At 45.3% G+C, this 60,948-nt stretch overlaps 1 protein-coding gene across 1 annotated transcript; it reads right to left on the bottom strand.

Moving 5' to 3' along the window:
* Positions 1 to 902: 902 nt before the first annotated feature.
* LOC119397929 (uncharacterized) lies at positions 903 to 47,812 on the bottom strand. Its single transcript, XM_049416448.1, has 13 exons — positions 47,607 to 47,812; positions 47,460 to 47,531; positions 43,977 to 44,064; positions 37,630 to 37,787; positions 36,737 to 36,820; positions 36,234 to 36,324; positions 34,029 to 34,080; positions 22,170 to 22,287; positions 19,340 to 19,535; positions 9,610 to 9,688; positions 7,791 to 7,913; positions 1,492 to 1,567; positions 903 to 1,008 (listed from the first exon to the last, which is right to left on the bottom strand). The coding sequence occupies exons 1-11, from the start codon at positions 47,639 to 47,641 to the stop codon at positions 7,810 to 7,812; spliced, it is 1,077 nt and encodes a 358-aa protein (XP_049272405.1). The 5' UTR covers positions 47,642 to 47,812; the 3' UTR covers positions 903 to 1,008; positions 1,492 to 1,567; positions 7,791 to 7,809.
* Between the last annotated feature and the right edge of the window lie 13,136 nt (positions 47,813 to 60,948).

Here is a 60,948-nt window from a genome sequence, read left to right as displayed (position 1 = left end):
AAGACAATCAGAATACAAAACACATTCAGTTCAGGGAGTTCCCATAACACAGCACCTTTGTTCAATAAAGCCAATGCTCATTCCACTTAAACAAACACTACGAACAGAAGGAAACTGCAAAAAGTGTATCAAATTTCCCAGTAGTGATTCACCAGAAAGAGATGGCATAACACTATACTCATCCGCTGCAGAGAAAGAGCTGTTACATTCAAAATCTGTGTGTGTGTGTGTGTGTCTAGTATATCATCGCTGCTTAAGGAGCCATGTCACCCAATTTTCGACCATAATCTGTGTTACAGGGGCCAATCCATGTGCGCTCACAAATAAGCTGGCACAATTTTAGTGCATTCGGCCGAGCACTTCATTTATAATAGAATATTGTATAAAAAAGCGAGCCGCCTTAGAGTCGGGCAACATTGGTGCACTTGCAAGCCGTGACATAACAGCTTGCTGTGTGAGCGTCTGCATTCCGACGAACGATATTGTTCTGTGGTCAGCTGCGTGTGAAATCGAGATATTTCAGCTTTCTTTAGCTTGACACTGAAATTGAACGATTTGCAGCGGCTGAAACTTTGGTACAGAACGTTGGCTCCCCTGCATGCAGCACAAGATGTCACACACGCCATGGCAAAATGGCGGTGGGCGGGATTTATAGCCAGCGACTTCTATGGCTTGTTTTGCACTGAAATAATCTTTTACAGTCCAGTTTTTTTATACGTATTGGCATAATAGACCCTCTACTACTACTTTTCGCTGAAAACCACAAATTGTTCGGTGACCGTGTCATGGCCCCTTTGAAGTATGTCACCACCTTTTAGAAGAAAAGAAAGTTAATTTCTAACTTTTAATGTAACGTCTAAAGACATACGATGAACACATTTCAACAAGGGAGCTTGCCTGCATGAGCTGTTGGCCTTATTAAGACAAATCCTCTCATCAAAACATTGGCTCTAGTGACGTCCCTTGTTCGACCACTGCTGATTAGTTCATGTTGTTCTTCTAAATGTCCTTCAAAAGTGTTAAAGAATGATGTTTAATAACAAAGATGACCAACATATGCCTGCTACATCAAAACTAATTGCTTGCAACAGGAGAGCAATAATAGGGACAATTTGGCACTAACCCAGTCAAATGAACAAGCTTTTCAATGGACCACATCTTACTACTGTGAATTACACTATACACAACATTTCTTTTGATTATTTTCCAACCAAGGCATCAGAGCATCAAAGGTCACTGTTTTCAATTATCCTAGTTTATTTCGTGGCCAAATGTGGAAGGAAATGCAACTTCTCAGTTTTCACTTAAGAAATTTAAATTTTTGCGACCAAAAAAGAAAACTAAGCTTTTGCAGACACCAAACAAATATACGTCAACAATTAAAATGCACATAACTTGAACAGAAAGTTGCAAGAACAGCAATTTTTCTGGGCCGTGTTTCCCTAATGTGTGGGGAAACATGGCCCACACATGGCAAATATAGAAAATTACCTTTTTCCTAAACAAACATTCTTCTGAAAGTGCTGGCATATTTTGAGGTACAGTAATAGGTAACAAAGGCAGGCAACTGTAAAAAAAATAAATAAGTACGTCAATCACAATGTTTCAGTTTTCTATTCACCACTGAGTGCTCTGCATTGTTGTCTGGAAGGTGACTACAGGTCATATTTTTTAATGATCCATTTTATTTTCCACCCTTTCTGCCCTTTGCCAATGGCTCAGATGCCACCACACCACCAGTGGCGTAAATCATGGGGCGGGGGGGGGGGGGGGGGGTCAGGAGGGTCCTGACCCCCTGTCACAAAAGTCGCATATGCTTAACATTGCCTGCGCATAATGTCCTAACGCACGCCATGAAAAGGGTTTCTTTTTTTTTTGTCACTTACGCCCAAGGCGAAAGGGCTCTAATTCTTCGCTAAGAATGGTGTATCCGAGCTGCTCCTGATCATGTGTCTTTGTTTTGTCTATTTTTATTTTGTCTATTTTTGTTTTGACTGCTTGCCGTGAAGGCCACTGCCAGCAGAGCATGAGCCTTAAGACAAACATCTGAGCTACGTGACGTGATTTTGTTTTGTCTAGTATGGAACTGCTTGCCGTGAAGGTCACCGCCAGCAGAGCCAGAGCCTTAAGACGTGCATCCAAATTACGTGTCAGATCATGTGCTTTTGTTTGTGTTGTGTCTGAACCACCGGAAGTTGTGTCCGAGCCACGTTGCAGATCATGTGCTTTTGTTTTGTCTATTGTTAAACGGCTTGCCGTAAACGTCACCGGCGGCGGAATCTGAATCACGGGACGTTGTATCCGTGCTACGTCTTAGACCGTGTGCCTACGCGACCGCGTGACTGGTGTTTTGTCTGTGAGCTACTGGTTCGCCCGTGAAGGACACCGAAAGTGAAGTGTGAACCATGCCCGGTAGCAACCAGTGCCTACGTGACCGTTTCAAGGATGCATCGACACTACACTAGAAGCTGGGACCGGCGGCCGGAGAAACTTATAAAATACGGCCCCATCCTATGCTTCATCAGTCTGCTCTGCGCCGGAGAAGAGATCCACGCCGGGCAACCCCCGGGACACAACGCAGCCACCCAGCACCCCCGGTCATCGTCGAGCCGCCGCTGACCCATCTCGCCAGCTTCGACGGTCGCTCATGAACGGCGCCGGTGTTGAAGGACTCTGCTGCGCCCGGTTACGTATGTCAATCGCTTGACTTAGTGGACTGCGAACTCTAATTGTTGTTTCAGCTCTTGCTGTTTGGTCTTCCATCCGATATTGCTCATTGTCACTACATATTTCAACTTTCATGCATGCTACACTTATTCGGAATAATTGTAGACTGTATAACTAATTCACCTTTGTTTTCAAGATAAATGTTCGGTTATTGTGGAAGTATCTTTATCTTTGTTTAAACGCATTATTAAAGCTTGTTCTTCTTTGATTGGAGAAGGCCCTTGACTCTTTCATACCGGCGATTGGCGCAAGCCATACACCAGAGGCCCAACCCCCATGCCACATCTTGGGAGAAGCTTGTGCTTCGACCCCGAGTCGTGACATTATCTGGCGTCCGTGACAGGACCTCTGGTGCAAAGCAGCCACCTTGAACGAGTCAGGGACCTTAGCCAATTATCCTTTTTGTGCACTGAGAGTTTTGTAGTGTGAGCAACGGCAACAAAGTGAAAAACCTGCATTGATAAGTGCATGATCGCTCATTTGTGTGCCTAAGATTTTCTTTCACTATGGAGCTGGAAAAGCTTGTATCTATCGGCACTCAGCTTGGCCTGTCAGGAGTGGAACTGAGAAAGTGGATAGAGGAGGAGCAGGCGAGACAGCGAGAGGAAAGAGTCTTGGCGCGAGAGGCAGCAGAAAGAGAGCGAGAAGCAGCACTTAAAGCAAGCGAGTGTGAGGTAGAAGCGTTACGTCTTAAACTGGAGCTTAAAAAGCTGAGTAGAGAGAATGATGTCAATGATGTTAGCAGCACTCAGGAGAGGGATGCCGACATCGGCTTGCGGTTTAATGCGAGCAAACTCCTCATCGCATTTGATGAAAAGAAAGATGATCTTGACGCGTACATACGCCGTTTTGAAGGTATTGCGAAGAGTCAGAGGTGGCCCGAAGACCAATGGTCAACTGTTTTGAGCACATGCCTAAGCGGGGAGGCATTAAGCGTTTTTGGGAGATTATCACCGGAAGACGCGTCGAGCTACTCCAAGGTCAAGGCCGCTCTGTTGAAGCACTTTCGATTTACCGTTGAGGGCTTCAAAGAGAAATTTAGGACTGCAAAATCAGCGGATGGCGAGACCGCTGCGCAGTTTTCGGCTAGCTTGACTCACTACTTTGACCGCTGGGTCGAAATGGCTGGGATAGCGAAGGACTACTCGTCACTCCGCGAACTTTTGATTCAGGAACAATTTCTGAGCAGTTGCCACCCAAATCTGACACTTTATCTCAAAGAGAGAAAGGCTGAGTCACTTGAAGAAATGTTAGGACTGGCTGATCGCTTCCTAGATGCACAAGGGGGAGCTAACCTTGCGAAAGCAAAAAGAGATGGCCGAGAAGAAGCAGGAAGCTATGAAGTAGACAGAAAAAAGGGCAGCCAGGGAGCACCGCCGAAGTGCTATCTTTGTTGTAAGTTGGGACACCATGCGGCACAATGCAAGAGCAACTTTGCAGGTAGCCAGGGTCCTGTTTGCTTTAAATGTGGAAGGAAAGGGCACAAAGCAGATGCGTGTCAACAGAGAGCGAAGGAAAAGCCTCAGGCTTCATGTATATACTCACCCAGCAGGGGAGATAAAGAAATCATCTACGATGGATACGTAGAGTTGAAGAACGGCGACAAGATTCCGGTGGTGAATGCAGTTATGCAGATACGGCCGCAATTCTTAGTCGAGGGAATGCCAGTTGCTACCGGCACCCTTTCCGGGAAGCCCGTCTCCGTGTTACGCGATACGGGAAGCAATACAGTAATAGTAAGGAGGAGCCTCATCGAAGACGAAGAGCTCACAGGGGACAGCAGTCCAGTACGTTTGGTGGACGGCACAGTGAAGATGCTACCCGAGGCTCGAATTTACGTGGAGACCCCTCATTACACGGGCACCATCACTGCACTTTGCATGCAGGAGCCCTTGTACGATGTAATTCTTGGGAACGTAAAAAGCGTGCGAGCTGCGGACGACCCGGCAGCCGCCGGCGGAGGACTGATAAAACAACAGCTGACGGAAGAAAGGGCGACCGCCGCAGCCGTGACTAGAGCACAGCCGAAAAGAGCAGCGAAGAAATTTGAGAGGCTGAAAACGGCTGGGGCTGGAGATGACACCGAAGCAACGAGTGCGTACGCAAAAGCACAGCGAAAGGACAAATCGTTGCGTCACTGCTTTTCGCAGATCGGCAAAAAGCTAACGTGCAAAGATAAGAAAAGCGCCATCGAATTCAGAATTGAGAAGGGGCTCTTATATCGCACGTTCTCACAGCCAGATGGGAGATACGTGAAGCAGCTGGTTGTGCCGAGGGCACATCGGGAAGCGATACTGAAAACTGCCCATGATGGAGTATTGGCAGGACACTTAGGAGCACAGAAAACGAAATTCTGCATTCTGGACGAAGTATTTTGGCCAGGGCTTACTGCCGACGTCAAGAGATTCGTTAGTTCCTGCGACATTTGCCAACGAACAACACCGAAAGGCAGGGTACCCAGATGCTGTCGCACTATCAAGTGTCGAGGCAGAGCGGGTCGCTCAAGCCTTGGTAAAAATGTTTTTGCGAGTGGGGAATTCAAAAGTTTTGGATGTACCTCTCTGGTGCGCCATTTGTAGTCCAAACCGACCACCAACCGCTTAGCTATTTGCGTCAGGCGAAACAACTGAATAGTAGGGTGCTTCGATGGAGTTTGCTCCTGCAACAATACGAATTCACTGTAAAGCACATCAAAGGGAGAGAAAACGTAGGAGCAGATTATCTAAGCAGATTGTAAAAGAGAGTCCCCACGGGGCTGTCAACTGATGTAATCATATAAGGGAGGTGAACTGTGTGTGCTTACAAATGCGACATTTTGCGCGTTGTTGAATATTATGTAATAATATTCTAAAAGTGGGGGGCAGCGTCACAAAAGTCGCATATGCTTAACATTGCCTGCGCATAATGTCCTAACGTACGCCATGAAAAGGGTTTCTTTTTTTTTTGTCACTTACGCCCAAGGCGAAAGGGCTCTAATTCTTCGCTAAGAATGGTGTGCCGTAAGCGTACGCGCACCGCTTAGTGTGTGTTAGCGTGGGCCGTAAGACGAGCATCCGAGCTGCTCCTGATCATGTGTCTTTGTTTTGTCTATTTTTATTTTGTCTATTTTTGTTTTGACTGCTTGCCGTGAAGGCCACTGCCAGCAGAGCATGAGCCTTAAGACAAACATCTGAGCTACGTGACGATATTTTGTTTTGTCTAGTATGGAACTGCTTGCCGTGAAGGTCACCGCCAGCACAGCCAGAGCCTTAAGACGTGCATCCGAATTACGTGTCAGATCATGTGCTTTTGTTTGTGTTGTGTCTGAACCACCGGACGTTGTGTCCGAGCCACGTTGCAGATCATGTGCTTTTGTTTTGTCTATTGTTAAACGGCTTGCCGTAAACGTCACCGGCGGCGGAATCTGAATCACGGGACGTTGTATCCGTGCTACGTCTTAGACCGTGTGCCTACGCGACCGCGACCGCGTGACTGGTGTTTTGTCTGTGAGCTACTGGTTCGCCCGTGAAGGACACCGAAAGTGAAGTGTGAACCATGCCCGGTAGCAACCAGTGCCTACGTGACCGTTTCAAGGATGCATCGACACTACACTAGAAGCTGGGACCGGCGGCCGGAGAAACTTATAAAATACGGCCCCATCCTATGCTTCATCAGTCTGCTCTGCGCCGGAGAAGAGATCCACGCTGGGCAACCCCCGGGACACAACGCAGCCACCCAGCACCCCCGGTCAACGTCGAGCCGCCGCTGACCCATCTCGCCAGCTTCGACGGTCGCTCATGAACGGCGCCGGTGTTGAAGGACTCTGCTGCGCCCGGTTACGTATGTCAATCGCTTGACTTAGTGGACTGCGAACTCTAATTGTTGGTTCAGCTCTTGCTGTTTGGTCTTCCATCCAATATTGCTCATTGTCGCTACATATTTCAACTTTCATGCATGCTACACTTATTCGGAATAATTGTAGACTGTATAACTAATTCACCTTTGTTTTCAAGATAAATGTTCGGTTATTGTGGAAGTATCTTTATCTTTGTTTAAACGCATTATTAAAGCTTGTTCTTCTTCGATTGGAGAAGGCCCTTGACTCTTTCATACCGGCGATTGGCGCAAGCCATACACCAGAGGCCCAAACCCCATGCCACATCTTGGGAGAAGCTTGTGCTTCGACCCCGAGTCGTGACACCCCCCTTTGTGTTCAGGCTGGGGGGGACACCCCTTGCAAGTGTCCTCCCATGAGATTTATCCTTCAAATATAATATTTGAATTTCTTGGCCGTAAGGGTTGCGTACTTTCCGTAAAAGCAACTCTAAAATCTGAAGCCCTTCAGTAGCTCTCGAGTACAAGCTTTCCGAAGTTACTTCTTACGTTCCACAATCGTTTATTATGCTGGGCTTTGAAATGCGAAGTAAACAAAAGATCCCTGATCATCTACCGTTATTCATCTCGACAATTTCTCGGAAGCCATTCACAATGAAGTGTAAGTGCAACTGCTCGACTATGATTGTGTTACTTTAAGAAAATCGCCGGTCAACATAAAAATGCTTTACAAGAAAGATTCCAGGGGTAAATCGTGGGAGGCTATTTCTAACAGGTATACACGATCGGCAAATGGAGGCGAAGTTAAAAAAATCTGTACCTTTACGCGATGTCACAAGAAAACGCTAACTTTTTACTTCATGGTCCAACCCGAACGACATATCTAAAAATATGCTAGAGCCTACCTACAAGTTACGCTTAGAAACCAACTTCGCCATGCAACGTACGCGTGTACTATTGGCTGCACATGCTCGTTCCTTTTTCTAAATTTCATTTGAAAGCATGATTTTAATTTTTATTTTATTAAAACTAAAGCGTATTTTAAAAATAAAATGGCCACCGTTGCCAGATGTGTGTCCCCCCTTGTGATTTTCCTGGATTTACGCCACTGCACACCACCATCGAGACAATGAGATAAACCACTCAATGTGACATATAATAAACACAATAAAAAAAGATGACATGCTCGACCAAATAAAGGCCCAGTGCATCTAAAGCCCCAAAATATTATGTGCTTCAAGGAGACTCACCAGAATGACCCTGTGGGCATTATTTCTCCGCCCTGGGCCTGCGACAACAGCTATTCACACTTCGGGACAAAGGTCGCTCGGACACATTGATTCGATGTCCTTCTACATACATAGACTGAAGAGCTGAAAGAGTCAGGGACGGGATTTGACTCTTCTAACTCCCAAAACCCTCATGCTACTCCAGAGTAGACAGCAATGGCAAAAGGAGTTGTATACATATGGATAAACACTCACTCTAAATCTATTCAAAGTAGGATGAACCAGTACAGACACTACCAGTACAACACTTGATACAGCATGAAAATAACAGGTAGCACGTGAATTTGTCTAAGCTTTGTCCTTCTAGCCTCGGAGAATCTTCTGCCACCTTGTTTTTAGCCTATATTTACTTAAACTTTGCTCGATAGAAATGAATACCCTCATTCTCCCTCTATTTTCCAGCATCATGGTGTCTCGAAAATATCCCAAGCACATCATGTAAACTCAATAGGGAGTTTTCAAATAGGGGCCCCAATCGTTTTGGGGCCCCAAAGAAATAGTGTCGAGGCCACTGCACATGCGCGAGACCAAAACAGCGTTTGGGTTTTGTGCTGGGCACGCTATTTCTCGAATTTAGCGGGAGCCCCAAAGCCTACCCCAAAAGCTTTGCGTCGACGGCACCCACTGAAGCGATGGCTCTTGGCCAAGACTAGAGTGACGTAGAATAGGCGGAGTGTCCAAAGCGCCGCAGACCCTATTAAAAAACTCTTAGCTCCTGCTTGACCCAAAGCGAGCGCACACAAAGGGCTTTGTGGCCCCTATTCGAAAACTCCCTAATGGCTACACATGGCGGGCGAGTTACCTTCCAAAAGCCAATGAGATCTAGTAATATACATAATAGGAAGTGTCAAGACTTATTTAGGATGAAGTAGTTGTCATTATTAAATACTGTACTGTGACTTGACTGCATTTCAGTCGCTCTCTTCCTCTTAAAGGGGCCCTGCAACACTTTTCGAATAGCTTCACTAAACCATCGTATGGCTTCACTAAAGGAGTTTATTGCCTCACGAATCGACCGCCGCAAAAAGTTTTAGAATCCGCCAAGTAAGTTAGATTTGTCGCATGCTGTAATTGCTTTCTCTCTCCTCTCATCACGATGAACGCATTGGAAGCTAAGCAGGGAAGGATGGCACAGGGGAAAGAAGTTATGTCACGCACGCGTCATGACCTTGAGCCGTTTTTTTCTTTGAACATGCAGTTTTCTTTCAGTGTGCGCGGGCACATGGCGGCCTCCCGCAGAGATCACAATAACTATGCGACCCACGATGCTCAAATCAGCCAATGGCCGTGAATTTGGGTATATGGCGCCGTCATTTGGGTATATGGCATCATTTGTACCAGGAAGAAGGAACGATTTCTAGCTGACTGAGAATTAATTGTAAATTTCAGGCCGTGTGCTGCACTAAGTTTGGCTTGCGTGTTCTTAGGAGCCTCGACTACCGATCGGCAGCGTTTTCTGACAATGCTGAAAAAGTGTTGCAGGGCTCCTTTAAGCATTGCGACCAGCAGACAACACGGCTGAACCATAAATAGCAAAAGATGTTTGTCTTCTCAAAAAGGCAATCTAAATTATAGAAAAGTTGATGCACCATGCATCAGTCAGATCGCGGAAGTACGAGGTTTCCCTCTAGTAACTTGAGCTGCTGACTGTATGGGATGAACCGTCTAAATATTAATGCAGTTGCCCTTACTTGTCCTGCTGATGTGTCCAGCAATCTTTGGTAAATGTGCTACATTCTGTATCAGTCTAAACGTATGTCACAATGAGTGGTACACTTACAGGCAGGGTCGATGGGGGGCAGTTTGGACATTGAAGATCCACTACTTGTCCTGTCAGATCGGCTGGACAGAGAAGACATCTAAAGAATAAATTAGAGAAAAAAATTTAAGAAAAACAAATACACATTAAGGGCTGAGAATTCAGACGTTTGAAGGGGCCCTGCAACACCTTTAAAAAGTAATCATCTAATTGCTTGATTAAAGGAGTTCATCGCCTCACATTCCACATTAACCGAATGGGTGACACATGCGTAAGTGAGGCATCGTATCTTACGGACAAGGAGTTCACCTATCTTCTCAGCACGTGCACCGTTAGGTGATACGCTATGTTACTTTTAGATGCGAAGCAGCTTATGGTTGACCCTACCGCCCTCCCTCACTCTGCCGTCCACGCTAGTACCACCTCCTGTGCATACACCAGGCACAGCTGTGGCACATGCACAGCGGCGGCGCATGCAACGGCGGAGTGAGGGAGGGAGGTAGGGGGCCTGGCTGTGCCTGGCTCTGTTCCCGCGTGCTGGTTTCGCTCAAGGTTTATCTGATGCTCCACTATCACTGCTTTAGGCGCTACGGTAGCTCAACGGTATAAAATGGCCTGCACCCGCTCCACTCCGCTCGTTCTCTTCAGTGACATGATAAACAACAACGCCACCGGCAACGCCAACACCAATGTAAACGCAAAGGCTGCGGAGGATGAGAAGAGGGCACAAGCCGCTGCCGTTTGGCGGCAGCGGCAGCAAGCCGATCCCAAACTCCGGGCTAGAGAAGCGGAAGCACGCTGTAAACGCTGGCAAGAAGCTAATGGCGGAAATGCCATGACGAACGATTCAAATCTGCAAACGGAAAACCTAACGGAAACTCTTACAGAACTCCATGTCACCCCCTCGACTGCTTCGCATGCTACTCAGGGTTCCCTCATGGGGACATGCGCTGCATTTTTTTCCATTTGTTTTAACACTTCTGCGCAATGTTGATATTTTGTTTTTTTTGCTTTTGCGTTCATGTCTTCTTCAAATAAATCTTTTCAGTTGCGAGTCAGCGCTCGTCTGTGTCCCTTCTGTTCTATTCCGTATTTGTCATTCCTTGCGCTGTATCCAAACACGCTAACAGTGAGACTATTCCATTATAACTTGTAAAAGTGTTGCAGGGCCCCTTCAAGCTGCTCCTTAAAATTAAAAAGAAATCTTTGACCGACTTCAATGAAACTTGCAGAGTTTGTGTATTGTGTACACATTTCTACTACGGAATTATTTTTCTAGTGCATTATGTAGTTTTTAGAATATCAGACATTTTATGTGCTCTTTGGGAGCAAGATTTTCTCCTGAACTGAGAAAGCTACAAAGTAAATTGGTGTGTCAGAATAATCTGGAATTAGAACTGTATGCAACGAGCAAAAATGGATGTTGTAAACACATTTAAACAAAAGTTACCATAACTTAAACAATAATGAGTGAGTCGATGTCAACAAAATGGAAAGTCTGGCTTGTTGGTCTTGATTCATAACATATGGAATTGCACAGCACGGAATACAGGACAAAACACTTCCGTGTGTGCTTCTTCAAGTGTTTCGTCCTGTATTCCGCGCTGTGCAATTCCATACTTTATGAGTTGATGTCAAGCTGGAATTGCAATCATGAATGTTCAACATACCATAACATTAGTTCAAATGCGCCCAGAATGTCCATTCTTATTTTCTTGCATTCCAGATTATTAGGATATGCTGATTTACTTTGAGACTCTCTCAGTTTAATAAAAAATCTTGCTCCCAAAGAGCACATGAAATGTTGTATATAAGAAAAACTATACAATGCACTAGAAAAATAACTGCGTACATGGAAATGGTACACAAACAATCTCACCAAGTTTCATCAAAATTAAGAATTTTTAAAAGAGTTTTAGAGGAGTGTCCCCTTTTAAAGGAGTATTGACACGATTTTGAGACATCGCAAAAGGGACCTTTTAGTGTTAACGCTCTCCACACACTGGAGTCAGATGCGTACAAAATATTTTACTTTGATTTTAAAGTTTTCATCACTGAGCATCTGCGCCCCACAGCAATGTACATTATCCCAATGCATTAGAGAGTTTTAGCAAGTTACGGAAATACAGTAAGGCAGCTACGGTAGCGTTCCTCCTTTCCCGCTGCTTGTGCTTTTGCCGCTCCCCATTCCTTTGAGAACTACTCCTCTCTCCCGCCTCCGCTCTAATCACTACCTCATCCTCTTCTCTCTTTCTACCGCCTTCATTCCCCCCCCCCCCCCACGAGTGTTTTGGTTGAGGTGTCCTTTACAGAGACAGTTATCGAGCACTCTTCCCCCATTTTCCCCCCTTTTACTCTTTCTTACCCCTATACTAAAAGAATAATCACTAACTTTGACAATGCGTACCCCAAACGACAGGTGTCTCGTTAACAATGCGTAGGCTGACGGGTGACAATGAGGCGTGACAACCCCGCAGTAATTTCTGAAAAAGCTTTTGTAGTGTTGGAGTGCCTTCACCGGAAAAAGGTCGACGACCTGTAAAGGAGGAGCGGTACCGTCGTACGGTAGCGCACTTGCGTACCATATTTCCGTAACTAGCTAAAACTCTCTATTAACACAGTTCCACTGAGTTTGCGAACTCTCTCTCTCTCTCTCTCACACACACACACACACACACACACACACTAGCTTCTGCATCAACATCAATTTTTGCAAGCTGAAGCTTCACTTTTATACATGGTCCAAAATCTTGCTCTACAGTTGGCCATTAATCAAGGCAAAGGTGGGAAAGGGTCACAAAAGAAAAACTGCAAATAGTACTTATTTACTAGAAATGCCGCACAGCAAAAAAGACAGCAAAAGGCGACAGATGAGGGCCAACAAGGACAAGGCCAATCACCTTTCGTCTTTTGCTATGTCACAAATCTAATAATTAATCATGAACCCTCACCCCTAGCAACGCATTTTATTTGTCTATATATTGCACAAAGCATGCAGTAATGCTGTTTATTCAAAGAGCTCCCTATTGAAGGGCCTGCAAAAGACTTGTGGCTATTTTTGTTGCCTCACCTGCCTATTTTAACATATCGCAGCACAATAAAAGCGTAGCAGCACCTCATTAATATAGATCTCTGGAAGACACGGTAAACAGCATTTCGGAAAAAAAGCAATGCTGTATTTTCTCGAGGAACTATTACCAACATACTAATGTCTAATCTGGCTTTTTTTTTATAGCTGTAGCTTGTAGTGTTAACAGAGAATACTCAGACCAATCTCGATACAACAAAGTCATATTTTCAACAGAAAAAATTGTTATGTTGTATATTTTGCTAAATTGCGTAAAGGTTCCTACGTTCAACAGCAGAAATAACATAGTTTTAGAATAGCGTATGCAAAGTTACCATTTGATAGGTACGATGCGCTATTTTTGTAACTTAACATGGGTACACAAGAGCACAGCGTATGACACATGCGCAATGGCGACAATCCCTAACAAAAAGCTTTGCGTACCCTATTCTAAAACTGCCTATTACTTAACCTTTTGAGAGTTTACGCCTTACATGTACGACATTGCCTGTATGATTGAAACGCACGCCTTTTTCGATCATTGCTCTTGCTTGGCATGTGCCGCCACACTTCACGAATACGTGGAATTTTTTTCATGGGCCGATGTCTCTCCGTTGTTTGTTTTTTTTTCTTCCCAAAGCGGTGCGCCGCCTTTTGCTTGTGCATCCAAACGCGCACACGTGGTGCAGCTGGTTTCGGTTTCGTCCCTCGGGCTGTTATCGCGTCTCACACCCGCAAAGCTGATGGCTGTCTGGTTTCTAATAATAAGGGTGACCGCTTGTGACTCTCTCGTTTATTGTTCCCGGGGCTCAATTACATCTGTTTCCGTTCGGCGCTAAATTACACAAAGGATGCCGCCGTGGTTGCACTTCCTGTATTGGGGACTCAGAAAAACTAACTCCATCTCGGCGATAAGACAAAGGATTATTATAGCTTTTTCACTCCTTCTGCTTTCTGGATGGGTGCACAACCATACAGTTTTCTTCCGTGCACTGACTCACACAGTTCGCTTATGCTATGGAAGTGCGTGCCAGGTCCTCTGCCGCTCGCGAGTCGAGCGGCGATTCTTCCGATGTGGACTATTTCCCAAGTCTATTTTTGTATGTCTGTGAGCTATGTTTAATACAACGGATAATTTTCATTTATAAAAAATCGTATAAGAGTCGGGTTTTTTTAGGATTTTGCTTGACGTTACGAATACACCATGTGTATGTAACAACAAAAATGATTTTTTTGTTTCAGCAATTTAATTCAGCAATAAAAAATCCACAATTCTGGAGTGCATTTCCCAGAAAAATTCGACCCTCGCAGGGTTAACAGTGTGCAGTATGCGACACAACGGTGCTGCACCACAGGCACTGCTGAGCAGATAGTTGAAGATGCTTATCACGATAGTATTGTCAACAATAAATTGCACATTCGCACATTTATCAGTGGCCAACATCACGTCTCCATGCATTTAAAATGCTTGTCCGTATAGGCATCGTGCTGAAGTCATTATCAATGGTTGGCGGGCTTGTGTGATCAAAAGGCACCCACACAGAGTTCAGTTGCAGTTAACTTTAACAAAATAAAAAAATTCACTGACGATTACCATAATGCCTAATGCGAATTCTGCACGCAACTATTTAGGTGTTTTGATTTCTTATAAGTTGAGGCGCGATAGCCCCGCTAACCGGGAGACCGCGGAAGGCAGCGCGTGGGCGCGTTCCACAACAGCCGCCGCAGACAGGCCTCTGTTCATGCAGCACTTCATTTCTATACACTCAAACCTCGTTATAACAAAGTCACACTTGCCACGAAAATAAGTTCGTTATATCCGAAAATTCGTTATAAACATTTATTTTTAATACTGTATCTATGACAAGACTATTCTTCATTTACTTCGTTATAACCGATAATTCGTTATATCCATGTTCGTTATATCGAGGTTAGAGTGTATATGGTATCAGTGGACGCCCTCGCCGCATACCTTAGTGATGACATCATCGGTGACCGCACTACTGTGGTGCCACGGGTGGCCGCTGCGGAGCCTGTCTCGCCACTGTCGTTCCCTTCTCCTCGTGCTGTCCTCACTGTCGCCATCTTTCATCTTCCGCTGCACTCTGCGTTCGCTCTCTTTCGTCCTTGTTCATTCTGCCGATTACGACGACTCAGACCCCGCTCAACGCAGGAACGGGTGCCTAAGAGTTGCGCTTTAAAACTTGTTTATTATGGGCGAACTTGTGCCCGGAAAGCTAGAAGCAAAATCTAAGGGTCGACTAGAGCGTTCCACAAACAAAGTGTCCCTTCGACCAACGCATGTCGTCGTCTTCTCCCAAGCCTCACAGGTCAACCCACTTCCTCGTGCCCATGCGCGAGAGGCATGCGTTGCACTGTCACAAGAAGCGCAAGCAGGAACAAGGAATTGCAGACGCTAACACAGCAGCTCGCTGTGCTCTGCGCTTGCTCTCTTTCATCCTCGTTCGCTCTATCGGTTATGCCAACGACGGCGACGCCACTCAATGCACGAACGGGCCTAAGAGCCGTGCTCTAAAATTGGTAGTACGGTGATGCGTTTCATTATGTTTGCTTGACGGTGTTTTTTGGCACCATTTACAATGCTTATTGATATAGGCACTGTGTTGATGTCTTTATCATTGGTCTGCGAGTCTGCAACCGAAAATTCAGGTAGAGTGCGGCACAGCAAGCCACACTGCAAGTTTAGGTGCAGAGTTAGCTTTAACACAACAAAAAGTCATAGCAGAGCCATGTGTTTCATTCTGATAGCTTGATGGTGATTTTTGCTGCCCACCGTTTCCATGCAAAAGGTCGCCTGCAAAAGGGGGATTCTCTCTTGACCACAGTTTAGCAATCTGTCATCTGTCATTGAAGGCCCAGGCACGTGTATGCAATGCATGAGGATTTTGTTGAAGGGGTCCTGAACCACTTTTCTAAGTAATCATCGAATGACCTCAGTATTAGAGTTTACTGCCCGACGAATCAATAGCCACAAAAAATTTTTTAATTGATCAAGAATGAGCAGAGTTACAGGGATTTGTTGCACGCTTTAGGTGTGTTCCCGCTTCTTTCGTCCCGACAAGTGCGCTGGAAGCTACACAGGCAGGGATGACACAAGGGAAAGAAGTAGGGATGGGCGAATATTCGGGTGTTTCGAATATTCGAACGAATATTGCAGTATTCGAATTCGCTTCGATACGAAGTTATATTATTCGAAATTTCGAAGTATTCGAAATGAACGAATATATGTATGTTTGACCGCACTTAACCCCCTGTAAAGGTGGTTTCACTGCAGCGTCAGGTTGCTGTACCGTGAAACCACCTTTACAGGAGAAATCTGCACTGCCGCGAAGCCACACTTCAAGGTTAAGTGTACATTTTTTTTTTTTTTAAGTTTAAATCGTGTTATATGGGCTGATGTGCGCTAAGTATAGTAATTCTTAAATTGTAACATATTGTACCACTTCTAACCTGCACCCTACTGCTATTCAAATATTGATACTATTCAAGGTTGCTTCCACTTCATTTCAAACCAAAAAGTGACATTCGCTCATACCTAGTTCCAATTCTTAAAAATATTGTGCAAGGGTCATGACAAAAACGCTCATTTTTCATAATAATATGCGCTATATACTATTCGAACTATTCGATTCGAAATTATTCGACCAAATCATTATTAGCTTCAGATTCGCTTCGAACCTCAAATTTGCTATTTGCCCATCCCTAGAAAGAAGCTATGTCAGCGTGCGCCTTGAAGCGCAATCTCTCTCTCCTGGCGCGATTCTGGCACACGCTAGTGTTTCTACTGTGTAAGTTTAGCACACTACTGGGCACGGTGCCAGCACATGGCAGCACCCTGTGGCAAGAAGCGCATCTGATCTAAACGGCGCTCTTGGTTTATGCCAGCTATTGGCCAGTAGCAGCAATCTGCTGTATGACAACATACAACTGGTGCTCCACCCAACAAAGAGAGTGAGGACGGTCCTATGTATGAAGAGAGCACAACTGAAAAAGTGGCAACTTCGCGTTCAGCTTGTAAACCCTCCTTGACACACACGGCTGCAAGGTTTGGCTGAGCAGCTCACAGCAGCATCTGCTTTACTCTGTTGTATGTGTTTGTTCACCAGGGGTAGTTCAGGACTCTTTCGAATCAAAACTGCGGGCACGTTACTTTGCTAAATCACAAAAAAAAAGATATGCTCACAATGGAGTTAAGGTTGGGAAATGAATATAGTGGACTTTGCTAAATCGAGGTTCTTTCAGAAAGGAAGGATTGCACCAACCAATTAGCCCCTAAATGTGTGCTACTAAATCGAGGTTCGTCGCATATAGTTTATCGAGGTTAAAATAGGGGTTTTGACTGAGTAAATGGATATCGTTCAACAGCTCCAGCAAATCTACAATTTTTAACCATTAGCAGACCAAAAGTATCTCGGTAAATGATGCTTTTACACAAAATATGGGCACTAGCTAATTTCACAATTGATCTCGTACACAAATATGGCTACGTTTGTTCCGACATCGTTTATAGTTATGGTAAAAAAAAAACACATCCGTTATAGATTTTAACATAATTAAATAATCTAAACTGATGCCTATTTGACTAGAGTCCACGGTAATAAGGTCAAGAAATCTGGCATAGACAATGTTAAGTACTGAAATAGTGAAGATGCTCGCTTAAACAAATGTACCAGTACCACTGAAAAATTGTATTACACGGTGTCAAGTTAATGAAAGTACACTGCATTTAGTTGTGGTTCAGATATGTGAATTACTATGGCAGTTGAATCAAAGTTGGGGCTTCATACAGAATTAGGTTAGTCTGCAAACTTTCGCATTCTCAGTGATAAACATTGTATGGAAAGAATTGACTAAACAAGGAAAAGGCTTGTTGATGTCGTTTCCCTGCCTTGTCAGCTGTTTCTTCACTGAAGAGTTCAATCATGGAATGCCAACTGCCTTGATCAAAGACTCAGTGGAGCTACGGTTACTATCTAAAGTACACAGTACACACAGATCAAATATGTGCAGACCCATTCCTTTGACAATAAAGTCAATTCCTGTTGCCATGCAGCCATGGCAACTTACTTTACATGATTCTTTGTTCTTATTTCCCCCCCCCACCCTATTTACAAAAGCATTTCTTCCTTGCACATAATGCAATTGCCACTGCTAAAGTCTTACAGTCGTACAAAGCAGCAATGCCCTATAGACACTGAACCAAAGTGTTGAGTATGTATACTACTTTGCTTGACATCCATGATGCACATCTCTTTCATTAAAGGGGCCTTGCAACACTTTGAGCAAGGTCAGAAAACACTGTCGATCGGCAGTGTCGAGGCTCCCGAGAACACGCGAGCCAAATGTTATAGTGCAACACGCGGCCTGGAATTTACAATTAATTCTCAAAGCCAGCTAAAAACAATCCCTCTTTTCTCTACAAATGGTGCCATGTACCCATATTACTGCGCCATATCCCCAAGTCCACGGCTGTTGGCTGATTCGAGCATCATGAGCTACATTAGTGACCATGGCCCCTGCGAGATGCCACCACGTGCCCGCCTGCACGTGCGCGATCACACTGAAAGTAAGCCACGCACTAAGAGAAAAAAAAAAAGAAAAAAAGTGCTCAAGGTCATGATGCACGCTGAAGGGACACATTTTCTTGCCCCCTTGTCATCCCCCTCCCTGCGTAGCTATCAGCGCGCTCGCTGGTACAAAAGGAGAGAGAAACTCGAAGCGTGCGACAAATCCCTGTAACTCTGCTCGTACTTGACAGATTCCAAAAATCTTTGCGGCACGTGATTCGCAAAGCGTCATGCGTAAATAGTGAGACTATACCATTATAACTCAAAAAAGTGCTGCCGAGCCCCTTTAGAATTAAAATGCTCTCCAGACATGCAAGGCCTATTATGCATGAAAGCACTTTGATTAGGGCCAATGCTGCAATAATCAGTCTCAAATTCCACAGCCTTTCCTGAGCATTAAAGGGACACTAAAAAGATATGCTGAACAATTCAGACAGTTGAAGTGTCCTTTCAAAACTTCATTCTTGGTAATTTCAGTATGGCAGATCGACTATCGGAAAAGAATATGAATGCAAATGTTCTATACTTCACATATTGTGGTGAATCCAAAGCATGATATCACGAACTCCAAGTATTTTTTTGTATTTTGACCAATGTGGTACTCCTAAATGTTCTTCAAGCTTACTAAATCTAGACTTTGGCCCTTTAGAATACAATGCAGTTTTTCTTTGCCAATAACAAATTAATTAGGCCTGAGCTGATGCTGTCCAAATCCACGATGCCGGCAACTCCAAAGCAACATCACTACCTGTCTTTCACTTCTGTATGTACCTTTTCTCGCTTATCAAGCCTCCTCTAACTATGAGCAACATTGTTTTTTTTGCACTGCAGCGGTACACCTAACTAATATAGCTCAAGTATGGCTCTAACTACCAAACGCTCTTGGTTTTACACCTAAATCTAGGCATATTGCATCCTTTCATCTTTCCTTCACCTCAATGCAGTAATGGCAGCCAGAAATCGGGCTTGTCTCTCAGAATAGGGCACACTTACAGTACACACCGCTTAACACTATGCTGAGCAGCAAGACACTAAACAGCAACACCTATGATCTAAAGCTACACATACAACCGTGTAGGCAGCTTTAAGTACTCACAGGTACTTTGCTGGAGCTACTGCCATTACTGCCAGAGCTTAATGGTGGCAGTAAGGGCCGTGGCCTTGATGTGCACCTGGAAGCCACTGGTGGTTGATGCTGCCAGTGCTGTTTCTCACATGACCACTGTTGCCTGGAGCCCTGCCTGAGCATCGATTGTGCAGTGCTTGACCTTGAGGAAAAAGTTGTGGAAGAGCTGAAACAGAACAATTCCACAACACAATTTAATCCTGTAACCCACAGTAGTAACTAATGCAAGCAGTAAACTAGAATGCACTGTGCACTGAATTATGTGCGCTGCATATTAAAGGGACACTAAACAAAAATATGAAAGACTGAGGGAAGCATCAAAATGTTACTCGAAAGATGTGATGGTTCCAATGCACGGTGTTTATTTCACATATTTTTAAATAGATGGCTGTATTTTTGGAGGACTGTGAGTGTGCGGCAGCTGCACGCCGGAACGTGCTCACAATATGTGCCGTCATGGCAGTAATAGAGGCAGGCAGCTGGTGCTCATCCACCAGCAACAGCAGCAGCGTTAAGTCACTGGGCTCTCATGCTGCCATTGGCTTTGGCTATCCAACGATGCAAGCACCGGACCTGCTTCGGCAGCCAGGAGCAAGGTTGACATGCTAGTTTGTGGGGAAGTGAACATCACTTCTTGTAGTCCACAGTGTGGCTACTAGGAGCGATAGCTTATGAAAAAAGCATTAAAATAATTATTTTCCACTTAAAACAACATTGCGTCAACAAATTTCCACACCCAATCTTTCATTTGAACTCGAAATCTCAGTGGGAAAAGTTTTGTTCAGTATCCCTTTAATGTAGATTTTGTGCATTAAGACTCTTAGAGACGACCACGTCTCCGCAGTCCCAGCCACAGCACGCACGTCCACTGTCCCGGTCCTAGCCGTCACCGTCAGTCCAGGGCATCAGCGCCCTCCAGGCCCAACTGCCTCCGTCAGAGTACAGCCCAATCTCGGCTACCAGCACACAAGCACGCGGATTTAGTAGTCATCTCTTCCATTTCTCCTCCATGGCGTCCCTCTTGCGGCCATCCTCATAAGACGAACTTATGCTATTGCTTTTCTCCCTAGTTTGATGATGTCCACCCCCTTCGATAATGCCTTTCATTGAACCCCTCGAGTAAGTAAATGAAACGAAATGAACCATTGTACAGAGTACATCCAGTATGCCATTTGCATATGGATATATATGGTGACACATGACAACACGAGGAGTGTAGCAACATTGCAGTTACTGTTTTCCACTACTCGACCAAGAGGGCGTGGAGACAAATGCACTGCCATGTCATGAAATGCACTCAACTCAATATTGCCTCTATGTCACAGCTGAGCTCAATCACCAATCAGTTGTTGCAGTAGTAAACCAAGACACTCAAAAACACCAGCCATAGAGTGTCTGCGGCTCCTCACTTGTAGGCCAAACCAGTGTCAACTGGGAAATAACGAGGTATAATTTAAAACTCACAGGAATACGGTGTTTCACATGTTTTAATACACAAACAGTTCAGTCACATGCAGTTAAATCATTGCCCGTAACTAGTTTTGATATTGAAATTGCTAATGTACTGCACAAAACAATCGCAGTTAGGTGCAGAAAAAGGAGCCACGATAGGACAGGGCACAGTTTCTTGTAACAGTGATTGTTTCGTGCAGTGCATTAGCAATTTCATAATGAACCAACAAGCTTTGATAAGAGTACTCCTTCGGCATAGTATTCCCTTGAGATAATACCACTGTTTGAAACAAACAAATAAAAAACAATGAAAAGTTACTTTGGTTAAAACTTCATATATACTCAATTAATTCATAATAAGTTTGTTGAACTACCCCCAAAAGTAAACTCACTTCAGCTTATATAGACAATGCTATAGGCCTAGCTCTTTTATATTCAATCTTTGCACGTCCTGCATATATGGCACTTTGGACGAAAATTTTGTAGTAACACCTCAGGCAAATAATGTTGTCAGGTTTATTAGACAACTACCCACACTTGCAGCACACACACGCACACGTACACACACACAGAGCCTTTAATAAGCATATATACCACAATGCAAATTTAGCAGCACAGTGCCATCGAGGATCACACAGCTTGATGTGCAACATGTGTTACCGTGAAGTGCACCTGCAACCTTACACTGCAACAATGTTAGTTTTGACCAAATTTCATTAGCTTAACAAGGTTATGCCCAAATGCCGTGCCGTTTCATGCAGTAAGCACTCTCTTACTTGTGTACATATTCACAGCAATTGCTGCCTGATCATGCCCAAACCCTGCTGCATGTACAAAGCCATCAATTAATCCTGTGTGCATCGTATTACACACACAGTCTACTGACACTGAAATTTTAAGGGTGAGATTACCACATGACAGCTTGCCGACCACCACCTTCCCCAACTAGCCTTACAAGCGGTGGTTTGTTGGGAGTCAGCGACCAAAGCTGTGGTTTGCTGCCAAGTCAACTATACTCTTCTATAAATGCTGTGCAACATTTGGAAAGCCAAGGAATCAGCTTGCCACCAAAAGTAAGGGTCTGGGTGAGAGCACTAAATGGCAGCAACACTGTTTGTGGCTGCCATGTCTACAACATTGTGCAAACAACAAATGCGTCAACATCAACATATGCAATAAACACAATTGGTCCATTTCTCAGCTCAGAATTTCTGTTCACAGTAAAATGCATTACTTAGCACAAGTAAGCTAACGTTAGCAAAATTTACCCCGGATACTATTAATCCCATGCTATCTATGTCTATCAGCAATATTAGCAACCTAATTAAAATAAAAACAACATACTCACCAGGCTCTTTCAGAGAAACGATCCCTTAGGAGCTTTGGGGTCACTGTCAACACTCCTTCCAAGCTCTGCTGGCAATTGTGTACCTCCTTGTCGAAGTCCCAGTCCGAGTACCTTAGATCTGAGTCATCAAAAACCAGCACAAAAACAAGAAATTAAACATTTATTTGCCATGTGCCCAAATTCTTATGACAACTCCGAGCCAAATACCGGAAAAAGAAAGTGGCATTTTACTCCGCGAACGCTGGCGACGCACAAGCAAACTAGGTATTATCCCCTCTTGCATTGCCCACAGAACGTGTCTTTACATTAACCAGGATGGTTTTGACACATTCCCATGGTACTTAATGTAATTAGTATGCGAATGTTTTCTCCACCTACCCGCGATGCTGTTCTTGGCTCCCAAGCACCTTTTTAGCAATGCTTTGTCTTTCTCCTTCTCCACTCTGCCTCTAGGCGGCACTGCTTGTGGGAACACACTCCACGACAGCTATTTTATGAACAGGGCACTTACACATGCGCGTAAGAAAGAAAGCGTGACCTTGCACTACAAGACTGAAGGGGCACAATCCATAGTGCAGTCCCCACTGCTAGACTCATTGTACAAAACACATTCCAAAGCTTAGGTCCTGTTTCCTTAACACTTTTTCCTTTTATACTTCAGAGGCATTAAAAACTCATACTTTACCATCATTGTTTTGTAACACAGTATTACATAGAGCAGGTATTTTACTTAGAAGAAGGAAAGTTAAAGGACAAGTCTAGAGCCTTTATATCTCCTTACTTATGCAGCATCTTGGTGAACTTGGTGAACTGGTTGTGTTTCAAAAAACAAACTTGTAAGCACCTAGTGCTTCCATAGAATGAGTCAGAGATCGCCCAAAAGACCTCGTATCAGGCCCTGGCAGAAATTTTCCATTAAAGAGTGGAAGTTGCAAAGAGCTGTACAGGGAGCATTCATATACCATGCAGTTTTTTACAATGGCTTAGTAATTCCAAAGATAGATGCAAATGAAATGTTGCGAGGCAATGGGGCAAAGAGGCAAGCTGCCCTCGTTTCAGCAGAGATGGGCAGTCTCTGCCGAAAGGATTCCACCTCTGCCAACACTAGAAGGCAGCATTCCTCCCTTGCCTCTTCACTTATCAGAACAAGGGCCCACATAATGTTTACAACATATTGCCCACCTTCTTTTGTTTTCTCTCCCCTTCTTTCTGCAATACATTTCCAGAAGTATAAGGGCACAATGTGGTGACACATGAGAAATGGCTTGTAGTTCCAGAAGTGTTTCATAAATGAGGAACAAAAGTCTTCTTTTAATTTCATGCTGGACAGTTATCGGTAGCACTGACCACTGGTCCTGTTCACTTCCCAAAACCACAAAACGATTATGAGAGGCACCGCAGTGGAGGGCTCCGGACATTTCGACCACCTGAGGTTTTTAAGGTGCACCTAAATCTAAGCACACTGGCCTCTAGTACTTCACCTCTATCGATATGCGGCTGCCGTGGCTGAGATCAGGGGCGGATCCAGCCACTCATTTTAGGGGGGGCGGTCGCTTGAAGAAAACTGGAGAGGGGGGGTGGGGCTCACTTTTGTTTTTAGTGTTACTATTATTAAAAGGGCCCCATCACAGCATAAATACTGTTACTTTGTACTTAAAGTGGCTCCACTCATTTGTGCTAATCAGTTTTCTAATCTTAAAAAATTGGAAGAATTACTACAAATTACGGGCTACCACACTTCAGATATATGCCCATTTTGCTGCGCTAAGCCTTTGTTAGAAATCGGGTTGCGTGGCCGGTGCGAACACGGGTTCGTGTCTTGCCGGGCAGTCATCAAGATAAGTTGTTGGAAGGAAGAAAACTATACAAATAATTTACATTATCCAGATCACAGGGAACAGGCATGGTGCTCCAGCACCTGATTAAATTAGCAGATTGAGGTCCACCCCATTTTCCCTCTCTCCACGCTGTCACCACACCAGGATTCCACCAATCCTGGAACCTTTGTAGGGTCATAATGATGAGCACACACCTGCACTTCAAAATTCAATGTCCCGTTGACCGCGCAAGATTCAGAGGTTGAGGACCGCCATCTCTCACGATCCTTCTGGGGATTAGGGGGCTCGTTGACCTCGTGTTGTCAGCACTTGTACTCGGATTATTCGTTTGGACAAAAGTCGTCCGTATGGCGCCGAACAGAGGGCAGAGACGACACGGCAGGTGCACGGTGCGCTATTTCATCCGAGTCTTTCATCAAGTTGCGGAAACACGGTACACAAATAGGGTACGGGATTACGGTAGCGCTCCTCCTCTCTCGCTTGTCTGCTCCCAGTTCCAGTGACGCACTAGTGCGTCTCCCGAACGACAGGTGGATCGTTAAGAATGCATGGGCTGACAGGCAATAATGAGGCGTGACACCACACAGTAAATTTCGACAAAAGCTTTTGTGGTGTTGGGGTGCCTTTACCGAAATTAGCAGCGGCGAAAGCACAACGAGCGAGAAAGGAAGAGCGGTACCGTAATACCGTTGTTGCTTTCCCTCAACCCACTCCAGGTCGTTTTCAGTCGCTGAGAAGCGAGGTCAAACCTTTCAAGGCGACAAGGCACGAGTGGCGGCTCTTAGAAGCCTTCTTGATAAAGAAACAAGGAGAGAAATGCGTGCGTGAACCGTCACTGGTTCTAACCGATAAAGAAATAGCGTTTCTGACAGGCGGACCAGGGGAGGCACGCGAGTGTAGGGAAGTGGTTTCGGAGCTGCGCATGTGCCGTTTGCAAATGAAACTATTTATTTTAGAGAGTGCTTCAAAATATATAAAGCACTGCTCCACTTGCACATGCATCTCCACGCGTACGTCGCATCGCTTTAACAAGTAAAACGAAGACAGCAACGACAAAGCAGAACGGCAGCAGCATCACAGACGACGAAAATTAGCAAGTGGCACAGTGCTTACGCATATTTACGTAAGCCTTGCAAGTGACTTTCTGCATAATACCTTAAAAAATAGCTGCGCACTTTGTAACCGAAAGAATAAATCGCAATGTGCGTATTAACATTATATCGGGCTGAGCATGAGCAAGAGATGCTGAATATATGAGCGTGCGACATATCGCTTGTACTTTAGACAATTTATCTCAGTCAGTGTGTCATTGCTTCTGTACCTTTGAAACTTCCGAACACAAAATCGTGGGCAGCGTTTATTTCATGTAAAGAAAACAATTCATGTTCATATTCTTTCACATGTATTGGAAAACATACCTTGAAGTTTTTTAACATGTGGAAAAAATATACTGAAGAAAAAAGTACTTAATTCAATCACAGTGTTATAGCGGATTTTGTAGGATATTCGTACATTCCTCGTAACTGCATTAGAAGGGCTGCAGAAAGATACACTATAGTCAGTTTGCGGATTTCTTGGCTGCTCTGAACAGGTTAATGACGACAAATTGCAGGATATACTTGGCTGAATACTGGCGTGACTGGTATCTCCAATACTGCAGCTAACAATGATAGGCACGTTTCAAGTCTTCTTGAACTCAGAAACAAAAGAATCAAGGGGTGACGATATCAAACCGAAAGTTCTAAACGCAAGCTATATATTTGTGCGTGACCTACGCTTACCTCATCTCGCCGGGACGGGTCAAGTGGCAACCACAGTACCAGTCTCCAGATTCATACGACTTGGGTAGCAACGCGCGCGTCTAGACACTCGCAGGACGGTGGGACAGTCGCCAGCCGCCTGTGCCTTGTCAATGCGTACCGCTGTTTCCCGCCAAATTTAAGAGTGGAAATTCTTATCGTAAACAAAGGCGATGCAGCCACTTTCCTTTCACTCCTACGCTGTAAGAAGCGCACTGCAACGTCAAACCTACAGCATTAGGACTGCCATCCGAAAAACCTGCAGCTGCCGTGGACAGGCACGTAGGCAAGGGGGGGGGAGACCGAATCCTTTGGTTTGGTCTCCTGCCGTTTTCTAAGTATTTACTTGTCAATATTCTGGTCCGCTTCCTCCATTTTGTATCGACATTCCTCATGTACAAGTAGCTGAAAACTTTCCTAGCCCAACGCTCCTCCCCCATTTCCCTCAATCGTTCCTCAAATTTTATCTTGCTGCTAGCCTCCCTGCCCTCAAATGATGTCCATCCCATGTCACCTTGTACACCCTGATTTGGCGTATTCCCATGTGCTCCCAAAGCCAGCCTACCTATGCCACGTTGCTTGACTTCTAATCTTGCTTGAACCTCTGATCTCATACACAAGACCGCATTGCCGAACGTCAGACCAGGAACCATGACCCCTTTCCAGATCCCTCTCACAACATCATACCTATTCTCAGGCACGCGTAGCCAGAATTTTTTTTCGGGGGGGGGGGGGGGGGGGGCAAGGCCTAATTGTTCGAAAGAAAGTATTTCCATGGCAAAAATAAAACAAAAGTTGCCGGGAATATAGAAGGCCGGACGAATTTCGGGGGGGGGGGGGGGCGGGCCCCCGGCCCCCCCCCCCCCTTGCCTACGTGCCTGCCTATTCTAATTCCACCGCCTGGTCACGATTCTTGCGAGCGCTCTCTCCTAGCAGACTTTTTGAACGGGAAGAGGGGGCACACTTGCACGGGAGTGCAAATGCTGATGTCCTCGCCTCGGTAGTGAATTTTTGGGGGGTCACGCATCATACTTACAACGCCTGAGAGGGGATTATAGCAGCACCCAGAAAGCCTTCGTTGAAAAGAGTTGACGACACGGTGCGCATGTGCACGCGGTTTTGTGTACTCACGTAGTCAACTTTGTTTTAGGAAGTTGAAATGGCTCCAGCCACAGTTTGAAGAGAGCCCAACGTTTCGGGATTGATTCGGTCCCTTCCTCAGGGGGTGACTGCGTTGGACATGGAAGCATGGCCGCGTCTTGTTCTCTCACCACGGCTCCGGCTTTCCCTTTCCCTCACGTTTCGGAAGCCGTGAACGTACACTGGGGGCATTGTTCCTAGCGAGCGGTTCACATTTGCAGGTGTGTGCTGAATGTGCGGAGACTCGAGCAAGAGCCTCCTTCGCAGATTCCTTTCTGGTTCTAGAACAGAAGCGCCGTTAAAGTCGATTTTATGGTCGTGCTTCTCACAGTGCTCTGCAAGAGCGCTGCGCTGCGCTTCCATCTTCCTGACGTCGTTCTTGTGTTGGCGTATTCTCTCCGGGAAACACTTGCTCTCGCCTATGTAGCTGGCTGGACACTCAGAACACGACACCTTGTAGACTACGCCTTGGTGATGGTCGGTCTTTCGGCCTCGGTAGCAAGCGGGTGAGCGTCGATTCCGGTTTGTGAATTACTGTGACCCCCGCTTTTCCGAAAACCCTGGAGAGCTGTTCACTGATGCCCGGCACATATGGAATGAGGACGCGCTGGGCCGGCTTCTTCGATTCCATTGTAGCCGGTGGGGAACTGCGATACATTAGTGGTGCAGGCTCTTCTCACATTCTGTAGCCGGTGGGGTGGCCAGGGAGGGAGGGTGGTCGCATAGTATGTCTCTCGCTGTCTCTTTGCGGTACGGTGGCTGCCCTCTCGATACAAATATAACTATTTTCATGATAATTATTCTGTGTTCACTCCGCGCTCTCTGAAACCGAAACTGCGGCTGGGCGCTGTAAAAACATCTACAAATAATTAACCGTCGCGCGCTCCAGGAAACGAGCATTCCATCCGTAATAAGTGAGTCGTAGAAAAAACAAGATCCAAACTTTTTCCTTCAATGCTCTTTAAAGCTGCCACCCCCTTTTGCTGAGGAAGCAAGGGGGTTAGGAAGATGAAATTCTTGGATAAAGAAGAAGAGAAAAGCACAGGATAGAATCCGTCTCTAGTCGAGAAGAACATCTCAACCCTCGATCCTGTCCAGGGGAGGGGGATTAAAATAGCAGAGCAGAGGCTGCTCGTCGTTGGAAAGCATGAAAAGGGGGTGAAAGAAGTTCGAGGAAAGACGAGAGCACCATCTAGAGTGCCCAGAACACAAACTGCCAGGCTGGGGGGCAACTCTTTAGAAAAACCGGCGGGTGTCCGGCGGCACTGGGAATCGAACCCGGTAGCTTCCGCATTGGAAACGGGCGCTCTAGCCATTCGGCTTCCTCTGCGGTTTGGGCAGTGGTAGCCGGGGCAACCTGACAAGGAGGTGGACGCAGGCACTAGAGGGAAGGGGAGGGGGGGGGTGTCACACAGTCTTTGGGGGGGGCGATCGCCCCTACCGCCCCCCCTCTGGATCCGCCACTGGCTGAGATTCAATCCCGCGACCTTCGGGTCAGCAGTCTAATGTGTAAAATATAGAAAAGTAGTGGAGTACAGCCTTTGCACCTTACTGCAGTGCAACATGATGCATGAGGCAGCCATGGACCACCAATGAGATGAAACAAGTTTATAGATACTGGCAACACATGGCTATCAATTGATAGTCCATACTCGCTCTTCTGTTATCAGTCATGACTTTGGTTACGTGCAAGCAGTCTGTCAATAATAGTTTTCAGTACCACTAAAAATATGTCATCACTGCTTTCAAAGCCCCTCACAATCAGTTACCATGAACATGCAAGAGACAGATTATTAGAGATTTAGATTTTAAAAAAAGGATAGAAGTGTTGTGCCCATAGAGTTTCATACAATAACCTAGAGAGGAAACTGGCGCTGCGATCGTTCAACCATTATGGGAATGATGGGAAGTACAGGCTTCGGATTGGATTCTGTTAGCTAGCGAACTGTCTATGGATCTTCTTCTACAGTTTCAGTTTCGTTCTTTGCTAGGTGTGGGCGTGGGGTGCATTAAAAAGCACTCAAGCAGTGCCTTTGCTGTTCAAAGAGGCAGAAGACCTCTAGGTTTCTTGGTCTGCTGCGATGTTGCAGCTTTACAGGTTGTATTTGACAGTTTTAGCAAAGCGTCGTGCACTCACCGCTGCGCATAGATGTAGCGTCCCATGCCAGTGCAGGAAATTGCATAGAGTTCACGTTTTGTGATAAGCGCTACTTGTCAAAACTCTTTCAAATCGACTGCAAAACGACGGCAAAGTCAAGTAGACACACCGTCCCGCTCCTCTGACTTCACAACAAAACGAGAGATGCGTTGGGAGCAGACCACTTGGATAGGCGCACCTGGCCTCGCAGCAGATGATACGTTAAGTGTTTCTCACTCAATACGCTACTGTTATTTCCATAATTAGGTAATGCGTACTTTCGAGGGAAAGACAAGCGAGTTTGTTTTAAGTGTTGTAAAGAAAATAATTATATTGTGATGCCAAATCTGGAACACATTTGCAGAGCAATGCATACCGTGGTGGTTGAATTTGTCCAGGTTTCAGTTCCATCTCACAGTCACGCAAACTTTTTGCAATAAGTTTTTACGTACAAAAGAATGAAGCAAGTTTTAATTGGAAATAACTTCCATCACTTTTGTTTTACACTCGGCAAACAAGCGTTGCGAATCTCAAGAACCTAATCCATCCAAAGCCAATCCGAAGCCTGTACTTCCCATCATTTTCCATGGTGGTTGAAGCGCCGCTCAAGGAGCCCGCGTAGACACTAGCGCCAGATTCCCCTCTAGGTATTATTGTAAGAAACTCTATGGGTGTGCCTAACATACCTTGGTATTTCGTGTTTCTACAAAACTGCAATTTGTCAAGCATACTGTGCTAACAGTTATGCTTTAGACACTCACTTTTGCATTCCCGTACTTGCCAGAAAGTTAGAAAAAATTTTTGCATGCAAGATGTTCTTGGTTAATTATCATCACTGCATAAGTAGTAGCCTGCAATTCATACGAATCATGACTAGTCCCTTTGTACTGTTATTAAAATACTAGAGCTGTGCGAATAGCAAAATTTTGGGTGCGAAGCGAATTCGAATAATAAAGATTGAGTGCGAATCAAATCGAATAATTTCGAATAATTTTCGAATATTTCTCAAACATTTTTCGAATAATTCGAAGTGAAATTACAGAAAAAGTTGCAGAGAATCTCTAAGTATGTTCTTGTGAGATAGGAACATGAAAGTGTTTCTTTTCGCTAGGTTGATGGAGCACTGATGGGGGCATATTTCATAGTTGTCTTTCTTATCAAGAATGAGGCAATGTAGAGGCCGAATTGTATTTATGTACATGATTTGGTGCAACCAAAGTGTTGCCAACAACACCTTACACGTGATGGGCAGAGATGCCATTTCCTCAGCCTCTCCTCCTCTTTCAACTGCTGTGGAAGCCCAACTGATGTGGTGGACAAGGGTGTGCTCCCTTCAAGTCCGGAGTTCCAAATCTGCCTCATAGACGTCGATATATAAGAACATCTGAAATTTTGGATGCTAAAAAGCTTCGGCGTCCGATTTTTCGGACTTCCTGCCCAAATTTCAGGTCCAAAACAGCCTTAATTCAGCCCCCAACTCTGCCAAATCTTTCATCTCCATATTGGAACCAGCGTTTTCTCGAGTTGATACATTTGCGACCGTAGCGGAGTTTGAAAGGCAGCTTTGCCGCAATACGGGGGTGCGATGAGGTGAAGCATATTGAAAATTTAGGGACCACTTCCAAACGGACGTCGACTGTCTCTTGGCTAAGTTCGACCGTAACGGACCTTGAAAGGCAGCTTTGCCGCAATACGGGGGTGTGAGGAGGTGAAGCATATTGAAAATCTAGGGACCGCTTCCAATCAGACGTTGACTGTCTCTTGCCTAAGTTCGACCGTAACGGAGCATGAAAGGCAATTTTGCCGCAACACGGGGGTGTGATGAGGTGAAGCATATTGAAAATCTAGGGACCACTTCCAACCGGACTTTGTCTCTTGGCTAAGTTCGACCGTAACGGAGCTTGAAAGGCAGCTTTGCCGCAATACGAGAGTGTAATGAGGTGAAGCATATTGAAAATCTGAAGGGGTCACTTTCAACCGGACGTTGACTGCATTTGTCTTTGGGAGGTTCGAATAGTTCGAATAGTAAAATTTCAGTGCGAATCGAATCGAATAGCAAACACTATTCGAAAAATATTCGAAATTTCGAATATTCGCACACCCCTATAAAATACATTACTGAATGTGAAATCTTTAAGTGTACCAAGATCAAAAGTGCACAACAGGCTACTCTATCAGCCTAGCTCACGTAAACACTTGTAGTGTGTGTGTATACATACATACACACACACACACACACATATATATATATATATATATATATATATATATATATATATATATGCAGGCACACGTACGAAAACAAACAAAGACAAAGACAAACAAAGCCTTGGACAGTTTTCAAGAAGTGTCTTCTTAAGGGGTCCCGAAACATTTTTCCAAGTAATCACTGAATGACCTCAATATATTGGAGTTTATTGCCTCACGAATCCATTGCCACAAAAGTATCTCGAATCCTTCAAGACCAAGCTGAACCACAGGGATTTGTCGCACGCTTCAAGCACTTCCCCTCTTTTCTCGTCTCGACGAACGCGCTGCAAGCTACATGGGGAGGGACAACACGGGGGAAAGAAGCTACATCAGCACGCATCATGATACTGAGTGCACGTCATAAAACGCACTCTCTCTCTTCCGTTATGCAATTTCAGCACACTATAGAGTGCGGCGGCAGCATGTGGCGACATCCCGTGGCAAGAAGCACATCTGATCCAAATATTGCTTCCGATTTATGTCGGCTACTAGCCAATAGCAGCCATCTGCTGTTTCAGAACATACAGCTGGTGCACCACCTACCGAAGCGAGTAAGGACAAGGCCTCTGTACGAAGAGAAAGTGGCAACGCCACGCTTTGCTTGTAAACTCTACATGCCGTGCACGACTACAAAATTTGACTGAAAACTGTTCACAGCAGCGTTCACTGTTCGTAGAATGCGTTTTTCACCAAGCCCAAGGGGTGCTCAAAGGGACCCTGAAATGGCTTTTTCGAAATTTGGTCAGCATTCAGGCTACAGCATCATCAGATGATTGGCACCAGTGATGCACTTTGTACCAGGGGAGCTACGGGCAATCTATGTCACCCTCCCTTCTTAGCACGGCCTTTCTTTTCTAACTCGTCGAACACTGCAACAACATTTGTTTAGATTAAATTTCACTAGCTTAACAACGTTATGCCCAAATGCTGTGCTGTTTCATGTGGTAAGCACTCTCTTAATTGTGTACATATGCAGCAAGTGCAGCTGTCACTGACGATGGCAATGCACTTGATGGGTTGAGCTGCGCTTCACTCGGTGTGGCCTCTGCAATCAACTCCGGCAGCACGCCGTCATGCTGCTGATGTGGATCGCGGAGGCCACGTAGAAAGAAGGGCATCGTTGAGATCTGCTCCACCAGGTGCCGCAACAATACCAGCTGTTCAAATTTTATTACCCAGTACACCAATAATCTGCAAATGCCAAGTACGCAGACAAACAAAAAGTATCTGAGAATGATCACTGATAAACGTAAACATGGGCAATGTAGTGGTGTCCTCAGGCAAGAAGTTATGGCAGCGGACACGTGGATCCTGGCGTTGACCGGATAACAAGCGCCCAACGTTCACTGCACCGATGAGCTGAAGCAGAGTGCACTAGAATGCTCTAACTGAAGCGACTCCGCTCACCAGTTGCCTTGCATGATGTCGCAGCTTTACAAGTCACCAATTGCTAGATTTGCAGACCCCAACACAGCTAGGCCAATTCATGGTGTCCAACAAAAGAAACCTCAAGATAAACACTGTCGCACAGCTCATGTTAACACAGAGCACATTGTAACACAGGCAGACAACGCCCACGGTCTAACGGAGGTCCCCAAATCTGCTAGTAAATTGCAATAAGTGTGTTCTTCTTGTATTACTGTTTTTTTTTTAAACAGAACAATTTATAAACTGTTTCAACTATTACAAACAGCATTTGTTCCCAATTAGGTTGGAAAAAGCGTCAGCAACGTATATAGGACATATCCAATCACACTGTCTGTCGGTGCTACGTATAATTGAATAATATCAAATATAATGTGTGGGGGTGCTGTCACCCCCTGTAAAGTTGTTTGCGCCTCAAGGCGCACACGCGTCTCGCGGATAGGCCGCAGTTAAGTTAAACGGCCGTCGAGCGAGCAGTGACACTGAGCTCGCGCAGGTTAGGGTTAGCCAGATTGCGCCGGCAACGCCGCCTGTGGGAGAAGCTAGGCTGGCGGACACAAAACAGCAGTCAGTATCTTTGGGGTTAGGTAGCGTGCGTGGATGGACGTCTCCCACGGTGGGTCCGTGGAGGACGACACCGCGGCTCGTTTCCCGCAGGCCCCTCGTGGTGAGTCGAACATCGGCAAAGCCACATTTGCGGTGCATTGTATGTCTTATGTTGTCTTGAGTGTGTGTTACGTTTTTTGGGTATTGCATCGTCATTGTGTAAGCTCACTTAGCGTGGTTCTAGCTGCGTGTCAGATTCGGCAGGCGAGTTCGTTGTATGTGAAAGAAGAGGTGTTAATAAATATATGTGTTGTTGGTTTGCTCGACCACGTCTGCTGTCTCTGTGTGTTCCAAAACAGTGGCGCTCTATCTTTCAGACCCCACAAATAGAAGTGGGCAGTTGAAAACTAGGTTGACTGAAGCACTGAGATCTGTAGCAATTTGCAGGTTTAAAGCCTTGTAATAAATCACACTTTATTTAAAGAGCTTAAATTGGTCTGCAAATGATCCGCAGGACTTGCTCTACTGGCTCAATGCATTTGTACAAAATCGTCAAAACTGTTTCAGGGTTCCTTTAGAGGCTGATTTTACAAGTAAGTGTAATAAATATTTTTGTAATAAATCTGATATAAAACTCCTTTATTTTGATGAGTTGTTCTTTAAAAATGGAGGCTAAAGAGAAAAGCCTAATACTGATTATAAAGTAAAAAAAAAGGAGTCTTACTTAGGTGGTCATGGCCAGGATGCTGGTGTGACAACTCTAGCCAAAGCTGAACCTAGCAAAAGCAGAAGCACTATTAGTCTCAAATTGGCTTGAAAAAGGTTTTAAATATGACACTGAATAAATATTTACAATGACAGAAAGATGTTTTGTGCACACACAGAAACAAGTCAACAGAAAACAACACTGTCTACAACATGCTCACTGAATGTAAAAAACAGCACAGTTTGAAAAAGTGTGCCATCCTTTGCATGGTGCAGTGCAAGATAAAATTCAAGCAACTTAAAAATGGTGCTAGTAAATTTTGATGTACATGCATGCAATTTCTGCATGCTTGTGCAAAAATTTTCGCTGTAATAAAACAACCTATCAAGTATTTTCATCTAAACACCCAACATGTAAAAGAACTGTTTAAAAGGTCACGTGTTTTAACAAATCAAAGAGCTCAATGAATTTACAATACTGCTAATGCATAATAAACAACCTGAAGTACAATGTCTAGTATGCATATCTGGCACAATACACACTATAGACTCTCGATAATTTAAACTCTGATAATTCAAACCAATCTTAAATTTTCGGTTGGCCCGCTAGGTTTTCAATGTATTTTAAAGCCGCTTATTCCAACTGTCCCACTTAACAAATTCGGTTAATTCAAACTTGCCCAAGCCTAGAAATATCTACCGCCTTTGTTGCGTCTAGCTGAACATTGACGTTTTTATATGACTAAGAGTCGCAAATAAAGCCGACTGCCAGCCTACATAACGGCCAAACCAGCCAAGCTGTGCGCACAAACAATCACACACTGACCGAGGATGGAAAAAAAAAAGAGAAAATGGTCTAGCCTTGGTCTATCGCATGTAGAACGCTTGTTAATGTTACTTTCGCCGAGCATACGAGCTGTACATACGAGCTTTATTTTTATGATGTGTAAGCTTTGAATGTTGAGACTGCACTTACACAGCAGAACAATTAAAAACCACCACCTGCACTTACACTTTTAATTTTGATTTTCGTCTGAGAGTACAAAGTATCCGAGAGTACAAAGTAAACGATGCGGACATTGAAGGACGGTAATTCTTCCAGATGACACCATGGGAGACTGGCAACATTTTGGGAAGAGACTTGCTTACTCATTTACAGAAATAAATGCAAGTAGGAGAAAACCATACATGTAAGAAGTAACCAATACCAATTTTAGACTACTGCAGTGTCAGAAAATCAGTGGCTTCCCTGACTGAGACAATATATTTTTCAGACATGTTGAGCCACCCACATGTGCCAACCAACATACAATGCAAGAATGTGTGCTTTTGAACTTCACATTCTGTAAGACAATGCTTTGACTCTGCTAATGCAAGTATTATTGTGTGCAACACTCAAACCGGGAAGGAATGTTTGACAGCACTGAAGGAGGCTGGCAACATGGATAACAACGAAATTTATTATAATAAAGATGATTTAGAAGAGCGTCACCTGCAATTTAATACATGGGAACATACTCGCTATACATGGACAGCGAATAACCTGCCCCTTCCTTCCGTCAGCAGCCTAGCATCACAACCACTTTACCAGCGCAACGTCTTATAAAAAAATATAGTTTACACAAATTACATACAACATACAATTTATTTGTATGCAAAAAGATTACGCCGCAATTGTGGCTGCTTAAGGTTTGCGAACCAACAAGTATGAGGGGGCGGCGGGGGGGAGAGGGGGGGAAGCACCCCTGCCATCTGACCTCCCACTATAAAGGAAGCATGGTAGTGGGAAAGGAATCCCCCCCCAACCCCCTGTATCTTCCACTGATGAGAATGTATACGGATGCCAATGAGAGAGCAAATGCAAGTATGAGCATGAGTGGGTGCCGGTAAATGTGAATGGAAGTTACTATGAATGCAAGTGAGGGTTTATAAATACAAGTAGCCAGAAGTAGGAGAGTGAATGCCTTACAAGTGTGACTACACATGAATGCGAGTGAGTACAAAGCCTTAAAAATAGCGAATTCATAACATCCATTATAACTGCCAACCTGTGTAGCTTACCACCCCCTTTTGACTATGTACCTTTACGGAGCAAGCACTTGCAAGGCAGTGCAAAAATGTCATACAGCATGGCCAAGGTGGATGAAACCAAAAGGCAGCGAGGCCAAACCAAGCATAATGGTGCAAACCATCAGTGTATAACACAGGTTGTCACATACAGTACCTCAGGCCAAAAAATGGCACAGAGATGATCTATAACTTTTTTCTTTAGCACCTCGTCCTCTGCCGACCAGCTTGCCTCCGAGTCGCACTTGCTGAATGAAACAAACAGGACACATGACCTAGTTCATTCGGAACAATAACTAATGTGTCACAGCCACCATACAAATACATATAGTGTATTTCACTGCTGAAATACTTAGAGAAAAAGTTTTTTTTTTCTCTTGTCGAGTCTTTCTCTGAAATCATTACAAGTCATACTGAACTACAGGGCTACAGAGCTACAATTAACATTATGCAGCTATTACTGAAATGCCACCAAGTCTCACTGACACAGCTTATAGCCTTTATAGAGCCCGTTGTAAAATGGCTGGACAAAATCTATGAAACTTGTGTTTGCTCACAAAATGTAGTTGCAGCTCTCTTTCTTTTGCATGTTTCTGCTTGTTAGTGTTTTTATAAAGTAGCACACTGCTCTGAAAATCCAGCAAGACAGATCTACAGTACCTTTCTGTTGAGGTAGAACCACCATTCATAATGATACTTTTAGCAACAGCTGCCGGCGGATAGGCAAGCCTCCTTCCAGTCACACTGTTGGGAAAAGATAATACAGTATACCTAAAGAAAGCGTAGCATTGTGATAACCAGTGTAGGTAAAAATTTAGCTGTTTTACTGCAAGAGACCAACTTATTAAACTATAATATTCAGACCTTCAGAAAGTGTAACAGTAATGCTTTAAAAAAAAAAAAGAAAGGAAGACCAGGAAACTGCACTGAAATGAGGACTTTTTAAGTGAAGTTCCACTGGTCTGGGTCAAACTAAATTACATGTAGAAACTGCAAGCATTTGGCAAAGAAGAAAAGCAACTCAGACCATAAAAAATTGACTATGCAAAACTTACAAACGCCTTGTATTCTACATAGATGTGGTTATAACACCATGGACATTAAACCTGTCGCTCATCAACGGCACTCCACACAGCAGTTGGAAAATTGGGTGTTCTAGTTTACAATGCATTAAAAGTATTACAGTACATCTATAAATTTTTCTGGGACATTCAGTTACAGTTAGTTTAACCAGCAGCAGGGTAACACTAATCTAACGGACAGGAACTTACTAATCCCCAATTGTGCAGCTGTCAAATTTTCAGTGTAATGGTGCAACCCACTTAAGACTTTCTTTGTGTTGTCCACACTCAAGTGCCAGAAAGGACGGTAGCAGTGTCAAAGGACCTTCAACCATGTTCCTGTGAGCCAATGGCCTTTCAATGACATGGCGTAACAAATGCAGCAAAACTTTGTGAAGCACCAGTCTACACTGTGTCTGCTGCTCCAAGCACTGAACATCACTATGAAGATCGCAAAAAGACTATCGGGAGAGATAGAGCAAAAGTGTTCACCGTAAATGCGGAAACTGTTGTTTCCATCGCTCACACTCCAGCTTGAGCTCATCATTCAAGGCAGAACTTCCAGGTTCATTATCACTTTCTTCGTACAAATAATTGTCTATGGCTTCAAGGGTTTGTTGAACTTGGGCTGTAGCACCAGTGTTGAAGTCCTAGACACAGAGGAAAAGGAAGTGCACTGGGTTTTACTCAACCACACGCAAAAAATCACCAGGTCTGTGTGGAACACACAGCACAGTCACAGCGAAAGCTGGAGGAGTGGCCTTTCTGGAGCCCGCTGTAAACTCTCTTGGGGCCACTACTGCAAGTAGTTGCAAGATACCCACTAGCCCACAAACCATAATTTTGCAAAGTAGGGCAGTACCCACTATGCCATTATTCAGTAGCCTGCAGAGAAGCGAGGTACCCACTACGCATCTGTAAGGCATTACGTGCACTTTGTTGATGCTGTAGCTGAAGACGATGAATTATGGCTGAGCTCTTTGTAATGGGTGGGAAACTTTAAACCACCCACTCATTATGAAATTCGCATTGTGTGACGCCTCATTGTTATTTTACTCTTCTATGATGCCATATTACATCAATTAACATGATTCCTTGCCCGATATGACGCCTATGTAGGGTCTTTTTGCGAAGGAGTTGCGTTCAGCAGGTAGATATTGTATATAATCCTACAAACCAAAAATTGTTTTGCAGGTTTTTAAAGGGACACTAAAGAGAAAAACAATTTTTCTTGTACCACCCTATCACAATGAGCACCACTCTTGCCAGAACAAGACACTTGGTAAGCAAGAAAACGTACAAAAAGAAAATTCAGGTGCCGATGCCACCTTGAAGTTCCTGCACCAGCTCGCCGTGACGTCATAGATTTTAACGGCGTCTGCTAGGGCCTACATAGTTATTAATCGGTAAAAATGAGGCACACCGAGTTTCAGGAAATTTCGTTGAGCCAATATGGCTAAAATTTGAAAGACCACTTTGAAATCCACTACGTGACACTGACGTTCATGTGAAGAGTTTTTGGCACTAAATTATAGAAATGAAACTTTCACCTTCATTTTCTTTTTTAATAATGAACCTGTGATCTCATAATTAATTACAATATTATGCTCAAAGGATAATTTATTAGTCTAAACTGGTTCATCTACATCCCCTCTTAACCCCTTAACTGCTTATGATGAGCTGAGCTCGTCATGAGAAATCGTCACTTTTTAGATGCGAAGCAGCTTTTGCTCGGGGCTGTGTCCGTCCTTCCATTGGCAACCGTCCACTCGGGAACCATGTGTGCTGGGACGCGCTAGTGCGTTCGGGCCTGTGTAGAAGCTGGGGAAGACACTGTGGCCTCTCCCCCTTACACTCTCTCAGCAACCGTGTGATGGCGTCGGGGAACAAGATTCTGCAGACGCGCGATGAACCAACGCGTTGTATCCTAGTCAGAACACGCTGGCACGCGCTAGCGCGTTCGGGCCTGCGTAAGGGGCTGGGTAAGACGCTGTGGCCTCTCCCCCTTACACTCTCTCAGCAATCACGTGATGGCGTCGGGGAACGATATTCTGCAGATGCGCGATGAACGCAAGTGCTCCCGCGTGGCGTGGCGATGAACCCGCGTGGTGTGCTCCAACAAGAGTTCAGGACGAGTAAAAGCAACAGCAACTGCAGTGAATTCATGGTGTGCTCCACTTACAAGGACACGTTAACATCGGGCAAGATGCCGATGATGAACGGAACTTTAAGTCGACCCATGCGCTGCTTCGCATTCCCACATGGTTCCCTTTAGTGGGAGATGGTGTAATTTTTTGCTTATGACGAGCTGTGCTTGTCATGGCTCTTCAGCAATGTTTCAAGAGGCTTTTGACGAGCCCTGCTCGTCCAAATGGTGTTTTCCTATTTAAAACTTAAGACTGCAGCATGGGTTCCGTGATTGGCGCTTTTATCGAATGAGAGTCTGCACACTAAACGGCGAAATGAGCGCCTTGCGTTGGCGCAGTGCCATGCTTTGAACGCTACCACAAGGATGGTTGCCTCATCTAGATTGTACTGAACTATTGAGGAATAGAACATTTTGTTCAGGGGAAGTGAAATGGAACTCTTACTTTCTGGAGTAGCAGAAATTTCTTTCGGAATACACATCAAATGCCCCAAGTGTGGGGTACTACCAGGCCCGCAGCTATGGGGGAGGCTAGGGGTTTAGATGCCCCCCCCCCCTCCGAAATTCTGATGGAGGGGGTTGTTTTACCAAAAATAAATAATAGGTGTTTTTCAAGGCCTTCGGCAAGTGCCCCCACCCCGAAAAAGAATTCCTGGCTACGGGCCAGGGTATTACATGACGGTGCGAACTATGACGAATAAAGAAATTTTATCTGTCGTAAAATGTTTTAGCCAGTATTTTTCTGTTTTGAACATGCTACTGAAGCATTTCCCGTCATAAAAAAATTTGGCAATTTTGGAACAACTTTTCGTAACTTAATCAGCACTAAAGGGGTTAACAATAAACATTCAACAAAACTTTTGCTAATACAACTCTTCTAAAACAAATACATTCTAAAGCAGCTAATGTCGCCTGCATCAGTCAGGAACTGTAGTGCTTGCAAGATGCACACAACCAGATTCCGAAAGGCCCACCTTGCTAATGAAGTGATGGCAATGTTCGCGTATACTAATAATTGTCGGGGTTTTACGTCCCAAAACTACGATCTGATTATGAGGGACGCTGTAATGGAGGGCTCTGGAAATTTCGACCACCTGAGGTTCTTTAACGTGCAACTAAATCTAAGTACATGGGCCTCCAGCATCTTCGCCTCCACCGCAAATACGGGCGCCGTGGCCGGAATATGTTCAAGTATACTGTGGCGTAAGAAATTTATGTTGCACTAGAGCCATAACATGCAATACTTTGATGAAAGAGACAACCACCCAGAGGTGTGGCAGAATCGCAATACATGGAGCACCCCCCTTTTCTAAAGATATTCGAATAAACACTTCAGCCAGGGGAGGGGAGCAGTCTTGAGCCTTTTTGAAGCAGCTCAGGGAGCAGGATTAATGTTTTTTTGGAGCAGCATTAGAGTAATAAAAGGGGAGTTTTGGGGCAGCTTTGGAGCATAAAAAGTCAAGTTTTGGAACACTGCAAGTCTGCTTTCAAGTAGATTTCCAGGGTCGAACATCATTGCTAATTAATTTTCTTTTTCGGTAAACAAAAAACAACAATTCAAGTGACTTACTCAGCACTGTTACTCAACAACATTTACTCAACAAACCACACTTTCAAAAAATTTTTAAAATATGTTCCCATCATTAAAACATCTCTGCTGGCACAGTAATAACTAACAGAAGACTAGAGATAAGCAATGCTTTCATTAGCTAAACCTTACTAGACTTCAGACAAATTAAAAATTGATGTTCATCTTAACACACAACAGATAACATGAGCATCAACACAGAGAAGACTAGAGATAACTGAAATAATGACTTTATACTAAATTGACTGCACTAAAAAAAATGGCACGTAAAAAGGGTGTCTTTTTGTCCCACAACAATAATCGTCATGTGGCTGGGTTGCGTCTCCTCCCTTGAAAACTCGACGCTTGCCCCTTTCCTATCAAGAACACTACGTCACGCTGATAACACACATGCTGTTCGTAGCCTAAAAGTATAGGGCACAGGGCGATAATGCAAGGCAAGGCACGCGAGATAGACAATGATTACTATTGCACGACAAAAAGACACCCTTTTTACTCGCTATTTCTTCAGCGTGCACCTACAAATAAATAAATTCCCATCATTAAAACATCACAGTTGACAAAGTAACAACTAAAAGAGAACCTGAGATAATCAATACTTTGAATAGCCACACCTCACTAGACTTCAGAAGAATAAAAAATAAATGTTCATGTTATTCAAATGTGACAGCTGACATCAGAAACCACCCAGAGAAATTTGGTGCATCACTCTGAAAAAATAAAAGCGACCATAAAATCTGCGGTCCACAAAAGACTTTTCATGTAGTAAATTGAAGACATGACCAGGCTTCTGCATAACTTGGAAGGTGTCTAGAATGTGCTGCTCAAAACCACGAAGTGCAGACCTGCTAGGCTTGCACAGACCTGTGCATTATGCATCCCACTGCATACAGAACTCCAAGCTTGTTTCATACTTTCTCAAACTGTTTACATTATCACAAACTACTCGAAGTCAGCTTAAACATGCTAGTTCTTTATAAACAGCTTTCAGGCTATACCGAGCTGGCTATTCATGGTGGCAGGAAAAGGGTAGAGTTGTTGCATTGCTAATGTCATTGTTTTCTGGCACTTTTGGCATTTTTTTATCATCTAAGTGAACAACAGTTATATTCAAGCTTTGATGTAACACACAACAGCCTGTAGACTCAAGAAAACACAAATTTTTTTAGTGTTCATTCCAGTTTATCCCAGCGAAGAAAGTTGTCTACTTTCTCACCAATAAATTAGAACACCAGGGCCCATATTCTCAAACGATCGAGAAAGGCGATAGTATCACGTTTGGTGATGTAGAATCTGATGCGTTCAATAACTGAAAAAACACTTGCCTGTGACATCATTGTTACACTGGCCGTTGGTGTTACAAATGTCTCACAACACAGGAGTGAGCGTACCGTATGAGCGCAGATTGACCTGAGTGCGGAGTTTTCGAGCGTACGCTGGCTTCTATGCAGTGACCAGGCTTGGCTGTGGCTACTTGAAATATAGGACATGTTGAAGGTCCTTTCAACGTTTCTTTTTTGTGCAACTGTTTAATGCACAGTACAATATTTAAAGAATGCAACTTGTGTGAAATATATTTTCCCTGAGAGTTTAACATGTCTTATTCAGAGAGTTCAGCTGAAGGGTGCCGCCGCAGCGACATCGTCTCAACATCTCAACACGTTGCTGGCGCGCGATAAACCGTGCAAGCAACGCGCACGTGGTTCATGTTTCTGGAATGTTCAAACCACGAAAAAACACACGTTGGCAAGGAACGAGTGCTGAAAACACCCCGAGGTAATGGTCGCTGAAAGCTTCAGCGTAAAAAATGCTGCGCACATCCACCGAGGATTGAATACTAGAAGCTACCACCTATGTCACTGAAATGCTAGACTTCACCACCAGCCAACAGTGATAAAGTGTGTTCGTTTATTCCAGGCATGTCAGTAGCGCCATAGAGCAATGTCACGTCGACGGAAATGCTAGATGGCACCCTCACTTTTCCGGTTTAGCTCAATAGCCAATGAGCGCGCACCAAAGGAGATGCTTTTGCGATTGTCACCTTCTGCGATCGTTTGAGAATATGGCCCCAGTATGCCATGATGTCCATCTTGGATCAGCATCTGACACTAACAGACAAGAAGGCTCTTGTGAAAAATTTTTCATCTAGGCCACATGGCATTAAAAAAAACTGCACAGTTACCTCGATCAGATTTTGTTTTAAACTATATGCCTGCATAAGACATGTCAAAGACAACTGACTGCAGTATAGCGCAGTTTAAAGACTAGCATACATTGCTTATCAGTACATGCGTAACATACAGTAGCGTAGCCAGACATGTTTTTCGGGGAGAGGGGGGCAACTATTCTTTATGTATGTTCGTGCGTGCATTGTATGTGTGCGTTCGTACATGCACATGCAAAATTGAAAAATTTCAGGGAAGTTTGAACCCCTCAGCCAGACCAGGCTATGCCACTGGGTAACATACATTTTCCATTCTTTTTTTGTTGTTGTTTTCTGCCTTTAGGATGAAGGACAATGCCCTGTTATCCATTATAGCTGTTTAATTTCATTAATGACAAGGGCATTATGTTATACAAGATGTTACATCATCACTTCCTTCGATGTCTGTGCTTGTATAACAAGAACACCCTATAAAAGAGGCACAATTGCAGCCCCTTAATTTAAAATCGAAATTGTTTCTTAAAGTGCATCAAAACATAATACCAAAGCTGCATTTAATATCTATAGCACCATTTAAACAACCCTAACTACTGGAATAAACAGAATTGAATTACTTGGTTGCATGTTGTACTTACCAGCCACAACTTCACCTATGTAGTCATTAATTTCTTAAATGAATTAAAGGATATCAGAAAGCATTCAGTCATGCAATGACAACTTGCTGCTAACACATAACAAAGCTAGTCACTTTTAAATTATCTCTGTGGGAACAGCTAAGTTTTCAATTAAACATACCTGGCCACACACGTACAACACTGCAAGCATGCTTGCTTCACTTGGCTCAAAGGGTGTGTTAGAGACATTTTACCAAGCATGATCCATGCCAAATGCAACTACAAATTAAAAGAGCAATAAACTTCTAATGGCAAAATTTTATGTACCTCATCCCATGAGGAAGTGGCAGTAGGCACTGTATGCTCAGACCAAGGGCTCAAAGCTGCCCCACTTGAGCAATCCATGCAGTACACTCTGAAGAAAGAGAACAATAAGGTGCCATGTCATTCAACCAACAACTGGTGTAGAGCCACCTCCTTTAGTCACCACACACAAGATGAGGTTGGATTATTCATTAGTTCTACCAGCTATAGAGCCAGCTGCCATACTTAGGGCAGCTAAAAGTGAATGTGTGAAATGATGACAATGAAAGCACAGCGCACGAGACGCCACATTTATACAAGCAGGGACAAGGTCTGTGTTTTCTTGACTCATGAAATCTGAATCTGATGGCTGAGACAACGCAAGTGGTTTATATACAACACCCTTATACCTACCAGGAGCAGCCAAACCTTCCCACATCTCCCACCTCCCAATTATTAAAACACACAGATGCAATTAGGCAGCTAAGCAACTAGCCACCTCCAAAACCAGAATCCTGGCTAAACATTTGCTAAACTCTGGGAAAGAGAGATGCAATTATAGCGACTACCAGACAGACCTTGGGTGACATAAGCATTTCATTAGCACCGAGCATGTTCCAGCATGATAAAACTGTAATGTAATTATGGGGTATTACGTGCCAAAACAACAATTGAGGCATGCTGCAGTGGGCGACTTCGGATTAAATGTGGCCACCTGGGATTCTTTAACGTGTACCTAAATCTAAGCACACAGCTGTTCTTACATTTTGGCCTCACTGAAACGCAGCCGCTGTGGCCAAATATCAAAACTATGTCCTCAAGCTTAGCAGCATAACACGTTACCTGCTTAGCTACAACAGCAGGCCGAGATAAAACTGAGGCTCACAAAATGTACCACACTAACTACAACACTAACACAGACAGGTGCTACACTGGCTTGGAAATTTTAACTTTCCCACTCGTACATTATCTCTCATGGCAGTAGTACCAGGATACATCTAGGTTTCCCTTTCAACTGCCCAAACTTTCATTTCTTTCAGTGTATGTGCTTGCAGCAAGTGTGCCAACTTTTCTGCACCCCAACCCCATAGCTTATCACTATTTCTACCCAAAACAATATCCAAATACATGCAAGCAGTGCAAGCAACCCAAACCAATATCCAAATACAGCAAGCAGTGCAAGCAAAGAGCACAGTTACTCCACATTATGTGGCTGTGCCCAGCAGTAGACCATAAGAATCGGGAGGTAAATAATACTGAGCAATAGGAGGCTGTGCTGCGCAGCTCTGACCGTGACCTGCAGGCCAGGGTTATCACGAGAGCAGAAGATGCTGCCCGGGCCCAGGGGCTCGTGGCTGCCTAGCCACAAAGCTGCCCACCAAAATAGCTTGGCTTTTAAATAAAGTTTTTACCCACTCACCCACTCACTACACAGACCTATGTCTTGCCAAAAATTTCTTAAATCTTCAATACCCCCTGCTCTATCATTTTATTCCTCTTTTTCTCTACACTGGCATCATCACTCTATTTTACGTCTACTGCAAAACAAAGGCCTCTCCCAATGATCTCCAATTTGCCCTGTACTACACAAGCTGATTCCATTTAATGCCTGCAAATTTATGCATCACCTCATCCAATGTTCTGCCATCCTTGGCTGTATTTCCCATTCCTTTTTTCCTCTTTCCTTCATTCATAGCAAGGGTCTCGTTCTCTTTCCTTCATGCATAGCAAGGGTCTCGTTCTCTTTCCTTCATTCATAGCAAGGGTCTCGTTCTGGCAGACTTGATGCCTTCAGGTAGTATGCGAGGGATTATTGGTCAGCTGCCAGCTCATAAAAAGATTACGTGCTACGTGACGCCAGAAAGGCAGAAAAGGAGTGTTCCACACTCGCCGCCATGGCTGCGATTGGCGCTGACCAACACTCCAAGGTTTAACTGCACATATATACCCCATAAAGTGGACGGGAGGATGACCGCCGCCGTAGCTCAGTGGTAGAGCATCGGACGCGTTATTCGAAGGTCGCAGGTTCGGTCCCTGCTGGCGGCAAGTTATCTTTTCGTCCACTTTACTTTCTTCATATTTATATTCTAAATACTACAGATAACCCCCCCTATACTTTCCTTGGCGTTATTGTCTGTTAGTTCTCATTAATATTGTGTCTAACAAAGAAAACGAGGCCTTAAGAGTCATCTTCTTTCCTTCATGCTTAAGGACAAGCACATAGTTATTTTGCTTTTGCCACATATGCTTAATTCAGTTTATGAGCAGCAGGTGCTATTTGCCTCCCATGTAATCTCACTTAGGCAAAATCATTATATTTAGAACAGGTGAGAAATATATTTATGGGTTTTTATGCATCAAAATTACTCACTGGGCTTTAAGAGGTATACCTTGTTCCACTAAAAGGAGTGAAAATAACAGCAGAGGCAGTAAAAAACAACAACGTAAGTTGAATGGAAGTGCAACAGCCTGTCACTGCTCACAAAACATGACTTCAGGAGATTAGTCTCTGGGTTTCTAATGACAAGTATAGGTAATCAGCATCCATAACTGAAACTGCCAACAGGCCACAATATAAATACTACATTTATTTATGTCCACCATTATAGGTTTTATTAAAACCACCTGTCCCATCTGTTTACTTATTTTACTGCTCATACACATTGACGTAAAATGTGATTGCAAGAAATAGCTCTTAAGAGAACTTAAGCGAAGTGTCAGCAACATAAACCATATGGCGAAGCAATCTGCCATGCGTGCCGTCTTCATGCAAACTAGCATATACAACTGAATATTGATAACACACTACGAATACACAGTAATCGCGAATAAGCATGTGCCAAAGAATCATGAGTACGTAGACATATCCAACCTTCCCAGCAACCAAAAAAAAAAAAAAAAACGTACGGCAAGGTGAGCATGCAATGCCAAACGAATCACTTGCCAAGCAAAAATGCTACGATTATTTGCAAGGGGACAAGACAAACGATACAGGCTACGGACCCGACTGTTACGTTGCCAAACTCTTCGTAAGCAGTGATGAGTTCAATTCAGTGGTAATACGCCACGTGACGGCCTCACGTTTTATGCGACAGAACTGCTATTAACTAGAACATATGGAACGTAGCACAAACAGTATATAAGTAAAGCTGCTGTTTCGAAAAGCTGAAAAATAAGTCTCAAATAAGTAGAACAGAAGCGAAAGGTCATTAACGTTTTCCATACGGCTGCTCGAGGAGCGTTCGAACACTCGTGAAGCACTCTAACGTTCGAACTCCTAACGTTCAGTAAAGCGCATTCAATAGCGTGGCTGTCGAATAAGTATCGAAATGATGTAAGACGAGGACCCTGGCTGCTTAAACAACCTTCACTCCCTCGAGTAATCTGTGTGATCATAAAGCGACCTATTCCGACTCCCCATCCACCGCACTACGAAACCAACATGACTGCGCTGAAATTACACAAATGTCAAAAGGTATATTCTATGTATGCGGGACGGCAACTTACACGGTCTCATCGTCACTTGGAAGCCCATTCCTTTCAAAGGCGATGCTGTGTCCTGAAGCTAGGTGCTGAATGCTGATAATGAAACAGGCAGAACGCATTAGCACACCGAAAAGCCCGGAATCTACGTCGCAGAAGCACAGCGCTCACCGTTCCGTCTTGCTTCTACGGAGGCTCGTTGCCATTTAGAGGCCAGCTGTTGATGTCGCCAAGCTCAGAGGATTCACTGTCGTGCAATCAGCTAAATTTTCGGAGGTGAACCATTGAATGGGGACGTCAACGCACGCGAGAAACGAGCAGGCAGCCGAGCGAGCGAAGCGAAAAGACCGTGCTCATTGTGGCCAACGGTCGGATCTCTCTTGACGTCAGATCATCCGCACAGCTGTCGCTGCGTGACCGGCTTTCACCGAACGGTGCTGCAACCAGCCAGCTGGATCCTCCTGCGGGGCGCGACCATGGGCGCGGCGACACGCGTAGGCAAGTGCTGAAAAAAAAAAAAAGAAGAAAGAAAAAAAAGCGCTCGGCGATAGCCCTTTCTTGTGCATGCATGTAGTATATGAGTATGCGAAGTTTTGTGTTATTTCCACGAACAATGGTTTGGCGCGAAGCGTGAACAAACTTTAAGGTCAAATTTTCCACTTTTGCAATGATCTTTTTACTATGCGCACAAGTAGAATCGTTTCAACGGAACGGTTGCCTTGTTTGTTATGGCAATCAAACAAACGATAAGGCAGCCGTTGAAGCACAAAAATTAGGCATTTTTAGAATAGCGTACGTAAACATAGCGGTCGTTGCGGTCACATATCCGTCACCAGGGGCGTAGCCAGAAATTTTTTTCGGGGGGGTTCAACCATACATTATGTATGTTAGTGCGTGCGTTTGTATGTGTGCGTGTATATATGCGCAAGCAAAATTGAAAAATTTCGGGGGGGGGGGTGAACCCCCACCCCCCCCCCTTGGCTACGCCCCTGTCCGTCACTACGACGCATGCGCAGTGGCGACAAACGCTAGCGCGAAGCTTTGCGTACGTTATTCTAAAACTGCCTATTGGTTCACGGCTTGGCCGTTAATTGCGTTAATTCCCTCGCACGTCGAGTCCTCGTACTTGACTGCTGGCGTCACGTGGCGTCTACATGGCATCAGCGTCGCGACGGCGTTCCCTCTGTGTGGGAGTTTCATTTGCACATTCGCGATATTTTCTCAACATGTTCACTTCCGAATTCTTATCGCTCAGCTGCAATGTGTCACGATAAGTCGACGCATGCTTACGTTGTCGTTTCAGCCGCGTATCGTGCGTCCCGAGCCTGGCACTCCGCGTTGACCAACGCAGATGGACGGCACCCCATCCATGGCCCAACTCCGAAGAACTGCGACACCAATTAATCTGTCTTACGCGCTGCTAAACTGACGAAAAACGCGCGCGGCGCTGCCCGGTTCCCCTGCTGTTGGCTCTTCATGCTCACGCAGCGCATGGACAGACCCACAGCACCTTTCGCCGGGGAAACCATATATTTACTTCAGCATTAGCGCATCTGTACTGCGTTTCATATCTAACGGTGCATGTGGAAGGACCGCGAGACAGCAGAATGGCTCAGGGAACCAACATGGGGAGCCCGGGACCGGTATTCTAGTTGAGATTAAGCGGGGCAAAAAAATGGACCTGGGTGGGCTGTGTCACGCAAGCGGTGTTCAGTGAGAACGATACCAAAAACGCAGCCGAGGATGGCAGAACGTCAGGATCAGGTGGCCCAGGGACGTGAAAAATTAACAAGTTCCCACGAGTAAAATGGAATGAGCTCGCGTAGGATAAGATGAATTCGTTGGGTATGGCCTTCAACCTGCAGTGGTCATAAAATATGCTAAGGATGTGGAAGCTGGTAGGGCTGGTACGCCAGAAGGAATTCGGTCCATTCGGTCTAACTCCGCGCGTCTCGTGGTCGGCTTTGGTCATTGTACTAAATGCTCGTGCGAACCGAGCACGAGCGTGCGCGTGCAGCGCCGCGACAGGCTGCAAATGAAAAACAAGCAGAAAACGAAAATAATGAAAAGCTCAAGCACCAGCCGTGCAACGAAGGCTTTTTTTTTTTATTAAGGCACAACATATAGTTTCATTTATCATTCAGATTAAATAACGAAAAAAAAACTATTCAGCCATGCAGTTCCACGCCGTGAAAACCGTCGGGCAGCAAACATGGAGGAAGTATTCGGCAGTAAACATGGAGTTCCTTCCTCCATGGCAGTAAACAGTAAAGCTGTAATGCCGATGGTGATGACTTTCGGTACAAAATGTTATCATCGTCATTTCGGCTTATTTATTCGAAGAAGAAAAACATCATCATCAGCAGCAGCATTTCTAGCATCATCATTTTGTTCTATTTTTTAGTCACTCCCGATCTGGTCACGTGACCTGTGTAATGACCTTAGAAGGTCACGTGACCTTCTAAGTAACCACTACTTCTACTACTACTACGACGGCACGGGGCAGACTAAGACAGCTTCGCTGTAAAAATCACATTCTGGCTGGTAAAAACGGCGAACAATTCTTGTTGTGAACGCAAGAAGTCTCGCTACGCTATAGCCTACACAGCGACGCAATCTATGAATTGTGAAACAGAGCAGGGCGTGATATCAGCACATAGCAGACGTAGATGGTTTACTCTTCTGATGCAATATGCTTCAGTGTCTGGATCAATATCCGTTGGAGTTGAAAGCTATAAAATTGAGGCAAACGCACGTCAATTGGGCGCCAGCGTCCATGCGGTTGCTCATCAGCAAGCCCGAGCTGGTGATGTCCCTCACGCATTATGTCGCTAATAGGCGTCCTCATAGCTCAGGCGTGCTCATGAGGGGCGCTAAGCCCCCCCCCCCCCCTTAATCACCTACGGGGTGAGGGGGGGGGGCGGAGCCTGCCTCATGCGTTTACTCTGTTATGCCCACGTGGGTTTGTGGCGATAACGGCGGCTGAAGGTCCCGGATGTTGCATTCCAAGAGCTGTTTACTTCCCACCTTTACTACAGGAAAGCCGGGGCGTCCATTGTGAGAAAGCACTTCATCACTTTATTTTCATGTTGTTTTTTTCATCCATTGTGAAGCATCGACCGGGGGGGGGGGGGGGGAGGCGCTGCAATGACACGTTGCCCTCTCTAATGGAGAACCCTGCGCACGCCTATGCTAATGCTAATTCAAACAGTTAATGGTTTATTTTATCTGCAAACTTCCCACACAGATTACAACATATACTGATCTTTGTTATTTTTTTAGCTCATGCACAAACGCATACAAATAAGTCCGATTATTCAATAGTTTTAGCTTTCCGACTAATCATCAGGTAAAAAAATTTGTTCATGCTCAGACCTCATTGAACCCTTGAAACACCCAAGACATTATGGTATGGTGGTGCCACCGCTCGGCTCAGGTAACTTTAGGCTCAGGCGGTTGCACCCTCTCCCAACCCCCCAGGATCCCATGCATTTTGAATGAAGTTTGCGATTCCGTTGCGCAAAAACAAACTAGCGCAATCTCTCGACAATACGCCACACCGACGATGCAAGATCTCCTCTTGCTTCCATCGATATGCCATGCTCCAAGGTGACCCTTCTCTCCACTTTCTTTTATTTCTTTCGGTGGCCGTGAGAGCGCGCGCTGTGCACTGTATAGAAAAAGCGTTGACACGCAGTGGAGAAAAAGAACTAGGAGGCTCACCAGTAAATATACGGCTGGCAGTGCGGGCGATATGACAACAAGGAGCATTAAGCGGAAGGTCAGAGAGGCGGAGAGGACTTATTGGATGACAGCGATGGAAAAGAAGCCGGCTCTGAGTAACTACCGAAAAGGAAAAAACGAAATAAGGAGGGAAAGGTTTTATGATAATTCAAGGGGAAGCGCTTTACTGTTTGAAGCAAGGTCGGGCTGCCTGAGAACGCGTAGTTATAAAGCGAGATTCAGTAACGAAGAAGAACAATGTACATGCTGCGGGGGAACTAAGGAAACGATGGAACATGTACTGATCGAATGTGGCGATATTCACCCAGCTATACGTGTGGGCACGAGTCTACATGAAGCCTTGGGTTTTAGGGACAACAATGGAAAGCTGAACACGCCCGCGATAGAAATAAGTAAGAGACGGTTAGAGTATTGGTGGCAGAAAAGTAGAGATAAAGTACACAAATAAATAACTGGGAAAAAAAAAAAGGTCATTCTGCCTTAAGAGGCAGAGAGATGGACCGTGAATTTATATTTTTTGGTATAATAACGTAGATTTAATCAATGTAGATAAGGCATTAGGACAACATGAAACAAGGAAGTTTATTTTTTTTCTTTCTTTTTTTTTCGCCTTCGAGCCTGGTGGCAGACATGTCACCGCCCCGTTATAAAGGGGACGCTCATAGCATCCATCCATCCATCCACAGCGCGCGTTCTCCGGCGCAGAAGCATATGGGGATTCAACAGATATCTCATGGTTCGCGACATGTGGAAGCTTGTGCATGTGCCAGCACTGACTTTCTGCAACGCCGTTGTCTGCTTGTCTCATGCGACCAGAGAATGGCTGTAACGACGTCAGCGAGAGGTCGGCCGCACTGCTTTGGGATCGCATGGGGCAGTAGCTATCGAGGCTGTTCAAGGAGACCTCGGGTGGTCCACCTTCGAGGCACGGGAGGCAGGGGCGTAGCCAGAAATTTTTTTCGGGGGGGGGGGTTCAACCATACTTTATGTATGTTCGTGCGTGCGTTTGTATGTGCGCGTGTATATATACGCAAGCAAAACTGAAAAATTTCGGGGGGGGGGGTTGAACCCCCCAACACCCCCCCCCCCTTGGCTACGCCCCTGACGGGAGGCGGCAAGCAAACTGACCTACCATGGCCGCTTGCCTTTTCTGCGGAAAGAGCGACTCGCCCGACAGGTCTTTGACTACCTCTCAGCGACGTGTATGCGCACCAACTGGACAAACCGCATATATCGCCTTGAGAAGAAATAAGGCGGACACATGGCAGCAATATGAGAACGATGTGCGCGACCGTGTCAAGGAGAAGGAAGAGGAGCTGTGGCTGCAGGGGATGGGGGGCAAGAGCTCTATTCATATATGACAATAGCCTTGGAAGCAGCCTGCTCTTCGAGGCGCGAGCTGGGGCTCTGCGCACCTTGGAACGCCAGCGGACTATAGATAGTGAGCAGCGGGATGTGTTGTGTAGGGTCTGTGAGTGTGCGGACGAAACTATGGAACACATTGTGGTGCAGTGCAGGGAGATCGAACCCCAATGTAGAGGAGACAACCCCTTGCATTCCGCTCTGGGATTCGAAGGTGATGGTGGGGAGATGAACAGAGGAGCGGTGGAGCGCACTAAGCGGCGCCTGGAGAGATGGAGAATCCTAGCTCTTCAGAGGGTCGCGAAGTGAACGGACCCCCCCCCCCCATCTTTTTTTTTTCTTTTTCTTTTTTTTTCCTTTTTTTTTCATGGAGTAGGTCGTCCCTCACATCCTCCTTAATCGTTTGTTTTTCCTTTTTTTCCTTTTCCCTTAGCTGGGGTTTTTATACTCCTGTATTTTTTTATTGCCAAGCCGCCATACACGCGGCGACCCGTTATAAAGGGAACGGCACCACATCATCATCAGTAGCGCACCCAACAAGACCGGCTGGGCTCGTCGCTTTCGTCGCGCCTTCCTTGAACGTTGCAACGTTAATATTGTGTTAAGGCGGTGGCCACACGTCGGACGATGAGCTCTGATTTCGTTCAGCTGCCATCTCATCAACGGCAATGTTTCAGACGCCTCAGTTGTGGACTTTTGTCTGTTGGTTGCTGGACAAGATGGCCTCCTGCAAGACCGCGTTTTTCCAAGTCAGTTGTGTGTGTAGTTCTCGACGTCGTAGCAGTTTGATGACGCGAGGGCGTCAACGGGTGCTACATCGTGGGAACCGCGTAAGTGACTGCAAGCTTGACGACGTTGTGCCAGAATATTCTAGCGTACTGTACACGCACGATTGTGCTACACTTAAAATACCACGCTTGGCCTCGCGCGTCAGCCTGGTACGCCTGTGTGCAACAAGTGTGTTGTTATCGTTCTTGCGTCGGTTAATATTGAATTGCAATTGGAATACCGTTTTTGCAAAGGTAAGTGAAGCTGTAAGTAGTTGCCCTTCTATATGCTCGCTACTCCACGAACATTACTTCTATTTTATGTTGAGCTGCACGTACCAAAGGAGAATCTAGCATGCGCGTGCGCATTTCCTATATAAATCTGAGTAATGCCACGCGTGCGCATTTCCTATATAAGTCTGAGTAATGCCATGCTCAATTTAAAGCGCATGTGTTATAGGATTGTGGCTTCAATGGTGAAAGTGATTAGATATTCCGAAATATGTGATTGCAATGCAGTTAAACTTTCTCATATGTTAACACGGTCTGTGAACAAAAAAAAACGCTGTGTGAATGTTTGTTGGTCATTTGCTAAAGTACTTTCACGCATTATTATGCAGCTGTGTGACGGCTGGTAAAACGTTCAGCAAGTTAGATTTTGGTTTTCTTGGCCTAGTGGAGTGCTACGAGTGTTGGGCGAAGATGAAAACGCGTGTCTTTTGTGCGTTTCTTAAGCAGGCATACAGCCGTAATATTCATTGTTGTTGTACTGTTTGGGGTGTTCAATAAAACAAGAATGCTGTTTTGTACTGCAACAGTTTTTATTTCATCTGTGTTAACAGATCACGCAAACAACTTGGACACATGCACGTAAGAAACGTACGCAGTGCATCGCGTGCACGCATAAAAAAACGGGCCTGACATTTTAAAACAAATAATATAGAACAATCGACGTAACAAACGGCATGGTTGTCTGGTGGAGCAGCGTCGGCAGTACAAAATATCAAACCAGAATGAAAAATGAATAGAAAAACGGCGAGTAACGGGCGCTTTGCCCACAGCTTCTACGAGCCGCGCGTATCCACCTTTCACCACCGTTCGCCGTTGGTGGCGCCACCAGTACAACTCAAAGCAGCAGCGCACGAGGCGGATATACAAAAGGCTTTTAGAGCGAAAGCTTTACTACGCGTTCGCATGGCCATTCATCGCGTCGCCATGACCTTGAGCCGCCGGAGCGCAAACGCAACGCAAGACGCGTCCGGCCGGCTTTGGCAAAAGAAGAGCCGGGGTCGAGGCGCGAGCCAGAGTAATAGAACTTTTTTGGCTCTCGGCCTTCGTCTCTGCGTCTCTCTTCTTCCAAGTCACGCCTCCTGATCCATTGCGCGATGGATGACGCCTCGTGATCCATCGAGGTGTCGAAGCTGCGCTCGCTCGGAGCCTCGACGCTGCGCCGTGCTCCTTCTGGGGCCATTTCCTTCTAAAAAGCTCGTTAATTCGAATTTTACAGTTAATTCGAACTGACGCCCTGGTCCCGGCACAGCCTTGTGTATAATTCGAACGCGTCGGTACCCACAACGGTTAATTCTAGGGGTGTGCGAATATTCGAAAGTTTCGAATATTCGTCGAATATTACATTCGCAATATTCGTATTCGATTCGAAAATCGTGTATTCGAAAAGTTTCGAATATTCGATAACTTCGAATATCTGAAAAATTCGAATATGCGATTCGATTATCATGCATAAAATAACTCGTCCTCCACATTTCTGCAGCGTTCGTATCGCTAAAAACGTTGCCGAGAGGAGCGATAAACATCGTAAGTACACGGAGGCACGATATCTACCTGCGGCAAGCGCCCCAATACGTATGATTTATTGCTGGTGCATCTCCGACGTGCAGCGCAGTTGGCGATCATGTAACCGTGCATTTTCAATATTATGCGGCCGTAACGTGCCGCACTACCACTCGTTCACTATGCGGGACCACCTCTGAAGAAAGACAGTGACCCACGTGACTGGTGGCGGACTGTAGGCACCTCCAGATACCCCAGTCTGGCAAAGCTTTGCCCATGTAACTCCCTATACCAGCCACTTCTATTCCAAGCGAGCGTGCCTTTTCAGTGGCGGGGGGGGGGGGGGTCCCTGTTACAAGCGAGTGCCTGCTATAGAGGTGTGCACGGGCTCCGGGTAGCCCGAAAGCCCGAGCCCGACCTCGGGCCCGGGCCGGGCTCGGGCTACTTGGAGTTTTATCGGGCCGGGCTCGGGCCCGGCGCAAAGCCCGACTGAAGCCCGAAATATAGAAAATCAGCGGGAATTGTTTTCCAGCACGCATACAGCGCCTTTTCCGCGACCGCCCTTTACCGCTTTTCCTTTCCATTGGCTAATTTAAACAAAAGGGGAGCTCTCCGATTATCTCTCTATGGAATCGTCCGCCTGTCCATCTGAAGTTTTAGTCTTCTGGAAAAACAAGCAGCAGAGATATCCCAAGCTTGCCAGGCTGGCAAAAAAGATATTAGCAATTTCGGCGACGAGTGCAAGCAGCGAACGCAACTTCAGTTCGGCGGGCTACATAAAGCAAAAGCGCCGCACTTCTTTGAAGCCGAAATCGTGGGACTGCTTGCTGTTTTGCACGACAGTTTGTAATCTGTGTAATAGAGACTGTTCGTCGTGTGTCGTTTGATCATATTCGATATGCTTAATAAAATGCCAAATTACCGGAAAACGATGTTTTGTTTTCGGAGAGAACCTTCAAAAAGCCGGGCCGGGCCGGGCCGGGCCCGGGATTGTGTTTTCGTACGTCGGGCCGGGCCGGGAGGGCTCGCAGCCCTTTGCCGTCGGGCTCGGGCGGGCCTTCGACAAAGTCGGCGGGCCCGGGCCGGGCTCGGGCTCGGAAATACGGCCCGTGCACAGCTCTAGTGCCTGCTGCCTGATCATGTGGAGCAACTCGTATTTCTTCATGATAACATGTAGTCATTACTTTCATTGTGCCGTGATATTTGCTTGTGTTGTGATGTGCATTGTGCTAGCCTGGACATTGTGTTCTGGAGATAGCAGTGTATGTTGTGTTGCCAGTCAGCCTGTTCATGTTTTTTTTTTTTTTTCAAATAGCTACATGTTCAATAAACTATTGTTACTGTGGAGGCATTTTTCCTTTGATATTCGATATTCGATTCGATATTCGAAGGTGGATATTCGTATTCGATTCGTATTCGAAAAATTTGATATTCGCACACCCCTAGTTAATTCTAAGTGGGAGCCCCTGGTTTTCATCGCTCTTCGAAGTCGGCCCAGAGTGATCACTAGAGACCGGATTTTAGGCAAATGTCTATTTTGTTCCTTGCGTTCCTATCGCGCCACTTTGATATATCAGCATGAATTAGAGGTTAAGAAGGGTTTTTATAGCGTTTTTATAATGCCTATAAATGCCTATTTTGGCGTTTGCGCCTACATGCTTACAAATGCCTATAAATTACTATTTTCAAAATTGGCGTTTATATGAACACTGTTTAGAAGTTTCGCTTTCAAGTGAAGTTTGAGACTGCTATTCATGTTACCGGGCAACATTTGCTGTTCGGAAATGTTTGGGGTTCAACCTATATAGTTGACCTAGTCCTCTAGTTCAGCCAACTTCCGGAAAACAACCGCTAGCAGAAATGAAGTGGGACACGCCGGCGAGCATTCGCCGACGCACATGACATGGCGCGAGTGGTTGGTGAATGCTAAGGGGCCTGTGAAGGCTCCCTAATGGGAGAGACCGTGTTCTGCGAACCGTGCGGGACAAAGCACAATTGCACGGCTATGATCAAATGTTGTCGACTTTGTGCCATCTTAAGCAATAACATTTTTGTTTTCCTGCCGTAGATAGAGGTCAAGCACGTCTTCGTTAGAAATTATTTGCGTTTATATGAAAATTTATCGTGCCTACATTTACGATTTTGGAAGCGTAAAAACGTTGTTTTGCCTGCCCATTTTTTGGCGCCTCAAACGAGCTTTTTTAATGCCTAAAAATCCGGCCTCTAGTGATCACATTGCGTCGCAAAACCAAACCGAACCAATTTGCTAGAGATGCAAAACAACAAAACAGCAGCATTTCTCTGCAGATGAAAATTCTGACGCTGCGCTGGAGCTCTTTGGCAAGCTGCAAACTATGCTCATGGAGTCGCGACAGAAGAAACGCAAGCAAATGCAAATTTCTAATTACTTTTAATTTTGATTGCGTGAACTATGCCATGTAAATACACGTGTTTTTGGAGTATAAGTAGCGGCATGTATTTCGGCATTAAAGGAGTCCTGACACAAAAATTTTCGCCCCGCGTTTTTTTGCTGCAATGTGTTGCTGGGGGCCTGTTAGTCATAACACGGCACATCGTTTGCTGCAGCGCGCGACAGATAATTAATTACAAGCTCCTCATTACCGACACAGCCTCAGTTTCGGTTTGACAGAGCTCCAAAAACGGCAAGCCGCCGGGTGCAACTATCACCACCTAGCGAGTGAAACGCTCGGTCACGTGAGCACACAGAACAGTGACGCATTTCCGCGCGGTCTGTCGTCGTCGGGCTCATCGTCGTCTCCCAATGGGCATTGAAACTCCCTCGGACATCCGAATAAAATCCGAACGTCCACGTCCGAAGCAGTTGTCCAGGGGACATCCGATGGATATCAATGTCGGATTAAATGTTTAAGTCCGTTTGCTTTTTCTCCATCGGACGTCCTCGGGACATAATGTGCAGGATATATCGCCAGTCGCGTACGATTTTAACTTGTTTCGGGCTTTATTTGCGAACTTCTGATTTTCGGTACTTATGAATCAAGGATATGTCTTCGAGGGCCATCATGCGGGCGATAGGTCGAATTTTCAACAGAAAATGTGATGTACATAATTCACTACCCCTTTCAAATACTTAATTACAGCAGCCAAACCTATATATCGCTTTCAAAAACTCCTCGGTCATTTTTTACAGCGCAGAAAGCGCGCCACGCCCGAGAAAACCCGCATGCTGCCAGTATGGCCACCACGGGCGTTTATTGAATCGCCGCATCTGGCTCAGCGTCGAATTTTCAGCACAGCACAAAAAACACTAGCATTTTCAGCGCAGCCTCAGAAACACTGCGGTCTTTAGAATTATGTATCGATATATTTTCTATTAAAGGAACGCACCATCTAATACATACGTATTGATGTTGCGCCTCAGATATGCGCAATATTTGATTTTGATCGAGAATGTTCACAAATATGAACCCCGCTACCAGTTCAAGATGGCTGGGCATTCAGAAAGTAGTTAAACTTTAGCAGGGTGGCTCAATATCGGTTGACAGACGGACATCAAAGTATATCTGCGTTTAAGAAAGACTTTAATAGACTTTAAGAAAGTCTTTAATATTTGACGATATGGCGTGCAAATTAAGTCACGCCGAGGTGGCGACGCCCTTTAAAACAAATTACACATATTTTGAAGCCGCAAATCTTACTCGATCGTTGCAAGCGACGGAGCGAAGTATGCGGTTGATCTGCGGTTGCCACGCGCATTTTTTCCCCTCCATGGCAATGGAAATATAAATACGATAAAAAAGAGCCCCTGCGTCCGTTGAACCTCTGAATATCCGACCTAGACACCCGTGGGACACCCGCTGGATTGCCAATTAGTGTGCGCCTTATAGTCCAGCGGATGGCCGCTGTACGTCTATCGGCTATTCGCGGATGTCCAGTGGACGACCAAGACATCCAGAAGTGGACATCCACTGGACGCCCGCCGGAGTTCAAATGCCCATTGGGATGGCGACGATTTTCTTGCGGCGGGGATCGAAGGAATTTTCGACGCGGCGAATCACTTCAGGTTTGACCCGCTGGCGACGAGCGATTCGTCGGGAAGCGCGTCAAAACAGAAATGGCGGCTACGACGTCATCGTAACTTGTACCGGCTGCAACGGTTACGTAGGGGAAGTAGGGGGGTCACCTCGGGTCACCTCCGAGGGTGTCAATGCACTAGGTGCGGCCTATAATGCTGGATCGCGCTCGCGAACTTCAAAATTCATATAAAATACCTTCCAAGCTTTATTCGCTGTCGATATTTTGCAGATGGTACACGCACGTACACGGGAATCGATCCAGCAGGCTATCTCGGCCGCGAAATTTTGTGTCAGTACCCCTTTAAGGCTCACTGTTCACATGAATGCATGTCTGTACTTCTTTCCGGCGTATCACTGATTGATCAATTAATTCTGTTCGCTGTTTGAGCTCCATGGACTTCATTGACGGAATCGCCTGCTGCAAACGTGTAGTAGCGCCTAATTCGCGATAACGAGTCCAGAGGTGGCTTCTTTGGGTTTTGCCCGCGGCAGTGTGACGCGATGTCCGTTCATTCCAGCGCCCGACCGCTAATTCGAATTCCGCTCAATTCGAACATTTTTGTAGTCTCCTTCGAGTCCGAATTAACGAGCTTTCACTGTACTACTACCACGTGACAAGGCTGCTTTGCAGGAGCTTGGTCACAGTGCACTTATGCCTTGGTCTCTTAGACTCTTAGTCTCGCGGCGCGCCGGCTGGACCGTTTGTGCATCTGCTTCAGCGCAAGCGACAGGCTGAATCCACTCATCTAGTAGATATAGCTAGATCGCGGGATGCGAAATCTCAGGCAAAGGCTAAGTTGCCTGCTGTATCACCGGAGCAAAGGAAGGCCAGGTTAGCACGTCATAGAGCTGTGTGCATACGAGTCTTTGCAAAACCAAGGCAAACATACCTTTCGCTCACGATAACTAGGTTTAAAAGAGTTAAACATCAGCTAATTTTTTAGCAACTTCGTCTATATACGAAGGAGATATAGACGGCAATATATTCAGTAGCACCATATCGCTATCGGCGTCAGACTCTGCCCAGGCGGCGCTGCGAAAAACACCGCCACCAGCGCCCTCATCGTAGCCCTGGCACTAATTGGGTAGTGCAAAGAGAGCCGCCCGCAAGCGAATGTGCATAGGCCGCAATATAACCCTCCTCTTTCGTTGGTGTCGAGGCGCGGTTTGCTGAAAATCAAGGACCTGGAAAGCTTCTTCCGCCAATCCACGCTTCAGAAACAAAGGAAGCTGATCAAAGCGAACTGCGAGTGCAATGCAAAATAAATTTTAGTTATTCCCGCGCGCTGCAACTCGCAAGTACGAGCGGGCATCACACGACACCGAGTTCGAGGCAATCCCTCCGACATCCGTTCTCTAGAGCCTAAATGCGTTAAAATTGGGTATATACGTATGCCACAGCGATAAAGTACCTACATACACGATCAATTTACTTAGCTTTGCATCTTACGATCAGTGGTACAAAACTCGGTTCATCAGGGGCGAATGGCTCCGGCGATTTTCGCCTTTTCAGTTGCATTCTCCCTTAATTCATCTCTCGCTTCCTGTGCATTGGAGTGTTTTATTACGCATCCTCAAATGGTCTCTTGATGGTCGTCTTCCGTTTGTATGTACTGCAAATGGGGATACGTGCTTGTGCACTTTCGCGGATTACAACCAAAGGCAAAACCGTGGCCTCCGAGATAGCTATGGCAACTGCGGAGGACACGGGCGAAACAAACTTTAAGGGGGTCACGACCAACATTATGCGATTTACTTGTATGACGCACGTGGTGTTAGCTAGTTAGAACCAGA

This window comes from Rhipicephalus sanguineus, chromosome 1 (assembly GCF_013339695.2).
Source record: "Rhipicephalus sanguineus isolate Rsan-2018 chromosome 1, BIME_Rsan_1.4, whole genome shotgun sequence".
Taxonomy (NCBI): domain Eukaryota; kingdom Metazoa; phylum Arthropoda; class Arachnida; order Ixodida; family Ixodidae; genus Rhipicephalus; species Rhipicephalus sanguineus.
The sequence above is the reverse complement of the archived record's forward strand: the minus strand, read 5'-3'. Positions and strand labels throughout refer to the sequence as shown.

Bases quoted from the DNA above. Each gene is read 5' to 3' on its own strand.
- LOC119397929 (XM_049416448.1), bottom strand. From the start codon at position 47,641: ATGGCAACGAGCCTCCGTAGAAGCAAGACGGAACG. The intron at 36,821-37,629 runs GTGAACACTTTT...TTTTCCCAACAG, and splicing joins CAACAGTTTCCGCATTTACG to TGTGACTGGAAGGAGGCTTG. The intron at 19,536-22,169 runs GTGAGTATGTTG...GTTCTGTTTCAG, and splicing joins CGTTTCTCTGAAAGAGCCTG to CTCTTCCACAACTTTTTCCT.